The 52608-nt window shown below is 41.1% G+C and overlaps 2 protein-coding genes, 1 long non-coding RNA gene and 1 other non-coding gene across 5 annotated transcripts; 3 read left to right on the top strand and 1 right to left on the bottom strand.

The window, feature by feature from the left end:
• Positions 1-19706: 19706 nt before the first annotated feature.
• Positions 19707-30500, bottom strand: LOC135883670 (transmembrane 9 superfamily member 2-like). Its single transcript, XM_065410906.1, has 5 exons — positions 30436-30500; positions 24811-24922; positions 22613-22689; positions 21451-21559; positions 19707-19841 (listed from the first exon to the last, which is right to left on the bottom strand). Exons 1-5 carry the CDS (start codon positions 30498-30500, stop codon positions 19707-19709), a joined length of 498 nt encoding a protein of 165 aa, XP_065266978.1.
• RBMX (RNA binding motif protein X-linked) lies at positions 29810-44598 on the top strand. Of its 2 annotated transcripts, none has more exons than XM_065410238.1 (9): positions 29810-29869; positions 31304-31429; positions 31612-31718; positions 39018-39189; positions 40311-40430; positions 40819-40933; positions 43179-43304; positions 43393-43481; positions 43991-44598. In XM_065410238.1, the coding sequence occupies exons 2-9, from the start codon at positions 31321-31323 to the stop codon at positions 44296-44298; spliced, it is 1146 nt and encodes a 381-aa protein (XP_065266310.1). In that variant the 5' UTR covers positions 29810-29869; positions 31304-31320; the 3' UTR covers positions 44299-44598. The 2 variants fall into 2 exon arrangements, with proteins under 2 accessions (XP_065266310.1, XP_065266309.1); XM_065410237.1 differs by having other exon boundaries at positions 43378-43481.
• On the top strand, positions 31471-31544 carry LOC135884196 (small nucleolar RNA SNORD61). The gene has a single exon (XR_010561689.1). It is a non-coding gene; the product is annotated as a small nucleolar RNA SNORD61 (small nucleolar RNA).
• Positions 44599-46155: 1557 nt separating the features above from the next.
• Positions 46156-51557, top strand: LOC135883540 (uncharacterized). The gene is made up of 2 exons (XR_010561658.1): positions 46156-46240; positions 49699-51557. It is a non-coding gene; the product is annotated as an uncharacterized LOC135883540 (long non-coding RNA).
• The last annotated feature ends 1051 nt before the right edge of the window (positions 51558-52608 follow it).

Below are 52608 nucleotides of genomic sequence, written 5' to 3'. Positions count from 1 at the left end.
CCAGAAAGCGAAGATGGGTTGCTTTTCTTAGAAGATGTGCACACCACAAAGGTCCCCCCGAAGCAGTACATACAAGATGGAATAGCTGGTTTCAGGCAGTAAAATATCATGCAGAGCACACTGATCTCTACCAGGACTTTTCTGAAAAAGAGAAGTATTCACCACAGGCTGTGACAAACCCTTTGACATTACTTAGCGATCAGGAAAAATCAGACTTACTGAAACTTAATACAACTTTCATATCTGAAGCTTGCCCCAAACTGATAACAGTCTGACCATCTTTGAGGGTACCCACCACCCTACAGCTGTCTCAGATTTCAATATTATGGAAGACCTGGGGTCTTACTTGATTTCTGGAACAGCCAAAACCTGTGGGTTTGGTGAAGAAACTCTTGGACAGACTCTTGGATGACTTTTCTCTAAGAGAGAAGAGAAATACCCTGGACAATCTGCATGAAGAATATCAACTTACTTTTATCAAATTCTCCAAACACTGGGATGTCCATTCAGCAAAAGACATGTATCGACTGATCCATTTGTTTCATCCCAGGCAGACTCCAGTTATGCAACAACAATCTGATCAGAACTGCTCACCCCTCACTAGAACTGTGTGAACAACGGCTGGTGTTTCTGTACAGCACTCAGAATGAGCCCATCCCAGATCTCCTGGATCTTTCCACTTACTGGAAAGTTATGAAGGGACGAGTACCTAAAGTAATAGAGGTTGCCCTACCTTACATCTTCTTCCTTGTCCTCTCTTGTAGACACTGAGAGAAGCTTTAGTAAATATTAAAATCTACTTACAGACACGAGGGAATCACTTTCTGAGGAAAACACTAAAAATCTAACATAATGTACCACAATGGAGATGTCTGCCAGAGATGGCAAAAATGGCATTTAAGTTTGTCAGTGTATAATGCTGCTCAGAAATAAACTGTTGATCTGATAGTTTGAAATGTATTTAATCAAATTTGAAATTAATTTAAGCATTCCTTCAGAATATAGGAAGCTTGAAAGTACTGAGTTTAATTTAAAATGGCAGCAATGACTGCTGGAAGGATGAATTATTTTATGTTTAGTAAAAAAATTTATGTTTTAATTATTCAAATATTAATTCAGTTAAATGGACACTGTAAGAGGCTCTTACTTCTGTGGATTTCATGTGTTACTGTTCAGCAATGTCAGTTTGGGCATATTACCAAGTGCTACTTTAAAAAGTGATTTAAGATGTGCTACTTTTACCATATACAGTATATCTGCAGAATGTTTTATTTAAATTGTAGGATTTTTTTTTGTTTTGTAAAATCAGTTTTTCCCATTGAAATCCAATTCTGTACATTTTTATGCATTTATAGTAAGGCTACTTAATTGTTGTCAGTGTATCAAACAATTTTGATTTAAAAAACAAAGATGAAATTATTATTTTTAAAAATGGAAACAAATCAGAAAATAATAAATCCGAAAATCCACAATAATAAAACGGATTTCATAGGGCCCTAAAGGAGGACAGGGTGGATAGGGGTTGCTACATGTAGCTATGCTCTCCCTCCAACACACTCCAGCCCCATTCCCCTTCACTGCTCACCTCATCATAATGCTGTTCTCCTGCAACCCCCTCTGCACATTTCTAGAATACCCATGCGCTATGGCATTGAAGGTTGGGAGAGCTTTGTTGAAGAGTCTCCTATAGGTACAAGCCTCCATTTTTCCAATACCAAGTCAGCTAGGCTTAGTGGTATAATAGAAACCCTCCAACAATTTTTTTAAAGCTTTCTTAGCTTCACACAGTGTATACCTCTGTGCATAGTGGAAGATTCCGACTAGAGTATTTAAACCTCTGACTTAACGCTCAGCATTTCATCTCCTTAACAAGTGCCAATGTTTTACAAAACTGTTCTATATTCTCGCTCTGATAAAATAGTTTCAAATCAAATATGTTTTTGTTCCTCTTAGTTCTGACAACATGGCCCCCTTTTTCTAGTGAGAGCTGAGCACAATGAAGATTTAGAATTGTGAACCCTTTGGAAACTACAGAGGAGATTATATCCTTTAGAATGTCCTCTAAAACCCAGGTCATCAGTAGAGTGGTCCAAACCCCATAAAACAGATCTCCTAAAGGGATTTCTCCCCATTCCTCCAGAATAAGCTCCACTTTCGCACCAATCCTGTTACCTTTGGTGCCTTTAGAGCAATGGTTCTCAAACTTTTGTACTGGTGACCCCTTTCACATACCAAGCCTCTGAGTGTGACCCCCCTTATAAATTAAAAACACTTTAAAATATATGTAACACAATTATAAATGCTGGAGGCAAAGCAGGGTTTGAGATGGAGGCTGACAGCTCACAACCCCACCCTCACAACCCCCTGTTTGAGAATCTCTGCTTTAGAGGAATCCAGCCACCTGTACCTTCCACCTGGCTCAGTGGAAGGAGTGGGGGGTTTTGGCCCACACTTACAGAGTGATGGGCTACCTGGCAAAAGATGCTGCCTCCTTCAGGGTATCTTCTATAGGAGATAAAACATGTCCTTCTGCCCCCATCGCTGTAGTATTAACATGTTTCCCCTGCCTCTCAAATACCCTTTCAAGATTTGGGAGAGGCCCCCAGACCTAGTGTCAGCCTCGTTGGAAGGAGGGGGATAAAGGTGGTGACTTACAGCTCAGCCCTCCTCCTCCAGAGAGCTGAGTAAGGGAGTTGCCTGTTCTTTTTAAATGCTGCTACTGGTAATTTTCCTACATAGCATTTGGATAGCACAGTATTAACAAGGCCTTCCTGCAGATACCTCTGTAAGGGACTAATGATGCAACAGTGGCCATGACATTCCACTTCAAGGAAAGTTTTTGTCAGACTTCAGATGTTGTTTTCATCATCAGCCTCTAATAAATTGTCACTTCTTTACAGAAACACGTGGGATGACAAGTTTAATTTGTAATTAAGTTCTAGCAAGGCATGAAGGATACTATAGGCTCTTAAGTACTTTTTGTTGTTTAAATCAACTGTAGATTGAAGCAAGGGGGGAGGAACAAGAGAAAGCACAGTGTGATGTTATCTTCTGTACACGCTGCAGCAATTCCAAGAACAAAATGGCAGCCATCTCTGCTCACAGGCAAGAGTTCTTTAGAAATTTAAAGGTACAGTACACAAAACAAGGTCACTACAGTTTCATAGATCTGCAAGACACAAGAACAACTATCATTACACAAGAGGTTCAAGATATATAGCTCTTTGCCTATCACCTCTCTTTCCTTGGACATGGTATTTAGACTAGTGAATTATAATTAATGGCCAGAAACATGGTTTGGCTATTTACCACCTCCCCCCTTTAAGTGTTGCATAGTATTCACATGCATTTTTGCTGATTATTAAATGTGTTTATTCTTTACCCTCCCCCCTCATTCCCCAACTATTAGCTGCAAGATCTACAGATCAGATATAAGGGAGAATGTCTTTCATTAATTAATGAGATCTTAGTTGATTAAAACCTGCTACTGTTTCTACATTTACTGATAAGGTAGAAGGAATGCACACATCACACACACAGGCCCACATCTTGGCAACACGCCCTAGTGTCTGTGCAACCAGCACATACCTAGCTACGGGGTCATTGCAACACAAATCCTCCCAGCTCAGAGCAGGCTGACACATGAAGCCAGCCAGATATGAGCAGGACAATTGTTACTTTAGTTTGTCTCAGGAGCAACTTGTGTGCTGTTTTGCTGGCATCTTAGATGGTTAGGCATGGCTTCATGTGCCCCTAGTGGGGCCCTGGGTGTCTCAGGTACCGCATGCTGGGTGATAACATAAGAGGACTGTGTGCTCGTAAATCTAACCTGGCTCTTTATAAAAAGAACTATTTACTGAGGTGCTCCAACTGCAGCTAGGCTAGCATTCAAATCATGTGCCTACAGACTGGCTTTCTAGAGTGCATCCCCCAAACCTTTTTCCTCCTGCAATCTGTGCACCTCCCTCCAAATTCCATGCCGGTTGCTGCACTGGGATGCAAGGCCCTCTTTTCCTTTCAACTATTCCCTTTCTAATGGATTTGCATCACCTACAGCATAACACTTGCATCTCTTACTGTGCTATGCTAGGAAACCATCTTTACCCTGCATTGCACTTACTGGGGCTCACAATCCACAGGCTCAATTCACCACTGCCCTCAGGAGCGCCGCCAGCTTTTTTGCTGCCCTAGGCGGCAGAAGGTCCTGCCCCCGAAATACCGCCCCCGACAGAGGCGGCGGAAGGTCCCGCCCCCGAAATACCGCCGACAACCGGAGCGGCCAAAGATCCGGCTGCCGCGGTCGCCGCCCCCAAATGTTAGCACCCTATGCGACCGCCTAGGTCGCCTAATGGGTTGTGCCGGCCCTGACTGCCCTGCACCTTGCATAGTCTTTTGCACCAGGGCAAAGTGAGCCTGAAACACTGCCATTCTGAAGTGGTGGCATTTTACAGCCACGTTACACTGGTGTATGCAGCTGCACAAGGTACAGGGCAATGGTGAATCAGGCCCCACTGTTTGTATTCTGTATTCTCATTTCCCTCTCCCTGCACCTGTGGAGCCATGGGCAGAGCCCAGCTCTTAGTTCTAGCTCTCACGCTGGACATGCCATTTCTCCCCCTGCTCCCACAAGTTTTCTAGCCTGCCTTTTTTTTCTTTTGTAATTAAGAAAGTAAATAGGCTGCAGCACAGTCAGTACTAGTCAGCTGTATTTTGTTTCCTAGAGATCATATAAGCAGTAACATTCTTTCACAATCTGAGTTTAAGGTCTAAAACAGTCTGGTAGCATAATTGATTCTTTGATATTTCATAATATACATTGATTACTTGATATTAGCAGTACTGATATATTATACGTGTTTAAATGGACAAAGTTTATAGGCATTTTAAGGACATTCTGATAAATGTATTAAATGGCCATGTAATGTAGGGCCCAAATTTAACGTACCATGACATGATTACACTCATCCGCTCTCATTCATAGTGACTTGAATTCTGAATATCTATTTTAGTATATCTAATACCCATTTAAAAACAAAAATCCAAGGGTCTAAAGCCAACGCAAAAGATGCCCCACTAACTTTTGGGAGTTCGTCCTGAGTGAGGACTGCAAATCAGTCCGCAACCCATAAAAAACATTGTTGCAAAAACAGCTAATTTCATAGGACATCTATAAAGCCTCATTTTGTTCTCTCATTCTTCTGCTGACTATGTACACTTGTGCTCTATTACTAAGGCTTTGCCAAATGGAAATCCATGAAAGGGAGACATTTGGTTTCATATTTCTAAGAGGGCAGTCTGGCAAACAGGAAAGATTTGATAGCAATTAGGTCCCAGTAGCTGTAGTTATTTACTACTTGTAGGTCTGATATGTTACAGCTGTAGGAAGTGGGAGGACACAAGTAACAAACAATAATTAAATAATTAGAAAACATTGTAAAAGGTTTTCTCTTCTTACTTTAGCAATTAGACGCTTTCAGAGGAGAGGTCTATGCTAGCAGTTTCTCATTTAGCCCACCGCAGCACAACTCATCAAGGGAAAGAGCAGAGGGAGCTTCAGAGTCATTCAGAGCACAAAGTAGAGGAAAATTAAAAGGCCAGCTCTACAAGCCCCATGGCAAGATTCTGAAGCAGGTTCTAATTAGATAACTACCAGCTTGCTATTTTCTAACTTGGACATTTCTAATCAGCGAGTAAAGAGAATTATATACAATATTTGAAAATGATCGTTTTAAGTTCTTAATGATGTGGAGTGCTGGAAGTTATCTTGCCTGCTAATATGTTAATACATATGCTGTGCTATAGACAGCAGTTGTCTCATTTGCACTGCAGGTTGTGCAACACTCTGTAGAACTATTCTATTCTCTCTCCCTTTGTAAAAATCCACTTTATTGTAGGAACTGGAATCAAACCATGTACTGACATTCAGGTTCCTACCTTCTTAAATTCAGGTGATCTGATATAAGCTAATCTTATATACTTTAAGGCCAGATGAAACTATCATGATCATCTATTCTGACCTCCTGCACATTGCAGGCCACAGAACCTCACCCACCGACTCCTGAAATAGACCCATAACCTCTGGCTAAGTTCCTGAAGTCCTCAAATTATGATTTAAAGCCTTCAAATTACAGAGAATCCACCAGTAATCTGATCGTACTCCCCAAGCCAGGTTACTAACATCGTGGCATCACTGCTATACACCGCCATCTTCCTGTTGCTAAAGATCTGCAGTGCCCATATATGTCACAATACAGTGACAGTGCAGACTATAGTATGAGTTACTAATGAAGAGATTCAATGTTCTTATAGAAGACAAACCACAGTGTTTGTTAGACAAGAGGGAGACCAAGGGAATCCAGCAGATGGCAGTAGACTCTATGACAATGTCTACTGTGTCTGTGATGTAAATGGACTCTTATTGCCAACTTTTAATGATTTCAATTTCAGGTTTCTAAGAGATTCTACAAAGATCTGAAATGTATGAAAAATACCTCAGCAGTGTCCTTTGGCTCTGATCAGTGGTGTACAGGGATTACATGATGTCAGATTCACTTGCACTATAGTGTGCAATCCTAGGAAACCTCCACTCCCCCACCTAAGGACAGCTGACAGTTTGACTGCTGTTTTTGGAAGTCATGAGTTTTGATTTGATCTGAAATCCAGTGATGTTGAAGACCTTTTTCTCCCCTCCCCTGCTAAGACCTCTTAAAACAAAAAGAGAGAGAGAGAGAGAGAGAGAGAGAGAGAGAGAGAGAGAGAGAGAGAGAGAAACTGCACAAAGCATTTCCATGTTCAAGAAGGTTGCACCCGTTTTAGCGAACGAAGATGCTTGGAAAAGCACACGGCAAGTCATTTCTCTTGCACTATATACACGGTTAATAATTGCAGGACAGTAAGAGAGTTAAAAGTAATGAGCCTCCTGCTGCTGGCCACCAGTTTTGTTGAAGATTGATATTATGTATGATGTCCATCCATCTAGCCTAGGTACTTATATAGGCCCCAGGACTGTATGATCTGAGCACCTCCCAGTCATCAATGTATTTATCCTCATACACCCCTAGGGGGAAGGGAAGTCTTATTAGTCCCATTTTATAGATGGGAAACCGAGGCCCAGACTTGCCCAAGGACACAGAGGAAGCCTGTGGCAGAGCAGGAATTTGAACCCAGTTTCCTCTAAACCTCAAAGAAACCCTTGGTGACTGACTCCAACTGCTTCCTGGTTCATGTGGAGTGCACCCCTATGAGCAGGTTGGGCACAGGATACACAGAATACTTTGTCTGCCTTCTCTTGGATAAACTAAACACATTGAGCTTCTGAAGTCTCTTACTGTAAAGCAGGTTTTTCAGACCTTGAATCATTCTTGTAGTCCTCTTCTGTACCCCTTCCAATTTTTCAACATCCTTTTTCAAACGTGGACACCAGAACTGGACAGTATCCAGTAATGGTCTCACAGATGTCATATAGAGAATGCCACCTCTCTGTGCCTACTGGATAGTCACCTCCTCATGCATCCAAGCATGGCGATAGTCATCTTGGCTAACATCGCACTGGGAGCTTATATTCAACTGACCCTCCTAAATCTTTGTCAGTGTCACTGTAATCCAGGATACAGTTCCCCCCCCCCCCCATCTTGTAAGTGATATATAGTGCAGTTGGGCTCTAGCCTTGGCGCTTATGGTGCAGTTGGTTGTTACATTTTGAGCTGGGTCTCAATAGGGATCAGGTCAAGTTAACGGAAACAATATTGTTGTTAGTGAGAAGAAATTTTCTTATTTGGGATAAAAACACAGTAAGGATCAGAATCAAAGCCAATGGGAGTCTCTCTCTTCATTGCAGTGGGTTTAGGATCAGGCCCTAGTAGGATGGGTTAAAGGAATGACTCCCCAGGGATCAAAGACACAGGAGCTGAGGCAACTCCAAAATATTCCATGGAATCGGAGATATGTCTCTGCACTAGTCCTCTCTGTAAGAGGAGGCTGAACCGACATCGAACCCCTTCGACCTCATTGCCAAGTACATCTGAACCTCCCTTGCCTGTTTCTGGTGTACGGTAGACCCCATTTGCCTGAGCAGAACAGGGGTCATGGAATTTATCCAGATAAATGGGGGACAGACAATATATGTCAGGCATCGTAACCCAGTTTCAAACAGGAGGTTCACATAAGAGGGGTTTGGATAAACAAGGCTCCGCTCTTCTCACTTGCTTCCTGGCACACTGCAAAAGTTGCCACAACTGCCTGACGAAGTGGGGAAAGGCAGATTTGGCCTGATTGTCAAAGGAGCTTAGGCTGGCTGCAGAACGCAGAAGAGCGGCCTCATCAGCCCCTCAGGAGAGCACAGTGTGCGCAACACCATTCCCAGGAGTTAACAGCCAGCCTAAGAAGTGAAGATTTGGAAGCTATGAGACCTCCTACCTCTGTCTCCAGAGCTTCTGTACAGTGCAGCATCCCCTGGCTTCTTCCTTTCCATCCCTCGGCTTAATACTGAAGTCAGTCCTTTCTCATATCAAACACCTGTCAGCTTCAAAAGGTATTTTGCCTATGTAATAACTGTTATACTTATAAGAAGCACACAGAATCTTTTTAAAGGGGATAAGGCAATACGCCGCGTTTATTAAGAGTACAATTTAAGCATTAAAATCAGCATATGCTTCCATTCACACACACATATCCCAAAAGGTTCTTCAGCTGGATTTTATAGTTATCGGTCCTTAGTGTTGCTCGGTCAGTTCCAGTGGCCAGCTGAAACTGCACACGAGGGAAGGGAGCTGGGCCTCTGTCGAACGCTCCGATGTTGATGCAGAACAAACCCAAAGTCCCATGTCAATATACCTTTCTTTTATAGTAATAAGTTCCCATACAAGTCTATGGCTCGCCAGAGCTGTTAGTCAAGGTTGCCCCCAATCAGGTTGTTATTGGGAGTATCCGCAGCTGTTTCTTATCTTGTTCCTCTGGCTCCACTCTTTATCTTGTCCTTGGGGCGTATGCCTTTGCTTTAGGGTCGTCAATCTGCCATCTGAGTGATTCCTCTCGATTTCTCCACTCCCCTCCCGACCATCCGGCCCATCAGTACTGGTCTCTGGTAGCACGCCATACATTCTTCACTCACACACAAAACAGTCAATCATTTCAAAACCAAGAACTGCAGCCATAACACTTCTAGCCTTCTCAAAACAATCAATAACATGTGAAACAAAGAATCCAACCAAAACAATTGCTTCTTACTAATTCAAGGCTAACAAAATAAGCAAAATGGAGTACAATTTACTCGAGACAATTTCTCCCCATTAGGCTTTTGACCTATATAACTACAGGATTGGGCCCCCCGTTAGAACAGGGGCAGGATATCTCTGATCACAGAGACACTGGTACGTCATATGAGCAAAGAAAAACAGAAGAAAAAAGCATAGTAAGTGGAGTTAAATTTCTAGAGAAAAAGGGCTCAGATGACAATGCAGCAAATCCCAGCTTTAAAAAGATTTGTATTAACACCATCATCTGCTCTTTCACACACAGCAGCACTGACAATGTTTTAAACAGCTCCCTCTGTACAGCGTTCACATGCAGAACCATGTAAAAATCCAATCACATTATAGGGGAGGTCACACTGGATGATCTGGTGATCCCTTCTGGCCTTCAAACCTGATGATGACATTTTGAGTCTTGTTAAATTCTTGGCTTCAACAGTTTCCTCTGGCAACGAGTTCCAGTTTGATCATACTGAAAAAAAGATTTCCTTTAATTTCACTCAACATCCCCTTGTTCTTCTAGTGTGACCAGCATGAACGTAACAACCGAGCCTGTCTCTGCAATGATTTCCTGTTCACTTCCAGATACAATCAGAGGTGTTGGTAATCCCCTTTAAAGCCCTGGAGTGGATCTGGTTAGAAGAGAGAATGCCTCTCATCCTATAATCCAAAGCAGCAGTTAAGCTCCACTTGCTATTGTTCCCTTCATTCGAACACTCCATAACTAGCAGTACAGCCCAGAACTAAGGGAATCATCCCCTTGTCAGCCCATTTGACAAAGTAAATGAATGAAACTTATGCTTAAAACATACTTGACAAGAAACTGGACAAGTCAGCCAGAGTTTTGCCTTTTTTTTTATTTTATTTTTTTAAAGAAAAACAGTGCTGATATCCTTAACAAAATTCTACATTACCCTAAATGCATGTTCCTTTTTAAGATGATAAACAAGCTGTAAAGAAGGTGCACAGACAGTACTATGTACAATCAGTTTTAAGTTAAAAAAAGTTTCACATTTTTACATAGTATTTACTGGACGGTCCTATGCTTTGATGGTATAATTGGTAAGAGTAAAAAGAAAATAACAAAAATCACAAGAAATCTCATCGGGAAATTATATAATGCACTATTTTAAAAAATGGTTTCATTGCATCATTCATTAGTTTCTCTGGATACAGTATTTTTAAAAGGTGATTAGAATGGATGAACATTTTCAGGAACAGTATGACTGGTGTAAACATTTTCCCATGCTGCTATTTCCATCCATATAGCCTGTATTTTGTGCCATACAGGTTGCGGTTCAGCTTTTACCTTTTAAAATAACTGTGCAGTAGGTTTCTCAATACATGGTAAAAATATATCACAGCAAGGGAGATAAGATCCAAAGACACTTTGAAATTCTTCAGTCCACTTTCACAACACTGTAAATCTTACTAACAAACCAGAAGCAGGCAAAAAATCCAATCGTCCCTAAAACAAGAAAAATGTTAAAATAGTTAGTTTATCTTCCATACATGCTCTTGGAGCAAGTCTAGTAGCAGGCAAATCCCAGCGGGGCAAAATATCCCATTATCCTCCAGTTACCTATCCAGAAATAAAAGTGCACTTTTTAACTTTTAACAATGCACATTTACGCTGGGCTAATCATCAATTTCAAAGCTAAAAGATTTTTTAGGACTTGCTTGCATGATGTGCCCCTAAAAAACTGAACACAGTTATAAAATTACATAAATCTGTCATTAGCAACCACATGGATACTCTAAATCAACTAGTAGTTAATTTCCTCAACTGTATACTACACTTACAATGTATACATATGCAAAGACCATGTCCAGCTAAAATTATACATTGTCTTTAGGTCATACTCTACTGCAAGGCCATGTGGTCTAGTGCAGTGGTTTTCAAACCGTGGTTCGCAACCCAGAACTGGGTCGCGAAATGGAAGGGACTGGGTCATGGCGACTCTGGTCAGCACCACCAACCGGGCCATTAAAAGTCCCGTCGGCGGTACTGCCTGGCTAAGGCAGACTAGTCCCTACCTGTTCCGACACTGCGCTATGCCCCGGAAGCGGCCAGCAGCAGGTACGGCTCGTAGGTGAGGTGGCCATGGGACTCCACGCGCTGCCCTGCCCCGAGCACCAGCTCCGCACTCCCATTGGCCGGGAACCGGGGGGAGCGGTGCCTGCAGATGAGAGCTGCGCAGCGCTCCTTGCGCACCTCCACCTAGGAGCCGGACCTGCTGCTGGCCGTTTCCAGGGCGCAGCACGGTCTGCGATGCCAGAACAGTCTTGAAATACAAGCACACAGCTGATAGCAGTTTCTCTCAACTGAAATATTGCCTAGATTGCCATCCTTTGTTGCTTTATTTAAAATATCATTCCAGTAAATATCTGAACCAGCTTGTTAAACAGGACACCCTTTCCTGCAGAGGGGATACTATTACTAAAATTGATACCAGGCATGTATACTTATAACAGGATGCCAAATTCAAAAACACGTCTATGTTTACCAAAAAACAAAAAGGTTATTTGTTCATAAGTGGTCTAATTTGTTACCATTCAAAGCTACTTCCGTTTCTTTCACAAAGCATGGTCAAAAGCAAATCAGAATTTTCTGAAAGAATCTGTACACTCTACTGATTCAAGTTACACATTCATATGACTGGCTATTTAGTTATCAGAGTGCAAGAAGGCTTTCAATCTCAAGTGAAATATCAGATGGGAACACAGAACAGGAAAACCCACAAACTCTTCTCATTGTGGATTCTACTCACTGTGGATGTTAATCAGTTTATTCCAGTAAACATCACTGATTCAGAGAGGAAATATAACTTACTCTCTGAAAAATTTTCTGTTAGCACTCTACTGTTATTCCACAATAGGGATAGGGATTCAGCTTTGATATACACCTCTCTTTGCCCCATAATATTGTGAAAAGGCCAAATCCCAACATACACTCCCCTGACATCCCTGTAAGGCCTTGATTTGTTCTAGAATCAAGCATTGCCATTGCAGCTTTTTATATTTTTTATTTTAGTTTAAGTGATCCCAAGCTGCCTGCAAACTTACAAAGATATGAATATGGATTTAGGTGGACACGCATTTAAGAAATTACTTTTTTTGGTAGAACTATCTTCAAAGGGATGTCCTTCACAATTACTTTAAGATTCTAACTTTCCCTGATAAGCCCTTAGAGCTCATCCATAGAAATGAAAGCATCAGCTCACTGCAGACCATTATGTATCTTCTCTCTGATTCTACAGAAGTATAAAAGTAAGCTTGTTTTTTATGACAGTTATTTAAAATTCATGAAACTTACCCCAAGAGGCAAAATATGACCAATATACCAGAAAGAGCTGACAATTCAGCTCGCTTGATTGAAGTCCTCGGCTTCTGAATACTTTAGGCAGTAATACATAATAGCACTTAGCAACAGTTTTCTTTCGGTGTATTTGGAAAGAATACCATGAGCTAACATTTAACTGGGTAAAATCAAGTTATTAGTAAACTATTTCTTTAATTTCACTTCAATATTAAAAACAGAATTACTGCACCAAATAATGCTAAAACATTTCAAAGCAGACTGTCCTATTCTACCTCGGCTTTTCTAGCTTTATTGTTTAATGAAGAAAAAACATTCAGAGCACGAACAGAATGTAAGAAAGCAAATAGAAGAGCACTCTGCACTTGGCTGATACTTCTTATGAACCTTAAAAGCGCTTGGTATCATACTGGTTTCAATCACTGCACAGTGGTGGGTGCTTCAGAATCTCAGATTCTAAACACAATCTACCCGGAAGATCAAAACTCAATTTTGAACATGGCATTAACTCACAAGTGAAAGTGATGTTCAAAAATAGAGGTCACTATAAAGCAACTTGCTTTGACTAAACTCAACCATTTTTTGTCTCCAAGCATAAAATCCATGTAATCATAACTATCACCAGTTAAAATAGTGTCTTTTTTGATGTACACAATAATTGTTAGATTTGGCCAGCTTGATTATATATTGGTGACAGTCATTATTTTAAATATTCACAAGTATTTGTTTATCCTCAGCATTCAGCTCCTACTTGGCTATTCACTGTGATCTCTTTTGTGGAGACCAAAATATCACACCATGTTGCCATATATGAACTGTTAATGATGACTTTTATATTGGATTTCAGCTACTGTGATGTAAAAACATTTTAAAATATAGTAAAACAAGATACCTATTGCTAACATAACTGGAATAGGTCAAGGTCCCACTCCTGCAAATAGTTATGCATGTGAGTAGATGTACTCACGTGAGCAATTCATTAACTCATGTCAGTAACTTTACTCACATTCAGAAGTGTTGGCAGGATTGGGCCCTTATTACAGTTTAATTTACAAATTGGTTGCTACTAAGGAAAAGTAATGATAAACCAAACAAAACTCCTCTAACCTTGGTTGGATTGTCTTGGTATAGTAGTTTACTATCCACCCAAAGAACAGATTGTTAAACTAATTAGAAAGGATAAACTAACATTCTGTTTTGAATGTTATCAACGACTCAACTCTGAATTGCTAATTAATGGGAAATTACCATGTACAGAATTTAGAAAACAGTCACTTCCTAAAATAATATGATTCCACAGTGATTTCTTCATGAAATGATTATAGAAAGTAGTGCTACTATTAATGTGGTTTATAAAAGTTAACATGTGAAAACAACAGAATTACACATTATTGAACTTTTTCAGGTCTCCCCATCACGGACTCCAGGATCAACACATCTGAAGCTCTTAGTACCATTTCAGCAGCTGCCATGGCAATTTACATCATCATTTTATAGGTGAAAAGAATATTTTTAATTCTACCAATTTATGTCTTCTAAATAGAAATTGGCAGAGTAGCAGCTAACCTAGACACACATTAACATATTGCTTTAGTTTAAAAATAATTAAAACAGTTTTAACTATAGATTTCTTTTTTGTAAATTACAGAGGACATCTGGAGCTTCTCTGTTTTGCCAGGATTTAAGCAGGGGTTTAACTGGCAACATGCCACATTCCATGTTTGCTTTCTAATAATTTAAAATTGGAAGAATTAAATCCTTCTCATTTGCAATTTTAAGAGACTCCAAACTGCAGATACAATCCACAGCCTTCCCCCCTCCCCCCCCCAATGAAAAGGGAAGAAGAGACAGACTTCAGCAGGGTGTAAATAATGAGAAAGAAGAAACATAGCAAATACATGGCAGCTAACATCATTAAACAGAACGTACACAGGGTAGTTGGCTCACTTTGCTCAGAAATGCATGCACGGTGCTGTTTTGTTACCTCATGTAGTCAATCAACCAGTTTCAGACATAAAAAAGATCAGGCTCTCTTCCCCTCTCAGCTGCAGGGCTTAAATAGTAAGAAAAAACCCCACCAACTTTTACAGTGCCCAGGAAAATACAGAAGAAAAACTGCCTAGAGACAGTTGTGTGCAATTTGGCCATATATATCTAGTCCTACCTCAGTGCAAAAGACTGGACTAAATGACCTATCAAGTTCCCTTCCACTCCTACATTTCTATAATTCTAGATCTATGTTAAGTGAATATAAATATTTGCAATGATTTTCAATAAGCGGGTAGATGTCTTTTAGAGGTAGCAATGAGTTATCTGTCAGTGTCTTGTAGCTCGTCAATAACAGGATACTACAAATTAATGTCAGTAGTCACAGTTTAAAATAACCCTCTATATACACAAGGCATTTTCCCTATAATTCTACCACTCTCGTGCTTGACAATTCAAGGTGAAATGGCACATGTAAGGTTGGACGGTGTGAACTCTACACCTTGCAGCACCAAGATAATGAAATATTATTATAAAGATGTGAGCCTGAGCATGAACAAGATGCAATTTTCTGCAAACAAAACAGGTTCAAAAAAAGTTCTTTTTCTCTTCAGTATGAAATTTTCTGGGCCAAATTTTCAGGTCAGGCCCCAAAATTACTCTTGGAGCCACTTGCTTATGAATGTTAGGGTAATTCTATAGTAGATGCCCAGTTTGCATGAGTAATTTCAGAGGCCACATTTCAAAATATGGCTCTCTGTTTGGAAGTCTATGGTGTGTGAAGTTTTATCCCCCTGAATGTTCATCTTGTTAAAATGGTGGCAACTCCTACCTGGCATCTCATTCTCCATTTATCACCATTTGCCTTTTCACCACTTTTCTTCGGGTTTCCTCAGAATAAACTTACCTTACTGAGGTCTTAATCATAGATTCGAGGATGGCAGCAAATCCAAATTGAGCAAGCAAAAATTGCTTCTCTCCAACAGCATTGAAGTCACACTAGTAAGTAGCCAGGCTCCAAATCCACTTCTCACCATAATAGCCCTTTTCAGTAGGGACAAAATTACTGAAACCATACACTACAAAATACCTCATTCGCGGTCAATTTGAAAACAACATCTTTCCCCCTTTATAAAGCCTCCAAAGCTGAGCACTGACATGTTATGCCCAACAGTTGCCTTCAGTCAAGCTGTTCATAACATTAAAAAGTATACCTCTGCCAGACCAGCTGGAGTGTCATTTCCTGTTTTGTGGCCCTTCTACCATTACAGGACCATTCCAGGGCATAAAATGAGAGCTTGCACTGCTAGCTGCAGTTGCAGTGACAAGGCAGAAATTGAAAATTTAACTTGTATATATTACAAAACATAGGCCAACAACATAACCAGGCCAAAGGAACATACAATCGATATACAGAATCCTGACATAGTCAACAGTGTCCAGCACTTTGCAGAGGTGGCCGTGCATAGGCATCCTTGCAAACTTCACTCTGACATGTCCCAGCTAGCTATGCACTGTTCTGTCATGATATATGCATCAAAATAATATGTTCATTTACCTCTGCACATAGATGGAAATAGCACAGCAAGACTGTAGCCTCAGAACATGTAATAAGAATTATAAATACTAAGAACAGGAAACCAAACATGTTGTATATTTGATGGGACCTAAAACACACACACAAGAAATCTGTGTCAAATTAGTGTTCACTTTTTTTGTGTTACATACCTAAGAAATAAGTAATCAGAAAACAGAACAGGCTTTGTCTGCATTGTTGACATACTCCTACAAATCTTTAGTCTGTACCTGCTATCCCTCTACCTTCATGAGTAAATACGCTGCTTACACAATTGCATTGTTAAAATCAGGGGAAGGGCACCTCAAAGCTATAGCATAGTTTGTAAAACAATTAGACCCTGACTACATAGGCCAGGGAAATCATTCCTTTCTGTCAAGGACTGTTTTCACTAGAAAGGTACTATCATGATTTCAAATCTCAGGGCCTTCTGAGCCCTAATGCTCCATTGGCTCTCTCTTGTGCCGCTCTTCAGCTTAACATCTGCCTCCTTCACATTGCTGCAATTAGTCCTCCAGCTGTCTTATTTCACCATGCTACACCTTCTAACAGTCGCTCCTCCACTCCCAGACTCCTATCCCTAGACAAATCAATCTTACTCCAGTTCAAGGGTCATCTAAACGCTTGACCATACAAAAATGCACCCTTTCCTACCAAGTGCATAAATATCATCTTGTTTATGAGATGAGGAAGGAAGCATTAACTCATATGTAATAATTAGAAGGATGCAACTACTACAATTTAAGAGATCTGAGAAAAAGGGAATACTGGCAAACTCCTAATGTCTCCCTCCTGAATTTTCCCTCATTCTGCCTGTAATGGTGTTTAGTATTTTTAACTATATAACTAATATATGGAGATATACCTATCTCATAGAACTGGAAGGGACCCTGAAAGGTCCTTGAGTACAGCCCCCTGCCTTTACTAGCCAGACCAAGTACTGATTTTACCCCAGATCCCTTAGTAGACCCCTTAAGGATAGAGCTCACAACCCTGAGTTTAGCAGGCCAATGCTTAAACCGCTGAGCTATTCCTCCCCACCCAGACAGGCCACTATAAAAGGTGTCTGTTTGAAAGCTGCCTACATTTTTCAAACGTGTCTCATCTTACCACAATCAAGATCCCGGTTGAGGACTACTGGTGAAAGGTGAATAAATGCCCAACAGTGTATTTTACTTTCTATATATTTAAACCTTGCAATCTTATTCCTGTAGATGTAGAACATCCTTCTGAGTGGATGTAATATCAGGAGATGGAGTGTACATCGGACCACAATAATCTAGCACATTAGGTATTTTTCATATGACAATCAAATGCTGAGTTTAATATTTGGGTTATGTCTGCACTATGAATAGCTACACTGGTCAAATACTTATATGCAAGACTAAAACAAACTGCATTTTAACCATGTTCCTGAATTTTGTTGCAGCCCTGTGACATCCAAGGTCTTGGCCTCGTTCAGAAACACAGTTGAAAACAGTTTTGTCCTCCTGACCATGCAAGACCACCACAGTGCTTTAACTGTGTCAAGGGTCTATCAAATTTTAATAGAGTCCTGCAACACATTAAGTCCCATTATACCATGACAAGCTAATGTATAAGGCCAATTATGATAATGCTCTCACATTAGTGCTTCTCTTTTGATCTTCCTGGTTCCAGACAAAATGCAAAATAAATGTATTGTCTTAAAGTTCTCAATAAGGGCAAGAAGTTTTATTTTTAATTGTACATATTATATGCTTAGATTCTGGAGAATTCTGAAAAGTCTTCGGAAAGCCATCAATCCTAGGAGTTTGTGGATTTTTCTGACTCCACAATTGGGGGTTCTCCATGTATATGTACATTTTTTGGTTTGTTATACAAAGCTTGAGCTGACAGCCCAGCCTGCCTATCAAGTAAACATACAATACTCACCAAATACTGTTTAGAATGAAAAAAAGCTGAATAAAAATACAACCAAATGGCAAGATGCCACCCATGATGATACCCGGCAACGGCTTTGTGAAAAACGACTGCTCCGGAATCTGGTTTGTACGAACTAGGTGTTCAATAGGCTTTGAGAGAAATTAATACAATTAAAAAAGACAAATACCTTGTTACTATGTTATTTACAGTTAAGATATGAAAGTGTTAAAGGAATCAAAGACACTTTAGATGATTTTTTTCCTAATATCAGATCCTAGGAACTTGACATGTTTAACTCTCTCATTATATTCATCCATAAACTGTGCCACAAGCCACTGAGCTAAACCACATCTCTAAAGATTACAAACTAATGCACAAACCAACAAACAGTTATTTTTAGACACTCCATTTCAGTGGTGACCTAGCAAATTTCAACATGTAGGAGGGAGAGGTCTTTATTTAGTTTTTGATGGAATCACTGATTTTTTTCTAGATGTGTTAACAATTCAGAGGACTGTAGCTCACAAACTGCGTAGACAAGAGGAACATCAATAAGTTTGTGTTCTTAAAAGAGAGACTCCGAATGGCCAGAAAAATATTTTGAAAATCAGTTTGTATTCTTGTCTACCATACAAAAAGATCAGAAGTTGGAAAACAGTTAATTTCAGAATGGACAGCCATATGCATCTTAGCCAAATGTTGGTGTTTTGATGTTGACAGCTAACACACTAACTCCACATGAATAAATACTAGATGTTAGAAAAGAAAAGTATTCTGCTGAGTTGCAGATAAAACACACTTAAACAATGTACTCAAAAACTACCTTTTCTTTGAACCCAAAATATGCACCAATGAAGGTTAATGGGACAGAAATTCCAAACCACATTGCCAGGATAGAAACCAAAGGGGATGGCAGCTGATGGTCCCTTCACCCACAGAATAAGATTCATAATGAAGAAATCAACAAAGACAATTCTGAAGAAAAAAAACCACAGAATTTTCTCACTAGCAGCGTAAAATCAGAAGAGAATTAAATATTTTTAGGTGGTTCATAAAGCTAAAGGGTTATGAATATTCACTTGTCTATTTCATTCTCTATTCATGCAATATTGTTTCCCCGCTAATTCATAAATAGTGGTAATTATTTTTAGGTCCTTGTGACAGATAATTGTCTCTAATCTTTAGGGGTCTTTTAGCAATAAGGCCACTTATTTGGAAGACCTTTCATTGGCTATGAACAAACCGAGGGAACATGAAGAGCCACTATCACAAAAAACGTTACATGGTGTGTTTTAGCAAACACTCTCTTGACTGTACTGTACTTTGCCAGCCCTTCCTTTCCCATCACAGCTCATTGTCTATTAATGTTTTTAAATAGCTCTTTTCTAATGAACATGTTCCTTCTACCAAATTCATTCAGTGCTGGCAAAACTCACTGTTCAAGATACCACGAACCATATCAGAGTGAACGCGGGAGGAGGGCTACCATGGGCTAATCTTAGGACGAATTTATTGTTACAAGCTAATCTCTCTTCAGCCATGGGACACAATACATAAAAAACAAAACAAAACCCCCCCCAAAACATCATATCTTTGTACTATTTTAAGAGATTCACAGTTTTAGAAGGAGCTATGTTACTGAAGTAAGAAATTTTCATAAACCTAATACTACTTACATAGAGTAATAAATGGCAATGAAAATTTGTGTTCCTTGACCCAAGAAGATGAACAACAGCATTCCCTTCCTTGGAGGTCTAAATACATCTGCATGAACCAACTTCCAACCAAATTCCTTTTGGGCATCTTCCTGCGTAACAGCAACATCTTTATTAAATATACATAATTCAGCAGTGAATTAATATAAGCGAGATGTGAAACATGCTTTCAAAGTTTGATTAAATTTCAGTTTGTCTCCAAAGACAGACTAATTGTATTGATTCATCACTCATTGATTTTACAATCCCCTCATGGTTTACTGGGGGGAAAAAGGCAAGATTTATCATGAAAATACTTGCCTTTGAGAGTGACAGAGAAACAAACACTGTAATTAACAAAGATCCTCATCAGACAAATGTAAATGTAAAGCAAAACAAAGCATTCCATTTAATTCCACTTGGAATACAGCAGTTCACGTTGGTTTAAATATTTATCTCAAAGCATATCAGTCTCAGTAACGATAACAGTAAGGAATGATGGGGTGGTTTATTTTGCTTTACTTCATAAGTGCAAATTTGGGCTCCCTCTGCTCCAAATATCTTGCCTGTTAATTCCTGAGATGAGACCATAGTGTTCTTCACTATGTTGCAATCATGTTGCTAAATAAACTAATGTAGTCTCTGAGTTTTAGGGAATATCAGTCTGGAGGAACTAAGCAGCAGCCAACTCTGAAAAACTGGTGGTTTCCAACAAACTTGGCCCATGCTAAAATACCTGTGCCCCATTCAGTCAAAGAGTGCTGGGTTCCCTACCCATCCTGCAGCCTAACTGTAATCAGTAAATATTTCCCTGGGGTGTTTGGTACTAAAATCAAACATTCACAGAAAAGAGGTGGGAAGGAAGGGAAACAGAACTGTATGACTGACAATGACATCTCTTCATTTCCTCTGGAACATTTTATCATCTCCCTAGTGTGAGGAGCTTTGTGTCCGCCTTGTTGTTGATAAATTACTCTCAAGAGCTGGGGGTATGCTAGAAGTGGGATTTTTCTTTTAATGTGTACAGAAGACCATTTTACAGCAAGTGTTATGTCAGCAGGGAATCAGAAACCATAGATCCAGAGTTAGGTAACAGAGAACATGATTATTAAGGTGTAACGTGGACGAGATGCTGCCAAACTCAGTATCATAATAAATTCTCCTCCAGGAGAAAAGTCTTCTAGCTACAAAATTGTACCAAATTCACTTCAAGTTGGTAAATCTAACCAATAAGAGCAGTATAATGATTTTGATTTTTGCCATTACGGTGGATTCACAGAAACTTAACTACTGCAGTATAGAAATGTTCAGCTTGCTTTTGTAGCCATCACTTGATGCATTAGAGATTTACTTGTTAGTGTCCCTCACAAGGCATCCAAGTATGTGCACAGGCACTCAACATTAAGTTCTTTGAAATATCTGAATAGCACCCACACCTTACCTTTGCTTACCCTTAAAGTTTGTCCTTCCACATTAAAAGTTTGTCAAATCGAGGTGAGAAACTGAGCCTCTTAATCATAGCTATACCAAGTACTCCCTTATTTGGAGAAACTGAAAATTTTAGTAAGGCCTCTTATTACGCTCAAAGAGCAGATATGTCTACATACTCCAGACTTTTGCTTCATTACTTATACTGATCTCTAGACGGCTTCAAAACTGTAGTTAATAGATTATTCTTCCTAGAAAATAAGCTCATCTAAAAGCCATAGGAGTTCTACTCACAGGAGAGTCAATCTGGTTGTATCTTGCAATATCTTTACAAAGAGTTCTCAGTATCATCATAGCCACCAAGCCAGACAAGAAGAGAACAATTAGGGGGGAATTCATTCTACTGTACATAAAGAAAAATTCAAACTGACAATCACATAAGAATGGCCATACTGGGTCAGACCAAAGGTCCATCCAGCCCAGTATCCTGTCTGCTGACAGTGGCCAATGCCAGGTGCCCCAGAGGGAGTGAACCTAACAGGTAATGATCATGTGATCTCTCTCCTGCCGTCCATCTCCACCCTCTGACAAACAGAGGCTAGGGACACCATTCCTTACCCATCCTGGCTAATAGCCATTAATGGCCATCCACTCTTTTTAGAGAGACTTCAATACATACACTGTAATGGGCATAATATGTGCACATCTGAAGTCTGTAGCACATGTTTAGATACCAAGTTTTGTTTAAATCGTTCTGTCAGATGTTTTAATTTTATTGTTTTCCTACATATAAAAGAAATTACAATATAACATAATACCATAAAATAAACAAATAGTAAAACCCCTGTGAAGCTATTCTGCCAAAGGGCAGAGATTGCTAGAGAATCTCAAGCCCACCTGTTTCTGTCAAATAGATTTCATTGTACTTCATATGTATAAAATCCATGTAATTCCATTAAACAAATTAGTTACATATAAAATATCAGATTATTTCATGAACAGTATATATATAGAGAGAGAACATAAAAGCTTCACTGACCATATATTTTGTATTTAAAAGCAGCAGCTAATATTAAAAACAAAAGCCAAACTATTCATACAGATTGTCAAATAAAGGTTATCAGAGCAAACCAGATGGTAATGGTAAGAAAACTGATGGGCAGTAACTTCCCAGAAGTTCTATGGAACAAGATGATAAAGCAACCTCTATGTGTTTTTACTTTGCTTTTGGATACTAATGGCACATTCCTTTGGTGACATGCAATACTTTAGTTGCTCCCAAGAGATCCAAGACTGATAAAAGTTGCTTCACATAATGAAACAAGGAAGTTCATTTGCTTGGAAACTAACAGACTTCATTTTACATGTAAGAGTTACATATCCTGAAAACTGAAGGAGAAGATCTTTGTGCTTCACGGCAAGATTATTTATTCATTCCATAAATTAAAAATTTTACCTAAACCACTGAATGTTGGTATGTGGCATAGACTCCAAAATGTAGTCCCATCTGGAAGTCCACTTGATATCATGTTCCTATAAACAAGGGAAAACAAAACAATTAAACAAAAAATGGCTTTGGAGGAGTAAAGGTTTTGATACCACTTCATAAAGTTAGCGAGTATGCATAATCTACTTGACTCCAATCTTCACCTTAGATACAGGTATTTTCCCTGCCTTATACTCTTCAGTCTCTTCTTCTGACTGCTTTATTTTATTCATCTGATGAAGTGGGTTTTAGCCCACGAAAGCTTATGCCCAAATAAATTTGTTAGTCTCTAAAGTGCCACAAGGACTCCTTGTTGTTTTTGCTGATACAGACTAACACGGCTACCACTCTGAAACCTTTATTTTATGACTTTGTCCTTCTCTGTAACTTATCTTATACTATTCACTGCCTGGAATTTTTGATTTATGTGTAATGTTTTTGGGCACAGTTTATATATTGATCAGTGTTCTTTAGAGTAAAATTGTACGACACAAGATTGAAGTCACTTCTTCATGTGAGTTCATCAAGCTACTCCGTGAAGTTACCATCCCACAATTTGTTAAATAGATCATGATTCACTGGATCAGATTTTCAGAAAACGGTGCGTAATTCATTATTTTTGCCTCCAACTGAACTTTTGTATGTGCTGTATGCAAACGGCAAGGGCACAAATGTGCATATTTTTGCACATGCACAGGTCTGAAAGCCTAGCACTTCTAAATGGGCCAATATGTCAGTTCATCATGGCCTCACGACCAAAAGTCAGCTACTGTAGAACAGAGAGTAGATTTCTGTCTCCTCAGTGTGCAGGCTGCAAGATCAGACTAACAAAACAGTGGCCAAACTAAAACAACGCAGGAGCGATAACAGATCAAAGCTCATTACTGTTTAAAAAATGGGCTTAGCTTGCTTTTTAAAAGTGTCCTGGATCCATAAACACCTACTATTGGCTTTACTGGTTTATTACTTTTTGAAAATTAGATATAGTCAAAAGGCAATTTAAAAGTAAAGCTTAAGACAGCAAACTGCAGATAGTCAATTTTAAGTGTACCTGGTATTTAAAAAAATAACAGGAGTACTTGTGGCACCTTAGAGACTAACAAATTTATTAGAGCATAAGCTTTCGTGGGCTACAAGATGATGTCTGTCTGTATCTGTACGAGTTTTTTCATGAAGTTGATGGATTTCCACTCCATACGGCTAAATGCAGTGCCTTGCATAAAGCTTATGCTCTAATAAATTTGTTAGTCTCTAAGGTGCCACAAGTACTCCTGTTATTTTTGCGGATACAGACTAACACGGCTGCTACTCTGAAACCTGGTATTTAAGTTGTACTTAGTGACATCTGCTGGAAATGCCTGACCTAGCAGCAATTATCTGCTCTTTTGCTGAGAGACGAACAGATGTCCCAAATTCGCAACACATTTTGTAAATTACTGAAAAAAGCTGATGTTACAATTCCAATTTAGCCTCAAAATTTAAACACAAATGTTAATGGACAGCAAGCTCACCCAAGTAGTAAAATCAAAGAATCTAAGGAGGACTGGATGGCTCAAGGGAAAAATAATAGGTTATAGAGCTATTGCACCTCAAGGTTACAGATTCAAGTCAACTTCAACTGGGTGGAAAATGAAAGCTATTATATGACAACTGTATGATTGCCTTCACCAAATGAACTAGTGCTCTCAGTCCAATTCCTAGTAGACAGGTGTCTTATATCACAAAAACAAACCCTAATTACCATATTTTTAGGATAGGCTGAACAGAGGCAACAAAGGTTACTTTTCAGATAGGAGTAAAGACACATTCACAAGTATGATTGGCTACTGCCCTGTGCTGTATTAGGTGAAATAAGGACTGATAGTCTTTGAAAACAATCTCCCTCTTTATCAAGTAGTTAATGTAGTGCTTGCAAGAGCCTGGATAAAATTATAATGAAGGCACTTTCAAATCAGATAGGACAGAAACTCAGCTGGAAAGAACTAAAAATATGCTCACTTTAAGGCTCTCCTACTACCAAAATTTGGACTGTACTGTTATTCATAAAACTAATATTCGTAAAACCATTAAAATAGTGCAAATGTTTGTACTAGACAAATATAACTGCCAGAAATAACCTGGATCCAAACAATTTAGGGGACTGGTTACAAAAATATTAATATGCCTACCTCAAATTTCACAGAATAAGTGTAGATCAATTCCAGTTTGTTCGTGAATTCACCAGGAATCTCCATAGGGGGACCTCCACAATTTAAATTGTTTTTATCTGTATGCTTGTAGCTAGCAAGACAGAAATTTTAAAGATTCATACATGTTGACTGGGTAGAGAACTTCACAATTATTTAAAGGTAATTAAGACACTTGTGAAAAATTTAGCCATCTTCTTTTTCTATCTTTTTGCACCAGCTATACAATTTCTTTATTGAGAACAGGCTTTTGTTGCCCACAATCAAAATGGACTTGGTCTCTCTGCACATGTGAAGAGTTTGGTTCTGAGGTTTTAGAAAGTTTGAGCAAACATAGTTCAGACATTTTGGATTATGAGGATAATAGGAAAATAGATCTCCCCATTACTCAACATTCTTGCTGCAGCCAAAACTGATGCAATGAGAAAGCTGAAACACACTAGAGAAATTGCCTTCACTGAAGAAAACACTCAATGGCCACTAATGAGTCAGTTTTATCATCACTGAACATGAGAATGGCCATAAAGGGTCAGGCCAATGATCCATCTAGCCCACTATCCTGTCTTCCAACAGTGGCCAATGCCAGAGGCTTCAAAGGGAATGAACGAAACAGGGAAATCATCAAGTGATCCATCCCCTATCATCCAGTCCCAGAATCTGGCAGTCAGAGGCCTAGGGACACCCAAAGCATGGGGTTGCATCCCCAACCATCTTGGATAGTAGCCAATGATGGACTTATCCTCCAGGAATTTATCTAAATTCTTTTTTGGACCCAGTTATAGGTTTGGCCTTCAGAATATCCTATGGCAATGAGTTCCACAGGGTGATTGTGTGTTGCATGAAGAAATACTTCCTTTTGTTTTAAATCTGCTGCCTATTAATTTAATTGGATGACTCTGGTTCTTGTGCTCCGCGAAGGGGTAAATAACACTTCCCTATTCACTTTCTCCACACCATTCATGATTTTATAGACTTCTATCAATTCCCCGCTTAGCTGTCTCTTGTCCAAGATTAACGGTCCCAGTCTTTTTAATCTTTCCTCACACGGAAGCTGTTCCATATCCTTAATCAATTTTGTAGCCATTCTCTATACCTTTTTCATTTCCAGTGCATCTTTTTTGAGATGGGCGTGACCAGAACTGCACATATTATTCAAGGTACAGGCATACCACACATTTATATACTGGCATTATGATAATTACTGTCTTATTATTAATCCCTTTCCTGATGGTTCCTAATATTGTTAGCTTTTTTGATTGCCACTCCACATTAAGCAGAAGTTTTCAGAGAACAATCCACCACCCCAAGATCTTTTCTTGAGTGGTAGCAATTAATTTAGACTTCATTATTTTGTATGTATAGTTGGGATTATGTTTTCCAGTGTGAATTATTTATCAACATTGAATTTCATGTGCCATTTTGTTGCCCAGAGTCACTCAATTTTGTGAGATTCCTTTGTACCTTTTTGAAGTCTGCTTTGGACTTAACTATCTTGAGGCTACATATATTTGTTGACTAATAACTAGAAATAAAGGATCAAACTTAGCTACATTATTATTAGACAAAGGGGATTCGGGGATTTCTGCCAATGCTCCCCATTCCCGATCTCCTTCCATTGTATGGTAGTTTAAATAAATTCCCAGAATTTTGCAGAATTTTAAAATATGGTGTGCAGAATTTTGAATTTTTTGGCACAAAATTCCATTAGGAGTACTACACACACTTGCTGCTAACAGTTATTTTCTCCATCAAAGCAGTGTTTACAAGTCTTTCCACAATTCTGAATAAACTATGTATATTTAACTGCCATTTTTGAGGATTACACATTTGTCAACAGACACATCAGTACCCATTTCTTGGTGTTTGCTGGAAGGTTTCATTCCTAGTGAGATCTTGCAATAAGCTGCATGCAGCACGAGCCCCATTAAAGTCAGTGGGATTCTGCGTGGACGCAGGGATTTGCCTGCATGGAGCAGGATCTGGGCTCAGGTTTCAAAGCACTACTGCAAGGGTTTGCAACCTTTCAGAAGGGGTGTGCCGAGTCTTCATTTATTCACTCTAATTTAAGGTTTCGCATGCCAGTAATACATTTTAACGTTTTTAGAAGGTCTCGTTCTATAAGTCTATAATATATAACTAAACTATTGTTTTGTGTAAAGTAAACAAGGTTTTTAAAATGTTTAAGAAGCTTCATTTAAAATTAAATTAAAATGCAGATCTTATCAGTTTAGTGCAGTGATTCTTACCCTGGGGTGCACCCCCCCCCTGGGGGTGAGAGATGCCCTTTCTGGGGGTGCGAGACATCCGAGATTTTTTTAGAAGGTAAACCATCGAAAACACAAATTAAGCACAGGCACATAAGTACAACTACTTTGTTTCATCAAACCTATGTATTTATTAACATTATACATGTTTTAACGATTACTATAATATACAAAGTTTTTAAGTTTTCAAGTTTTTAAGCTAATTGTAGTGTAATTTTTTATAAGGGCTGCAGAGCGCTGGGTCCAGGCCAGGAGCAGAGCCCTGGGCTGGCTGCCGGTACCCCAGGCCAGCAGGAGAGCTCAGCAGGGCCGGAGGCCTGGACCCCGGCTGGCAGGGGGCCGGGCGGCTGGAACCCCAGACCAGCAGCGAGGTGAGCGGGGCCGGCGGCTGGTATCCCTGGCCGGCAGCAGGCTGAGCGGGGCCGATGGCCGGGACCCCGGCTGGCAAGGGGCCAGCGGCCGGAACCCCACACCGGCAGCAGGCTGAGCAGCTCAGCCCGCTGCCGGTCTGGGGTTCCGGCCGCCGGCTCCTGCCAGCCGGGGTCTCAGCCGCAGGCCCCGCTCAGCCACTGCCGGCCGGGGGTTCCGTTCACCCAGGCCGGCAGTGGGCTAAGCGAGGCCAGCGGCCGGGACCCCGGCAGGCAGCAGCGTGCCAGTAAAAATCGGCTCGCGTGCCGCAGGTTGCCGACCCCTGCACTACTGTTTCTGAGTTATGTAGCTGGCAGAGGAGAATATGGCATTAACTTTGTGAGAAGAGAGAATGTTTTCCCACCCTTACAGAACTTGAAAATCTGCACGGATTTTGCCCAAACTTTATTAAAAATTCCCCTTGGCCAGAGCCCTTGTCTTTGTCTTTTGTCCCAAAATATATTTCAGAAAGTTTAAACCCAGGCTATACCAGGAAGTTATGTATGAAGCTATTTTGCCCCCACCCGCACCCCGTTCTCCTCCCCCTTGGCTGAAGTCCATAACCTCTTGTTCAGAGTTATGGACAACCTCCATTCCCGAGGTGTCCATAACTCTGAGGTTCTACTGTACAGCTAGGGTGACCAGATGTCCCGATTTTAGGGTCTTTTTCTTATATAGGCTCCTATTACCCCCCACCGCGTCCCAATTTTTCACATTTGCTGTCTGGTGACCCTATGTACAGCGTTAGTGCAGACCAGCCTTCAGAGACGTGGATTTACTACAGCAACAAATGAACCCCTTCTGTCGCTCTAGTAAGTGTCTATATTACAGCCCCACTGCTGCTCTAGCGTTTCTAGTGTAGACATGTCCTATAGGCACCAACACAAAAACTGGGTGTAAATGAGGGCTTTTCATCATGTCCAGGTGTATCTGCACTATATAGGGTTACCATACGTCTGGATTTTCCCGGACATGTCCGGCTTTTGGGGCCTCAAATCCCCGTCCGGGGGGAAATCCCAAAAAGCCGAACATGTCCGGGAAAATCCGGCGCCGCTGGGTGCTGGGCCGGGGGCCGGGCCGGGCCCGGGGGTGCGGGGCCGGGGGCTGGGCCGGGCCCGGCGGTGCGGGGCCGGGGGCTGGGGCCGGGGGTGCTGGGCCGGGGGCCGGGGCCGGGCCGGGGCCGGGGCCGGCAGTGCTGGGCCGGGGCCCGGGGTGCGCGGGGCCGGGGGCTGGGGCCGGGCCGGGGGCCGGCGGTGCTGGCCTGGGGGTGCTCGGCCGGGGGGCTGGCCCGGGGGTGCTCGGCCGGGGGCTGGCCCGGGGCCGGCACCCCAGGGCCCGAGCCGAGCCAGGCTGGAGATGCTGGGGCCGGGGCCGGCCGCCGGAGGGAGCCACTCGGTTGGGGGGGCCAGACTGGGCCGCGCCTCCTCCCCCCACCCCCCACAGCTTACCTGCTGCCTGCTTCAGGCTTCCTGCGAATCAAATGTTCGCGGGAAGCAGGGGAGGGGGCGGAGACTTTGGGAAAGGGGTGGAGTTGGGGCGTGGGCGTGGGCGAGGCCCCGTGGAGTGTCCTCTTTTTGGACACTCAAAATATGGTAACCCTAGCACTATAGCCACTCCAGCGGCACAGCGCTGGTACACCAGCTGTGCAGCCATCGTTTCCTACAGCACCAGAAAGGGTTTTCCCATCCCTGTAGGTCAGCGGTTCTCAAACTGGGGGTCGGAACCCCTCGGGGGTTGCGAGGTTATTACATGGCGGGGGGGGGGGTTGTAAGCGGTCAGCCTTCACCCCAAACCCCGCTTTGCCTCCAGCATTTATAATGGTGTTAAATATATTAAAAAGTGTTTTTAATGTCTAAGGGGGGGAGGGGGTCATACTCAGAGGCTTGCTATGTGAAAGGGGTCACCAGTACCCAAGTTTGAGAGCCACTGCTGTAGGTAAGCCACATCCCTGAGAGGCAAAGTAGCTTCTTGGGACCAGGGACGTTAGGTCAGGGAAGAATCGTCCCCTCAATTTCGCTGCATTCACAGCAGGGATTGGGTCGACACTAGACCGATCTAATTTTTAAGTGCAGGCGAGGGCTGTGTCTGTGCGTGAGGCCAGCGGTATGAGGCTGGCTCTAGGGCCCTTTCTTTCCCCCTAGAGCAGACAATCGCCCCACACACAGAAGAAAGCTCCTTATCCCCAAGCTCCTACGACGCGGGCCTCTTTAGCCCCCCTTACGCGCCCCCTCCCCGCTGGCGGCTGCATCCGGGTCTCGCCGTCGCGTTCGAGGCGGTGACGTCACTTATATAAAGGCCTGCAGCGCCTTTGTTCGCTCTCTCATTGCGCAGTTGCAGCTCAGTCCGCGAGGACGGGATCGGGAGGGGAGGTGAGTGCCGGCTGGCCGGGGCAGGCGGGAATGGAGCGGGAGAGGAGAGCAGGGCCGGGGGGCAGGAAAGAGGACGCCAAAGGGATAGGGAAGAAGGTTTTTTTTGGAGAGGGTTAGGTCCCGACCTTCCGTCGGGGAGTTAAAACTTCCTCCCGCTCTGGAGAGGGGTGGCCGGGCACTGGCTGCGGTTTGGCGCCGCGCCGCCTTGGTCGGCGCATTCCCGGGCTGCGCGCGCGTGGGTGGGGTGTCCAACCGCGTGAGGAGCGGTGGCCGCCATTTTAGGTGTAGGGTAATAGTCGGGTCCCGCTGGGTGGGCCTCGCGGTGTGTGCGCGCGCGCGGGGGAGGGGGCGCGGCTCGGCTCTTTGTTGCGGTTGGGGTGGCTTGATGCCGGGCAGACACACGTGGTCTGGTAGTTCCCAGTTTAGCTGCCGAGGCGACCCGCCTCTCCGGTAGGAGATTATCCCCGCCAAACGTGGCCGCCATTTTGTGGTAGTGTCGCGAGACTGTTGAGGGTCTAGCGCTCTCTTCCCCCCCCCTCCATCCCCCCGCCTTGCCTGGGGCTCACGAGCCCCCGCCTTTGTCTTTGTGGCTGGCTGCTGGTCCCGGGTGCTCTCCTCTCCCGGGCCGCATTGTGGCTGGCGAGCCCGCGGTATTCGGGGGGGGCTCCGGTTTTCCCGCCACTGGGTGGGGTGGGGGGGGTGAAGCAGCCATGGCACATTTCTCCCGTAGCTGCTGACTCCCATCTGCGCTACAGCGGCGGTTTGCACCCGGCCCTGGGGCAGCGTGGCGCGTCCCGGCCCGCTTGTTAGCAACATGTTGAAAAACGGACCATGGTTTCCAAAGTAGGCTTGTGCCGAGTTTGGAAATAAGAGCTGACAGGCCGAAACCGGCCTGAAGCGAATTAGCCTGAGATGGTTTTGCACCATTTTAAACATAGCTGCAGGGTCCTGCTTCTTTCCCTCTGGTAAAGGATTTTGCTTTGTTTCCATAGGATTTAAAAATTGCTCCTTCTGCCCATAAAACGTCATTCCTATATCCTGTGCAGTTAGAGCAGGGCTTATTAAGGTCTCATCAGCAAAAAAAAAAGTTTGTTTCCCTGCACTGTGTGTGTCTTCCTTCTAGATGATTCAAATGATATAGGTTCATCTGTTAGAAATACTATTAGGATGCTAATTATGAATGTTGCTTTGTAAAATTGATACTGAATTTTGTGTTCAGCTATCTCATTCTTTCATACAAATGGCCTCTGTTTCTTTTTCACTCTGAAGTTTCTAACTGACTTGGTTAGGATAAGTCACTTTTATATGGTGAGGAAGGAGAGGGAGGGTGAGAGTTGAAATACATTCTGGCGTTCACAACCTCTTACAAAAGAGAAATTTTCTTAAATCTAATGCCATCATGTCTCACTAATGGAACTTACTTATGTTTAATAGGTCCTACTAGAGTCAAAATGGTTGAAGCGGATCGTCCTGGGAAACTGTTCATTGGCGGACTGAATACAGAGACAAATGAGAAAGCTCTTGAGGCTGTATTTGGCAAATATGGGCGTATTGTGGAAGGTAAAAATAAAATTTCTAAATGGATACTAATTAAAAGTTGTGCTGTGATGAATCTTACGGTATTGATCAGCTGAAGTGATATTACTTTCATAATCCTCTAAGAAGTACTGAGCACGTTGTAAGGGGTAGGTTATGCTGTGAGCTTTATGAAAAGTAGAATAACATTTAGGTTTGTATTGCAGTTCTCTTGATGAAGGATCGTGAAACCAACAAGTCCAGAGGATTTGCTTTTGTCACATTTGAGAGCCCAGCAGATGCAAAGGATGCTGCCAGAGATATGAATGGAAAGGTATGATGTTTGATAAAACATGCTTGTTCTATCACTACTACAGTGCAGTGTCAATCTTAATTATTTGAATTTAATAGTGTGCTTTACGAACTAGACTTGTATTAAGACCTGAGAGACAAGTCCTACTGTAACAAATGACCAAATTTCTTTTCTGCTGCTAAACTTACAAATGCTAAACGTAATCTTTGCTACCCCTGTAGAAGTGGCATTTATTAAAGCTTCTCTTCCTGTCCCAGGATTTGGGGATTGGGTGAAAGCTTCCTGCTAGTGAGAATAAGAGGGAAGCTAATTTATGTATCTTTGAAAATCAGGATGCCTTTCAGATGAAGTTTTTAGCTTTTTATTATCATACAAATTCTTACCCTATCTGTTTGTAAAGCCAAAAGCTACATAACTCTTATCAAAGTCTAAATTTGGTTATGAACAGCATCTACAGTACTGAATTGATACAAATACAAATTTTTAATCTGTAAAGATGGGAGTCTCCATGGGCTAAATATTAACATATTTTGATAACTACAAAGTTAAAAACAGTTCCATTTGTTTTTGGAATTTGAGACAGTTACTTTTAGCATTTATCGGTCCTGCTGTAGAGGAGATGGATAACAGATATCTGTGCTTATTAAGCACACACTACCAGACCTAAGTGTGATAAGGAAGGTGGCTTGTCAGCTATATCATTCAATAGTAGTAACAACCATGATTGCATGTATGCTCCTTTCTCAAATCTGGCAATTTAACTAGGAACAGTAACTTTTGATGATAGGAAAGGATTGAATTGCTTCATTTAAACTGATATGCAAATAATGTAGCTATACATTGTCAACTTTTTATGAAATAATTGCAAAGGCCCAGGGTAGTAATGGGGATACATAGCCTTTGATCTGTAGGTCACAGGCTAGTATATAGTCCAAGGTGATATTGCAAAGTTGATTGCAGTTGCCTTCCCTGTGGGAAGTGTCTGCTGTTGCTGACCAGCATCACAGCCCTCCTTTTTGCAGTCTCAAGATCTGAACAACTATGTAGCAGGACTGAATTTACTTTTTCCTTGGAGGTATCCCCTCTAAATCAATGGACACATCGGTGGGGCAGTTGAGGAAGCCTGTATTGATATTACTTGTCTTCTATAGCTAGAGTTCTTTAGTTGTCATTTGACACTCTTGACAATTTGGATTATATTCAATCATTTGTTATGTTTTGAGTGCATATCTTAGTGTGATTAAGCATTATATTTTGCAGTGTTTCAATAGCTTTTTAGTAAGTATCTATGGCATCCTGGGAACGGAACATCAACGTGCTGGTAGCGTTCTTAGTTAAAATATTTAATTTCAAAGCAAAGCTCTCTTAATCCTTGCCTTATGTTGTGTCTCAGTGACAATCAAAAACAAACAGTAAAAGCTAGCTATAGCATGACTTGCGGTCAAACTGTTTGAACATGTGTTCTTGGTGCTCATGCCCAACTTAGTGTTACAACTTGTGCCACCATTTCAGAGATGAGCCGTGTGTTTCTGAGGCAAAGTTCACAATCATGTGACTTGGAAGGCAATCTCTTTTACTGACTTGTAGACAGTTCCTTAAAGGTGCTGTTATTCCAGGATTTACCTCAAAATATGCAAGTTACATAGTTCTCAGTATTACAGTAGCACAATTCTAAAGTCCTCTTAAATACAGTTTAAACCAGAGTGGCTTGAAATAATTTTATGCTTTTAACTGCAGCGGCACTGGAGATTAGTGACTGGCTGAGAGGATTTGATCATTAGGCAATGTGTGTAGAGTACTATTCTAAAACTCCTCTTAAAACAAATGATTGCTTGTTCTTATTTTAGGTCTTCTGTATTACAGTATAAGATTGGCCACACTTGGAACTTTTAGAAAAATGCTCAGTGTATTAGCTAAAATACTGGCTTGTTTATATAATGTTTAATTTTATTTCTTTGAGGAGATCTGTGCATTCTAAAATAGTATGCATCTTCTGCATCACGGAATTCCTAGAACTGTAATAAAGTGGTGCCTTTTGGGTTGTATGAGCACCCTCTCAATGCCCGTAATGTTCTGAAGAGTGGTCCTAAGTGTCCAACAGCTTTTGATTCCTTCTTCCTGTGGTAAACTGCAGATTCATGGAATGAAGGTCCTTAACATGGAAAATCTTTAAAAACTTTATCATATTTTTAATAGTAGCTTACTTAGTTTCTGGGCCACAGAACAGTTTAAATATCTGCATCTGCTTAAATTAGAAAAGAGAGGGACAGGCAAAAAGGTGTAGGTGAGACATGTATTGGACCAATTTCTGTTGGTGAGAGAGACATTACCTCACCCACCTTGTGTCTCTAATATCCTGGAACCAATATAGCTACAACGTTGCATCCTTCATCTTTTAGTCATTTGAACGTTGTGGAAGATATCCCAAGGCTGGTGCTCTGTAATGCTATTCCTCTGAGACACCTTAGGTCAGAAAAGACGCATGCATTCCTCCAGGCTTTCTATAGGAAGAGCTCCCACGAGCCAGAGGCTTGTTTCCATCTTTAGTTCCTTACCTTGTTCCCATAAAGGGGCCTCTTCGGTTCTATGGTTTCCTAAAGTGGGAAAGCAGCAGAAGCTTTCTGTGTAGGGAGTAGTAGCTTAAACCAGGTGCAGGATTGTTGGGATACAGCAAGACTGACTTCTGGAAAAAAAGCCGCATGGGAGTTCTACGCTTTTGGTTCTTTCTGTCATCTCAAGTCCAAGTCTTCCCAACAGCACAAAAGAGAGCACAACACTTCAGATTGGTCGAGTTATTCTGCCTTTTACACTCTCACTTCTAATAATTCTCAAGTTTGATAGTTGCTGGGGGTCAAGATAGCTTTGCTTTTGTTCTCTGTTGGGGATGGGTGATTCTCATCCTTGTGGAGTGAAATTACCACAGATCACTGGGTTTGGGCTGCTATTTGGTCCGTATGAGATTGAGTTCCATCCTGTGCTGCCTCCTAGCTTCTTTCCTATACGTTTTCAGAAATCCCTCACACTGAATAGTGGATCATGTAAAACTGAGTTCTGTAATAAGGATGGGCGTCAAAAGAAATGTTCAAGCAGTACAGAAGAAATTACTTCATAGATGCTTCGTCATTCTAAAAAGACTGTCTTCATCCCATGATGGATTTAAGGAAACTGAGCAATTACATCAGAGTTCAAATTACATGTAGTACCACAAACTTTTATCCCTTTTTTTTTTTTCTCTCTGAAACTGGTTCAGGCATAAAGCATATAATTTTACACTGCAGTCAGATTAGCTCACAAAGTACCTTTGCTTCTTCATAGATGGTGATCTCTACAGATAAACCCTCTCTGGAACTATCCTAGGCTCCACTAGCCAAGGCTTTTCTACTAATGAAGGCATTTGCCAGATACTCTTAATGTAGGTGCTCACAGTGCAGTTTTCCTGAGATTATAGTTAACATGCTCTCCATGACCTTTCAAGGACACTTCCAGTCATACATTTTTATGATTTTAGGTATGACCTCTGCCTACCTGCGGAGGAGATCCTTGCATCAGTGGTTGGTAGTGCCATACAGTCCAAATATAGGTGATTTAGGTATACTGTTTATGATTTTACTGAAGGCGGTCCTAGTCAACAGTGGGCTGATAGGTCTTTCTAATACCAACTATTGCAGATGCATTCAGTTTGGTCTGAGACAATGGACGGTTTATGGTCAGTAAAACACATGGAAAGCCAAACTCTGTATAAGAGTGTCTGGTTGCAGGCCATCAGGTGAACTTGAAAATCCTTTCTGCTGTTCAGTCAAGCACCACATAATACAAAGTGTGTCAGGACAGTATGACAGCCGTGTGTTATGATAGCAAGCAAGGAAGTGCTCATTTCTAGCTGCTCTGTCAGTGAACCTGGACCTGTTACCTTGCTAATAATGAAAGTATTTACCGTTTTTGCATCCCTGCCCATCTTGGCTACTTGAAGTTGAAGTCAGACTACAGAAACAGTTAGCAATGAGCAGTACAAGAGGAATGACATGTCTATTAAATGTCCGCCAATGCACAAACTAATCCACTGACATCTTACGCTTTAGCTAGCATGATGTTACTTCAAGGTTTTAGGCATTAATAGCACACCTTGGTACTGTTTCTTGGCAATCTTTACAGCTGTTGTCAAGGGTAATTCTCTAATCCTCACTTAATAAGAACCTCCCCAGTCCACCTTTATAGGGTTATACTGATTGCCCATTCCCAGCTGCCGCGTAGGTAGTACACCAGCAACTGTAGTTCTTTGTTGGGTCAGGACCCCTGTGGCTTTTATGACCATGGCTCTGAACGTCAGTACTTGTTGCAGAGTATCTAGAGACCAGGTCCCTATTCTAGGCACTACACAAACTAGCAAGGTGATCGCTGCTCCCAAAGAGTTTATAAAACTAAGCTTAAGACATGATCCAACTATTGGATGTGCTGTGTTCATAAGGCTGTCTTGGGCCCAGCAAAGGATAAGGTGTTAGTAAAACCATTGTTCTGCTGATACAACACTAAACAGTTAAAGGTGGCTTGGGGTTTTATATCAAGTTATTGTTAGCTGCCATTGTAGTAACCACTATTTAAATTTCTGACCTTTTATGGACACGAGGAGAAAGGGAAATAATTAAAACATTTTAACTTTAAGACTTTAAAATTAAGGCTTTTATTTTTAATTATTGTTTTTCATCTGTAGTCTCCTTTTTATAGGGTAGACCCCTGTTTGAGCTTTCTCCGAAGGCACTGAAAATTGTATTAGCTGTCTAATCCCAAAAAGACTGTTCATTTAGATTGTCTTGAGCTGTTGGAATTAAATCTGTTTATTTTAGAATCAAACAAGAAGCTTATGGGGGGAGGGATAGCTCAGTGGTTTGAGCATTGGCCTGCTAAACCCAGGGTTGTGAGTTCAATCCTTGAGGGAGCCACTTAGGAATCTGGGGCAAAATCATTACTTGGTCCTGCTAGTGAAGGCAGGGGGCTGGACTCGATGACCTTTCAAGGTCCCTTCCAGTTCTAGGAGATCGGACATCTCCATTAAAAAAAAAAATAGGTAGGAAAAATAAAAGCAAAGATAAAATAATGCAGCTTGTCACTATTGCTTGTTTTCTTCACTTGCATCCTAGCTGCTGGTAAAACACAGGCTCTGCACATCATCCTGTTAGTCACTTAAGACCTTTGCAAACTTAGGCCAGGTCTACACTACCACGGTAGTTCGACGGCTGGCAATCGAAGTTCCGGGTTCGATTTATCGCGTCTGGTCTGGACGCGATAAATCGATCCCGGAAGCGCTCGCCGTCGACTGCGGTACTCCAGCTCGGCGAGAGGAGTACCGCGGAGTCGACGGGGAGCCTGCCTGCCGCGTGTGGACCGCGTCTGAACCGCGGTAAGTTCGAACTAAGGTATGTCGACTTCAGCTACGTTATTCACGTAGCTGAAGTTGCGTACCTTAGTTCGAATTTGGGGGTTAGTGTAGACCAGGTCTTACTAGCATTGGACTGTCCCAGGCATTTGTAGCTGGCCTTTGGTCACAGGTTCACAGCACCTGCTGCAGAAGGTGGTGTTATCTTGGCTGAGTAAGCCAGGCTCTCATTGAACAGAAAGCACACTTAAAAAAAATTTCCTTTTTTTAAGTAATGTGGGGAAGGAAAACCACACATTAGGGAATAGGTGACAACAGGCACTTAAAGCTTGCATTCCAGGTATTCAGAATTTAGACAATGCCAGATGGTCAAAGAGGTATTTTGGTATCGGGACAGCAAAGGCCCAAAAGTGGCAGGAATCTACAATGAGCCAGGAGAAGGTGGGGAGAATGGTCATGATAAAGCTTGCTCCTTCCAGTCTTTCTGCTGTCTCTTAGTGACCTCTTCAGACAAACTATGTCCAAGAAGTGATGGCATCCTCATGCAATTGAAACTAACCAATCAAAACACTTGCTTCCGTTTCTAGAATATTTCAGCTCGTCATGACAACTGATGGCTTTTCCATGAGCCTTGAAGATGCCTTGTCATAGTAGTTCTAATTTAAACAATCCAGTTTACCAATATTTGTGTCTCCAGCTTGTATCCAACAGACTGAGTTGGACTCTTGGGTAACAGATGCTATGGGAGAGTGCTTGTACTGCACCATAGGGAACTAATTTCTATAAAGCTTCAAAGATGTGGGTGGTAAGGGGGTGTCACCACCTACAGGCTGCAGACACCTCTCTTCACTGGTGAGTGATGGCCTCATAATCACTAACTGCAGAAAGGGAGAACAAAAATAATCAATTTGATTCTTTTTAATGAGATGATGTATTTAGCGCAGCATTTTTGTCCTTTTTGAGTTCTGGGCAGAGTAGATGTGCAGAAACCTAAATAACACACACCTTTCACAGAGCTTGCAGTCTTGGTAGATAGGCTCAAATCCTTTAAGGACTCTTGACTCTTTGATTCCAAAACTTTTGATAATCCAGCATATAATAGGCTGGTAATAAAGCAGCCGTAAAACTTTGAGTTTACTTGTTGAATATATTGAACGCTGGGCTTGTATTATGGCCCCACAAGGCACCCATTTTTGTAGAGCCGTGCCTTTAAATCTAGAATCAGTTCTTGCTTTTAAAAAAAAAAAAAAAAATCTATCCCTAGTGGTTTCAGAGAACCTTGAAAACAACATAAACTGACTGTCACCTTTTTGAGTAGGCAGCCTGATGCAATAGTGCAAAAGTATCAACTGCCCAGTTCAGTTCAGTGTTAATTCTGAAACTGCCTTTAGTTTTCATGCCAGTTTTAATTTAGTTCATGGCTGATCATCTTAGCAGAAACATCAAGTGAATGCATCCAACTGCCTTCCCATGTGCCAAAAGCTCCACCTGACAAACTTTTAAGCTTCATCCCTGGAACTTCTGATGCCACTATAGTTTGGTACAAAAATCCTATGGCCTATTGAAAACTGAAACTGGAGAGAGTAGTACATACATAGAACATATGTCTGTTTTAAATAATATGTTCTAAGTTAAACACCGCAAAAATACCAGAGTTCTAATTTCTGAAATTGCTTCAGATTTTCCTTAAGTGCCACAGGAGCAAAGGACCTTCCTGTAGAACGTATTCCTTCTGAGTACATTCCCAGTTGTTTATACTGGCATTCTGAAGATTCAGAGCTGTTCTAGAATTACATTATAAATTAAGTAGGCTTGTAAAAGCCCAGTAACAGGAAAGCTGAATATAAGAATGGCTCTACTGGGTCAGACCAATGGTCCATCCAGCCCAGTTGCTTATTTACGACATAGAGCATAACTGAGCACTGAGTAAAACCGCTTCTTTTTTTTAGTCACTAGATGGGAAAGCAATTAAAGTGGAACAAGCAACCAAGCCATCCTTTGAAAGTGGTGGTAGACGTGGGCCACCGCCCCCTTCAAGAAGCAGAGGTCCTCCCAGGGGCCTTAGAGGTGGAAGAGGCGGAAGTGGAGCAAGAGGACCACCTTCAAGAGGGAGTCACTTGGGTATGTATTTACATATCTGATTATACTCGGACAACATGCAAGACTATCAGTTTTGGAAGGTGACAATATCCTTCTGAAAAATTAAGCCACTGAATAAAGTATTCCTTGTTTTTAAAATAAAACTGATCAAAATGTGCATTCTGCAGTTGAGTCAGATTATTGGCTAGGTAATTAGACTTAAACCTTCTAGTGTGTGAGGGTTCCTTTCTGCATATAACACTCTGCTTGACTTTGGGCTAAAATGGAAAGCAAAACTCCTGCCAAGCGAGCGAGGAAGCTTTCTGGTGTCCTGGTTTGAAAATCATCTTGCAGCTGGGAAAAAGGTGAACAATTTGAAGTCTTACTGCCAGAAGACACAAACTCAGTAAGCAATAGCTGCTGACTTCAGGGATTGATCCTTGCAGGGTCAAGCTTAATTCTGCAAACTTTGAGCGCTGCTTGTTTAATATAGCATGGTCTAGAGCTGTAGCTTTTAGGAGAGAGATTCGACTGGCTATCCTTTGATGTAGAAAACATTAGAGTAGCACACAAGGTTTTGTTAGTGTTTGGATACTGGACTAAAATGAAACACGCTGCTTTCTTAATGGGAGAAGCAAGTAGTCCCTTATCTGCGGTGTAGCTGAAGCTTGAATGCAAAACAGCCAGAAAGCAGTTCCCCCTAAATACTTAAGGATTTCTGTTCTGTGGGGTCTGTATAGTGGGTCCTGCATAACTTCGAGGGTAGGATGTGGTCAAATCTGCTTTTAGGCTGTTCTGTTCCTTATTTGGCCACATTATCTGGAAACAGTGGACTTGTGCATTGTCTAGGCTATGTGACCATGTAATCTGATTTACGTTGCTCTTCCTCCTTTGGTCACACTGCATCTTTTATTCCTGACTGGGGCTTCCCAGATTTGACCGCTGTACCAAAAAAAGGGCCATTTTGGAATCTCAGGGAGCATGCATGTGGTCAGTGTTGCAGTTCTAAGTTCCTCCTACAGATTTCTGCTCTGGCTTGATGGTACTGATTTGCCACTGCTTAAGTATCTCAAATTTTAGACATTTAAACTGCAGCAATATAAAAAATGGCTTATCTAGTTCTTCACGTAAATAACCGGTTGTCTTACTCTTTATCTTTTTAGGTTCTTCTAGAGGGCCACTTCCAATGAAAAGGGGTCCACCTCCACGAAGTGGCGGACCTCCACCTAAAAGATCGGCACCTTCAGGGCCAGTGCGTAGCAGTAGTGGAATGGGAGGGAGAGGTAAGGAGTTGTTCAATGTGTTTTTTTGGTTGTCTGGAATAACGAGGCTGGATTTATCCATGCCTGTAACAAATCACCAATCGCTTTAAATCAAATTCATTGTTTGTTAGCGATACAACCAAACATTATACTATTAATCTTCGTGTCAGCAGAACTTTCAGGTCTGACTTTTTAAAGATGTTCCTCTACTGCTGTTTCTTAGTTTGACTAGCAGAGCCATGAAACAGTATTGCACTGAATGCAGACTATAGCAAAGTGATCTCCTAAATAACTCTGAACTATACTGTTAATACAACTTTGCATTTGAGGAACTTCCTCTGCAGCAGTTGTCCTTCATTCTTGCTTCATTTTTAAATAGTTGGTTTACCTGAATTGTCCTTCTTTAAAGCTCCTGTATCACGTGGAAGAGACAGTTATGGTGGTCCTCCACGCAGAGAGCCAATGCCATCACGGAGAGATGTCTACATGTCGCCAAGAGATGATGGTTATAGTACAAAAGACAGGTAAAGTTAATGCATTATAGTTAAAGGTTAATACCAGGGTCCTGATTTCTAATTTTGCTTGCAGAGAATTATGCTAATCTATGAGGAGCTGGTTGAGAATTTGAAAGTGGAGGGTAGCTTACGTGAAAGTGATCATGAAATGATAGAGTTCATGATTTTAAGGAATGGTAGGAAGGAGAACAGCACAATAAAGATAATGGATTTCAAGAAGGTAGACTTAACCAAACTCAGGCAGTTGGTTGGTAAGGTCCCATGGAAAGCAAGTCTAAAGGGAAAAACTAAGTCAAATTACAAAGGAGGAATATAACCAAATAATGCAAGTATGTAGGGACAAAATTAGAAAGGCCAAGGCACAAAAACAGATTAAATTAGCTAGAGACATAAAGGGTAACAATAAAGCATTCAGAAATACATTAGAAGCAAGAGGAAGACCAAGGACAGTGTAGGCACGGTACACAATGCTGGTGAGGGAGTACAATAACAAAATGTGGAAATGGTGGAAGTGCTAAATGACTTCGTTTCAGCTTTCACCAGAAAGGTTAGTAGCAATTGGGCGTCTAACATAATGTGAAAATGAGGTAGGATCAGAGGCTAAAATAGGGAAAGAACAATTTAAAAATTACCTAGACAAGTTAGATGTCTTCAAGTCGCCACGGCCTGATGAAATACATCCTAGAATACTTAAGAAGCTAATTGAGGAGATATCTAAACATTAGCAATTGACTTTGAAAAGTCATGGAAGACGAGAGAGATTCCAGAGGACTGGAAAAGGGCAAATGTAGTGCCTATCTATAAAAAGGGAAATAAGGACAACCTGGGGAATTAATCAACTTGCAGATAATAAGGTGATAAGTAACAGCATGGATTTGTTGAGAACAAATTGTCAAGCTAATCTAATAGCTTTCTTTGACGGGGTAACAAGTGGTAGATGTGGTATATTTTGACTTTAGTAAGGCATTTTGATACTATCTCGCATGAACTTCTCATAAACAAACTAGGGAAATACACCGTAGATGGAGCTACTATAAGGTGGATGCATAACTAGTTGGAAAACAATTCCAGAGAGTAGTTAGTTATTAGTGGTTCACATTCAAGCTGGAAGGGCATATTGAGTGGGCTCCTGTATGGATCCGTTCTGGGTCAAATTCTGTTTTGATTTTTAATCTTATCCTCCAAAGCACTTGCTCCCAGCTTGGTATCGTCCGCAAACTTTGTAAGCGTACTCTCTATGCTATTATCTAAACCACTGATGAAGACGTTGAACAGAATTTGACCCAGAACGGATCCATACAGGAGCCCACTCAATATGCCCTTCCAGCTTGAATGTGAACCACTAATAACTAACTACTCTCTGGGTCAAATTCTGTTCAACGTCTTCATCAGTGGTTTAGATAATAGCATAGAGAGTACGCTTACAAAGTTTGCGGACGATACCAAGCTGGGAGCAAGTGCTTTGGAGGATAAGATTAAAAATCAAAATGGTAGTAGGTAAATAGGATGAAATTCAATAAGGACAAATGCAAAGTGCTCCAGTTAGGAAGGAACAATCAATTGCACACATACAAAATGGGAAATGACTGCCTAGGAAGGAGTTCTGTGGAAAGTTAGCTGATGATCATACTGGATCACAAGCTAAATATGAGTTAACTGTAACACAGTTTGGCGGGGGCAGGAAGCAAATGTCATTCAACGATGTATTAGCAGGAGTGCTGTAAACCAGACATAAGAAATAATTCTTCCACTCTACTCCATGCTGATTAGTTCTGAAGTGGAGTATTCTGTCCAGTTCTGGGCACCACATTTTGGGAAAGATGCGGACAAATTGGAGAAAGTCTAGAGAAAAGCAATGAAAATGATTAAAGGTCTAGAAAACATGGCCTGTGAGGGAAGACTGAAAAAATTGGGTTTGTTTAGTCTGGAGAAGAGAAGACTGAGCGGCGATTCAAGTACATACAAGGTGGTTACAGAGAGGAGGGAGGAAAAATTGAAGCAAGGATGGATTAGGTTGCACATTAGGAAAAACTTCCTATGGGGGTGGTTAAGCACTGGACTAAATTGCCTAGGGAGGTTGTGGAATCTCTATCATTGGAGATTTTTAAGAGCAGGTTAGATAAACACCTGTCAGGGATGGTCTAGATAATACTTAGTCCTGCCATGAGTGCAGGGGACTGGACTAGATGACCTCTCAAGGTCCCTTCCAGCCCTATGATACCTCATAAATAATACAACTATCACTTTTTTCTAGTTATTCAAGTAGAGATTATCCAAGTTCCAGGGATACAAGAGATTATGCGCCACCTCCAAGAGATTATGCATACCGTGATTATGGTCATTCCAGCTCACGTGATGAGTACCCCTCTAGAGGATACAGGTACCTAGCATTGTATTTTTCTCAACTTCAGTCACACCCTGTGTCAACACTGATTTGTAGTAAGTCTCAGCAGTTTTTCTTCTTATAGTGATCGTGATGGCTATGGTGGTGGACGCGATAGAGACTATTCAGATCATCCAAGTGGAGGCTCTTACAGAGATTCATATGAGAGTTATGGTAAGGACCCATTTTGAGGATCTTGTAGCAGAGTTTGTAAAGGCTTCCTAATCCTGATTTACTAGGCTGCTTGCATTTAAGGGGGAATGTCACACTCAGTTTTCTCCTCACAGTGAAAGTGAGAATGCAATTTAGTTTATTTAACAAGATGATCAAATGATTACCATAACCTAACGAAGCAAAGTCTACAGTTCAGAATTGCAACTATCACTGGAAAATATGGCTGAGTTTCTTCTCTAAAAATAACAAGCTGTTCTGGAATGTCCCCCAAAAGAGCCTGCTTGAAATAAACACCGTCTTCAGTCCTTTCAAACAGTCTTTAAATTCATTCGCTGCCTGATACACAGCCCCCACTATAAATGTCCCAACATGGCAGATTATATTATGAACATCTCAATTCATACAAAAGAGTAACAGTAAACTTTAGTGCAGCAATTCTGTAAATTCAGATTTAAATTGTTATATATAACTTATAGTGTTGCCATATTACCTGACCATTGACCCTGCAGGTAACTCACGTAGTGCTCCACCTGCACGAGGGCCCCCGCCATCTTATGGTGGAAGCAGTCGCTATGATGATTACGGCAGTACACGAGATGGATATGGAAGTCGAGAAAGTTATTCAAGCAGCAGAAGTGATGTCTACTCAAGTGGTCGTGATCGTGTTGGAAGACAAGACAGAGGTCTTCCCCCTTCCATGGAAAGGGGTTACCCTCCTCCCCGTGATTCATACAGCAGTTCAAGCCGCGGAGCACCCAGAGGTGGTGGCCGTGGAGGAAGCCGATCTGATAGGGGTGGAGGCAGAAGCAGATACTGAAAAACAATCATAAACTTTTGGACCAAGACAGATTACTTCTCACAAACCCAAGTGGAAGTTGTTCTATCTTTACTACCAGAGGACTACTAAAAGGAAAAGTTGTTCTTACCTTTTTTTATTGTTGCCTGTTAAGTTTCCCCCTCCATGATTTTTATGCTTTTGTGAGGAAAAGTTAAAACAATGTTTAATTTCATTTCAAAATTGTTAACATTTCTTTCAAAAAGCAGATGTTAAATGTATAAAAGTTGAGCTGTGTACTAGTGTTGTAACTTTCAAAGTAAAAGTTTCCCTGAAATGCCACACTTCCCATCTGATTTTCCTCATGAATGGAACAAGCAGTTCTAAGATCTTCCACACAACATCTAGCCATCTAAAATGGAGATGGATCGTTCTACACATTCAAACTCTCATTCTAAACAAATTAGTTACTTGGAGGGTGGTGGGGATGTGCCACACTATAATTTCAGTTTCCTCTTGGTTCTGAAATCACACAATATTCCCAGTTCAAAATTTCTTCAGATCCTTGTGTAAAGAAAAAAATCAGGATTCCATTCAGTCACTAAACCAGAAACAGCAAATGGATAATGCTGACCATACTTTGCCTTCCTACTGTTTTGCTGGGAATTTGCAAGGACCTCTCCCCCAAAATAAACCATTTACATGTAATAAGTCAACTACAGAATACTGTAAATAAAAGGTTTGACCAGTTCCATCAAAGAAGCTACAAAACGATGCTTACTCATACTGTTTCAAATTTTTGCAACTCTGTGTAGTGTCTCACTTTTAAAGGAACATCTTTGATTCCAAAGGCAAATGGAGAAAATAAGATAAGCAAAGAAGTCTTTCTCTCCAACTTCTCAAAGGCTTATGACTTCATAAAAACAAGTGAATCTTTCAGCATTCCACAACAGATTTAAAGCATCAAATGCCTGTGAAACAGCAAAGATGGGTAAGCAAAGCAAACTAGTTTTTCAGTCTGTCAAAATTGAACCAAATTACCTTCCTCTTAGTACAGTAAGACATGCTGTACGTCATGGCAATGGAAGTGCTTTCTGTATTTAAAACAATATCTTATGGAAAAGCAATGCTGGAAAGCATTAGAAGTCTTCCAAATTCAACATTTCTTCTTATGGATATAAAGCATGTATGGCATCAATTTTGAAACTAAAGCGTTTAAGAATGCAGCTCGTAGACAAAATGTGTTGCAAAGTAGGGTTGGGAGGGGGAATTCTATGCCCAGTATGTTTCATTGAAGACACTTAAAACAAGCTGCATATACTATATTTCTAACAAATATTAAAATCCTGATGAAATCAGGAATTGGCTTAGATTGCCAAATATATCAGCTCGGATATTGGGCATTTTCAAGCAAGCCATTGCAAACTTGACGTTTAGTTGGATGCCTGATTTTATATTAGTTTTGTGAAACTGCATTATATGGGGAAATTCTAGTACAAGTGGCAGAACCTGTGGTGAGTTGTCATGTCCCAGGTAGAGCCATGAAGTTCAAAAGATGCTCTTGAATATAGTAGACTTGAAGACCTCCAACTAAAAAAAAAAACCTTGTTACTACTCTAGTCCTCAAAATAAATTTGCCGTTCATCTTATGGATTTAACATGGCAGTGCACCATTGGAAAGGAATGAGAATCCATAAGCCATGCAACCTATCACTAAGCCATTCCAGTCCATTCCAAGCCAGTGAACCTTCCACCACTTAAAGAGAAGTAGTAAAACTTGAAACACATTAATCTGCAAACCCAAGCTTGTGACTTTTCTGGGACCGGGACAGTTATAGGTTGGATAACCATTTTAAATCTGTTCTAGCTCTGTCATATCTGTTTTAATTGTTGCAGGTTGATTACCTTCAAAGGCATGATGGTCTGAGGTACAGTTCTGACACGTCTGCATGGATAAGTGACAGCAGCTGTAACAGAAGGAAAGGTAAATTATATAATAGCATTGTACCTTTACAGAAATTTCCTTTTTTTCCCATGCTCAAACTTTTGATCTCACTCTTTTTGGGGGGGGGGGGGAAACCATGCCTGTTTTTATGCTTGAAAGCAAAATTTTTAGGATGTTTGAACAGAATACGTTAGCAGGTTGGGAAGTGGCAAGGATGACTGGGAGGGACTTGGACCAAATGCGTACACAGAGGCCGTGTCTGTGAGATGCACTAGCTCAGCTAAGAGTTCAGTAAAGAGTAGTTAAACTAGCACAAACTGCTGTACGGATGCTTATTTTGGTTTTTGAGTTCGCTTTTTTAGCTTTAATTTAAATTTACTCCTGAGATAATGAAGCTAAGGCAAAATAAGCCTGTTTAAAAGAAAATGGCCATGCTGCTTTTGCAGTTTAGCTTTAATTTTTAACCAGTGCCGCCACCTTCTTTATGGAGATTTGATCCAAAATCATATGACTGAGCTTAATTTAATATCTAATGATCATTGAGTTTGCTTTTGCTGAGGTTCTCCAACTAAACTGTGGAACAACAGACAAATGAAGCAAAACAGCTCAAGTTCTGTAGGTCATTTGCTTATTGTTTAGCATAACAAAGCCTACCTCTTTCACATCAGTGCTCATTCCCTTTAATCAGGGGCCCAGCAGGCACAGGAACAGATGTTTCCAGTTTGCTGGGACAACTGAATAAGGATGAAAGGCTCTTTACCAAAAAGTCTCCAACCAAACAGTTGCAGTAGCAAAGATGTGGGTTAACTTGGATGTTGGGTGAACTTCAAAACCTAACAAAGCGTAGAAAAGATGGGACATTCCCATTTAAAAGAAACTACATGAAAAATCTATACTCTAAAAGAGAACCTGCAGTAAAACATGGCTTGTTTGCTCTCTAAAATGCTGCTTTAAAAAAACTGAAATAGGGAAGCAGGTACTGCGAGTTTTTAGCTGACACGGGTGGAGCATGTCACATACCAGTGTGACTCTTACTGTGTTGGGTGTTTTCACATTATTCTGTTGGAATTGTCATTTAAAAGTATGGCCCCCAGGGGATTACATAGCTGCTCGATTCCCTATCAGAATGTAATATTGCTTTGTAACTTATCTTGACTACTTAAAGATACTTTGACATGAGGAGGAAAATATTTACTATCTAGGGTGCACTATTAATTTAGAACACTGTTTTACTCTAGGATTTGTTCCTGCGCTGATTTACTTTTTCCCACTACATGTCTAGGACAGTATAGTGGATGCAACAAAAAGTTGTGGCCAGCCCACGTTCCTATTCCTTATATCAATAATATGTGACTCTGGAAAAGTGAAATTAATTAAAAGATCTCCATCTCGATTTGCCCTTAGGATCAGTATTAACATCTCTAAGCCAGTGGTTCTCAACCTTTCCACATTACTTCAGGAGTCTGATTTGTCTTGCATACCTCCAAGTTTCACCTCACTTAAAAACTACTTGCTTACAAAATCAGACATAAAAATACAAAAGTGTCTCAGCACACTATTACTGAAAAATTGTTTACTTTCTCATTACCGTATAATTATAAAATCAATTTGAATATAAATATTTTACATTTCAGTATATAGAGCAGTATAAACAGGTAATTGTCTGTATGAAGTTTTAGCTTGTACTGACTTCACTAGTGCTTTTCATATAGCCAGCTGTAAAACCAGCCAAATATCTAGATGACTTGATGTACCCCCGGAAGACCTCTGTGTACCCCTGGTTGAGAACCATTGCTCTAAACCACCACTAACTGGAGCCCAGGGTCAGGGTTAAGGTCCATCTGGGAACTGGGAGACTGGCTACAGGTGACTTTTTGTGGCATTGTACAAACCACTTAATCTCTGCTTTTTGTTTCCTTACCTATAAAAGTTACCAACCTCACAGTGGTAAATGGCAAAGCTGTTTGTCAAGTGCTCTGAAATCCTCTCATGGAAGGTTTAGTACAGAATTAACTTTATCTGAGTCCAGGGCTCAAAAAAAATCTTGCCAGTGGCAAATAGGAAGACAAATTCCTAGCCTTAACGGCTGTTATTACAACCATCGAAAGTAAATCAGAGTATGTTTGCAGAATCTGAAAAAGTACTCAACTGCTGCTCCATTTTGCGGTGCATCTCTAGTGTGAAACTGACATTTAAAAATGATTCAGTGACGATAATTCCAAACTTTGTGGGCGAACAAACTCTTAAATTGACACTGTTTAGGAAAACTTACAAACATCAGCAAAGGTAGACATTGATCCTTCCCTATAAATTACTCACCCTCCTCAAACATCTGTTTCTGGCATTAAGGAGCAGACCTCTTTCCTTGCTGAGTCCTCTTTCCCACTTGCATCAGTGAGGGGACTGGAGAGTTGAAGAGATGGTATGTTTATTTCTTCTAGGGGCTAGGGAAAGTGAAGCTTAATTTACAAAAAGCCAGAGCCTTGATCAGAACATGAATTTCCCCAATCAAGAGGAAAGAGCCAAGTAACTGGTGCAGTTTGGACTGCTTGCCAGGCTTTTGCCAAGGCATCTTGCTGGTAGAGCTCACTTCTCTTCATCTTTCATATAATCTGGCTTAATAGATGTAATTCTCTAGCTATATTAAATGTATTACAAAAATTGTCATGCCCTGGTAGAGTTCAGTTACTGCAATGAGCAGTTATACTCTTGGCAATTGAACAACTCCTAATGTTTTGGATAATTGAGCTGCTGCTTATGTCAGTAAATATCTTGACTTGTCATCTACTGTGTACTGGACCAGTTGTAATTCAAAAGATGTTACATGTAAGCATTGTGTGAGGTCTACCGCAACCTGCTGTAGATTTAATATACATAATTTACACTCACGTTATTTTCCTAATTCTTTCCTCCAAGAATGGCAGCTGTGCTAATGAAGGAAACCATTGCAATGGGCATTAATGCAACAAGTCATTGAAACAATTTTCTTATAAACAGTGTCTTGATGATCCAGCTGATATACTCATCACTCCTTGTAGTTATGGTTGTCCCAGAATGCACTGGTATGCTTAGTAACAGTCTTAATGTTGCAGGGAACCAAAGTCACTTGCTGATCAAGTGCAGATCATTTCATGTGCGGGGAGTGAATTAGGAGATGGACATGTAGCTGTAATGTTTTTGTTCCCACAGTTGTATCAGCAGTTCTGTTTGGTCTGAAAGCTTTGTCCTATGTGTTAATTAATTCAGTAAGTCATAACATTTGCACATTCCAGCTACCATTACTGCAAGAGCTGTGCATGTCTTAGGTCACACTCAAATGTTCCAATCTAGTGGCTTTTGCCATCATCTCTTCTAGTGTGAAAAGGGTGCTGAAGAGCATTCAGCTTCTTGAAGTCCAGCCTAGGCCTAAACGTATTCAGTTACCACTTAAGGAGAAGAAACTACATTACCTCACTGTTTTGCAATACACAATGTACTAACACGTTTCCTTTCTTCAGTTACAGAGTGACTGGAAGAAAGCGGTGGAACAATGGATGCGTATTGGGAAATCTGAGGATAACTAGTGCAACACACAAATTTTAACCACCTCTAAAAGTGGTCTTGGCCAGCATTCAGCGTGTGCAGATGTTAATGTTAGCTTTGAAGAAAAAGGTGTTAATTGCTATTTTAGAGCTGTTCTTGTTGGAGCATTGCTGCATGAAAGGTTACTAATGGTAACATCTGAGGGGAGTATCTCCTTTATAGATGAAAAGTGTGAACTAAGTGGCTATTGTCTGGCTTTTGTAACTGTCCACTTCCAAGAAGTAAGTGTGGGTGTATTCATGTTGATGCTGCAGCAGAACAAACATTCCTGTGCTACTGTTAGGCCTTGTCTACACTGCAGAGTCTTATCCAGAAAAGGCAGCCTTTGTCAGCAAAACTGTGGAGGTGTACACACTGCAATGCCACTTTTGGCGGCAAAGTTAAAGCAACAAAGTGTCAGTATAGATGCTGCTGTTCATTATATTGCCAGTACTCGCCTCCCCTAGTATTTTTCAGTGCCCGTCGTGACTGATCTGCTCACTGTTTGGAACTCTGCTGCCCTGCATGCATGTGCCCCTCCCCTTTCAAAGCTCCAGGAAGTTATGGAATTTCTGACAGTTGAGCTCCAGCAGCAAAGAGCAAATCATTAATGTGGAATGCTGCTGTCTCCTGTACTAGGAACATAGAGGCAGGTGTGTGCGTATGAGAAACTGCTGTGCAGAGCCAGGTGGGAGCTGATGTGTGCGTGGGGGGAAGAGGGAGGGTGTCTCCCTGCCTCAGGACTAGCTGATTCCAGCAGCTGTCTGAACTTAAAGACTACACAGTCACACTCCCCCCATACACTTCAGTTAAAAAGCGGATGGCAGTCTAGTAGAATTCCCAAGGAACCATGAGCTTGAGAAACCTGCACCATGTGATGCTGTTCTGTGCCTGCCCCATGAGACATTGCAAATCCTTCCTAAAGCACCCTGTGGCCGGTTGCACGTTGGGATAGCTATCCACAGTGCACTGCTCTGGGTCGATACAAGAGTAACTAGTGTGGATGTGCTGCACTGACACAAAGAGCATAGTGTGGACATGCAACAGCGGTTTAATTGAAGTGGCATACCTTCTGTTGATAAAACTCTGGAGTGTAAACAGTTTTAGTGAACAGTTTGCAGAAACAGTTCCGCTGAGCTGAAAATGGAACGACATGTCACTTAAGCAAAAGCAACTGCCCACTCAGTGGGAGGGAGGACTTGCAAACACAAGAACATTTTTATGTTTCAGGGTATTCTGCATAGGCAACTTAATTTTCCAACATTTAGATCCTTTTTTGGGGGTAGGAGGCGGGAGAGTTCTTTCGTACTACATGCCACAATTTGACCTATGAGTTATGGTGGCAGTTTTGTAGGGAGTTGTCCACCACCTAACATAACTGCATTTGTCCTGTAAAGTGAATTTTTTGGAAATTGCAAGAGCAGAAATAGATTTTTCCCTTTTGGGTCAGAGGTAATATTCATGAACCTAAAATGAGGTGTAGAGGACTTCTGGGGAATGTTAATATCCATCCTTGGAGTTATTGGTACCCTTGTACCAGCTAGCATCTTTCATAAATGGTTACTTCCAGATATGATCCTTCTAAGATAGAGCTAATTAGTTCGTATGGAATCTTGTCTTTTAAGTACATCTCCAGGTTGTCTGTATTGCATTTGTACTCTGTATTACGCATGTTTATTGCTTATTTTGCCAATATATGGTACAAGTGAAATCCAATTTTCAAGCATCAATAATTCTGTATGCTATCCCTCATCTTTCTCATTGGTCATGGTTAATAAACTTTACGTTGACTGAACGTGTGATAGATGCAAAGTGCTATAAGTGAAGCAGCTAAGCTTCAATTTACAAATACGGTCATTGAGAATGTTGGTGCCTGTCCCTGACCTAGCTGTTCAGACAAAGAATGGCTTGAAATGAAGATACTAACTTTGTGTGTGTGAAGTACTATACAAATTTTGAGTTCAACTCTGCATTTTAACTAGATCTTACAGAAACAAGTGTAGTGGTATGTTATTCATTCAGTTGGGGTGGGGAGACTAATTCTAAAACTTCTAAAGGTTAAGCAAAATATCCACCTAGTGTTCGTCCTGTGTGCCCAAACTCTAATGTGTATGTTTCCTGGTGCGCAGTATCTACCTGCTATAAAAATCCAGCTTCCCCCACTTCTACAGTTGATGTAGGTATTGTGGATGCAAAAAATTTTCACTCTTTCAACTAGGCCTGGAGAGTAGTGATTAGTGTGCCGGGAAGTTCTGGATGGTGGACTTAGTTTCAGTCTACACAGTTCATAGTAAGAGTGCTGCTGTAGAATTTTAGGTCATGCTTACCATATTGTACATGGGTTGTAGACTTCTATATTGATATGTATATTAAAGGTGCACAACTCCTGGAATATTAAACAAAATCCAGTTTTTGCGTGGAATAGTGCTGATCTCTGATGGGAGTGACTACAGTTACATATAATACAATGAACCTTTGTACTATATACGTTACGAGTAATTCTCTTCTAAATTCTGGTGCTAGTCTTAGCATTTCATAATTGTTAAGCAAGTGTAAGGTTAATGGAACTCTTGAAATGTCTGGTTTTGAACACATTTCTTAACTACCAAATAATACCTCAGCTTAGTTCTATACCTGCCTCTATTCTTGTACATGTTTTCTGTAGTTATGTAAAGCTGTTTAACAAAACTGACCATAATATAAAAAGAGAACATGTGGGAATTGGGGAACAAGTCTTAATTAATATGAATTAGTTATACCACACCCCTTTCAACTCACCTTGTCAGCTGACCACCAAAGTCAGCCCAATTCTTGATTATGTTCAGTAGCTGTGTTTTCAGTACCCA

This window comes from Emys orbicularis, chromosome 9 (assembly GCF_028017835.1).
Source record: "Emys orbicularis isolate rEmyOrb1 chromosome 9, rEmyOrb1.hap1, whole genome shotgun sequence".
Lineage (NCBI taxonomy): Eukaryota > Metazoa > Chordata > Testudines > Emydidae > Emys > Emys orbicularis.
Note: the sequence above shows the minus strand (reverse complement) of the source record. Positions and strands in the feature narration are given on the sequence as shown.

Bases quoted from the DNA above. Each gene is read 5' to 3' on its own strand.
- LOC135883670 (XM_065410906.1), bottom strand. From the start codon at position 30,500: ATGCGGCCCGGGAGAGGAGAGCACCCGGGACCAGCAGCCAGCCACAAA. The intron at 24,923-30,435 runs GTGAGCCCCAGG...CTGTCTTGCTAG, and splicing joins AAAGACAAAGGCGGGGGCTC to CTACAAGCATACAGATAAAA. The intron at 19,842-21,450 runs GTGAGTAGAACT...GCTGTTACGCAG, and splicing joins ACAACCAGATTGACTCTCCT to GAAGATGCCCAAAAGGAATT.
- RBMX (XM_065410237.1), top strand. From the start codon at position 31,321: ATGGTTGAAGCGGATCGTCCTGGGAAACTGTTCATTGGCGGACTGAAT. The intron at 31,719-39,017 runs GTATGATGTTTG...TCTTTTTTTTAG, and splicing joins CCAGAGATATGAATGGAAAG to TCACTAGATGGGAAAGCAAT. The intron at 43,305-43,377 runs GTACCTAGCATT...AAGTCTCAGCAG, and splicing joins TACCCCTCTAGAGGATACAG to TTTTTCTTCTTATAGTGATC.